Source organism: Ischnura elegans, chromosome X, assembly GCF_921293095.1.
Source record: "Ischnura elegans chromosome X, ioIscEleg1.1, whole genome shotgun sequence".
NCBI classification, from domain to species: Eukaryota; Metazoa; Arthropoda; class Insecta; order Odonata; family Coenagrionidae; genus Ischnura; species Ischnura elegans.
The window spans coordinates 69,155,575-69,227,663 of NC_060259.1; the positions used below are offsets into that span (position 1 = coordinate 69,155,575).

Below are 72,089 nucleotides of genomic sequence, written 5' to 3' on the forward strand. Positions count from 1 at the left end.
GAAAATACGGATTTTGAATAATTTCCCCTGAGATTGGAGGGAGGGGTCGAGCCAAATCCCACGATATCTCACAAAGGGGGAGAGAGGCCCAAAAATCGCCAAAATCTCCCCCTGTAAATTATAGACGTCCCCCAACGGCTGATGCTCTACCTTCAAGGAATCTTCCACACCGCACCAAAATACAAAGAAAAAATGAAATTGCTTGCTGTAACGTGAACTCATGACTAAGGGACTGAAGCTCTTTTGGGTGTACCGCTCTAATCACATCAGTAATGCATTGTGGGCAGTGAACCAGCGAGTGCATTTGTCCAGCCACTCATCATTCATAGCTCATGATAGCTTCAATTAATGCATTTTTACTACATTTGCACGTCATTTCAAATGTAAGAACATAAGATGTAGTTAAATTAACCGTAGGAGTCAGCCGTTTAGAGTAAATATTCAGGGGAATGATTTTTTGCTAAAATAACTGCTGACGCGAATTCCTAAGCGAATCAGCCGAAATTATTATTAAAAAGCGTGATAGGTAATCACATACCAACTATTCAATGGTAAATACGCTTCATTAAACTTTTCTATTGACCAAGGACTCGCAGATTGCATGTGTGAAGTAGGAACTTTGCATCAAAAAGAAAGAGAATCGTAGGAAATTTAGACTAAAGCAATAGAAAACATAAGCTCCTGATAATACATTTTTGGTATCTGTGCTTTCTCAGTGTTCCAAGGCGCCGGTAACTTCCAAGTGAACATAGTAATGACAATATGCCGAATGACTGTAGCTTTGAGCTAGTAGGTACTATTCAATATTTCAGAGTGTCTAACCTAATCCCTCAATATTTCAGTCACAGTATCAGTTCATAATTCGCACGATGAGATTTTTTATTTAAAACTCCCATTCCTTAGTCATTGTGGTTGTTCAACCACAGTCTAAGGTTTACTTGAACGAACCTTGTCAATTCTTTAACAAAAGAGAATCGATGCATTCCTTGGTAGCGTGATGCTATTGTTAAGAGATGAAGGGAGAGAAATAACGATGAACTTCAACCGTAATAAGGAAAAATAGAATTCCAAAACTCAAGTACTTCAAACCGTACCACAGTAATCTTTATAACACACTAACTGCCACACAAAACTTTTTACTTCATCTTAATTCACCAGAATCATAACCTAAATAAAACATCCACCGCAGAAAAACATCCACACTTGTAAATAATAATGGTAGCGGCACCAAATGTAGCTCGAGTATAAATAATAAGCGCTGTAGAAATTTGGCATTTATGTAAATACTGAACCCAGGTCATCATATTCCCAAAACATTAAGTGCAACACACAAGGAAAAATGTGTAGCAATTTGCGTTCCTGGAAATTAAATCTCCCTAAAAAATGATTTACAAAAGCCCTTGGCGAGAACTCAGGGAATCTTGTTTGGATTACGGGTTAAAAAATATAATAGTAAAAACAACGCAATTTTTAACTTTTATTTGACTTCTTCAAAGCATATCGCTCACTATTGAACGGTTTCATCATAAATTCATTCCTAAGGCAAGTGCATTAATCCGCATATATGTAATTTAGGCGCAGATCCGCGGGCTACAGCGCACTGGACATAACTGTCAGCTCGCGTTTCCTGCAAGATTAACTTTTTCCTCCAGAGCCATTAACTCCTACAGAGGAAATGAAATCCCGGTAAGTCAACTTATTTAAGTACTCATCACAGCCATGGTAAGACTCTAAGCCAAAGCAATTTATCTCCCTCAATCGCATCCCTTACTTTCGAGTACTTGCTGTAGGCTCTGTAAAATACCGCATTGATTAGCATGAAGGTTTTCTTTGGGATGTAGACAAATTTTTGAGCATTATATTTCATGGGAGTGGAACACTCACTTAACAAGCAGTCTAAGGGTATGCAGGAGGATTGAAGAGGTCCTCTCACACTGCCTTTCCGTAATTAGTGAGTACTAATATCTACAGGATAAAGTATACATAAAATTAAAAAGGTAAATGCAACACATACGTTAGCATGTGAGTAAACTTCTCTCGGGTTTCCCACCGGGTTAAAGGCTTCATAATGGCCATTATGAAGCCTTTAACCCGGTGGGAAACCCGAGAGAAGTTTACTCACATCATTCGCCGGGAAAGCATCAAATCTTTCTTCATACGTTAGCATGCCAGTTTATGCTGTATAAAATGACTCTAAAAAGAACTTATATGGAGTACAATGGAATAAGCTTACCTTAAAGAAATAATTACATACAATAATGACTGAATAATTATCCATTATTTTTAAGTACATAGTCACCATAATTAAATAGAAATATGGAACCATATTCAGGGATATTATTAACATAAGGTTCTGGTTAGGGAGGCATCATTTCACGATATTTACATTTACCTAAAGTATCCAATTAGTGAAGCCCAAGAAAAGGGAGCCTCAGGAAGGTATTAGGATTAATGGAGATTATACTCACAAGATACATTTTCTCAGATTCCCAGCCGTGACTGTATGAAACGCAACAGCCCTTTAAGCTAAAAAAAAAGCTGTATGTAAACACACTTAATGTGATTACGATATGAAGAGCATGAAAATAAAGAAAAAACATGAGTTGAATGGGATAATTTTGGGGTGAAAAATTAAGGGACGGATTTATTAGGATACTGATTCGTGAGACAAGCACACGACCCGGGGACTTCTTTAGTTAATGACTATTTTTCTTCAATTTTTTGCTTCTTTTACCTATTCTGTAGCTTATTCTACCTCATGGTCTAGTTTTAAGGGCAGCAGAATCATTACTCTTTAAGTTAGCATCCCTGGCTTACCTATTGTTGAATTTGCGGGAGAATATGCGGCAGTCCGCTGAACAATCATAACTCTGAGGTGACTCTTCCTGATTATTTACAATCGTCCGAATTAAGCAAATTCTAACAGAAAATGCTTATTTTCTATCACTAAATTGGAATATTGACCTTTCCCAAGAATGCTCTTCTTTTTATCTGATAATGCTCGTTCAAGATTGCTCATTATCCTAGATAAAACGTAGCAATTATCATTACAATAGCTTGCAATAATTACTGTGATTATCAGCATAGATAAATTTTGTATATGATAAATAAATATTATAGTATATATAGCTTCAAATATGTTTGATCGTTGCATAACGTGCTACACCAAAGCAATCCGTGCTGGAAAAATGCAATGCTTTCTATAGTAACTTGAGGTAATTCCATGCCCAATAAGTTATTATTTTACGTTCACCAATGCTTTCTATAGCTTTTTAAATGGAAATATTGCTAAACATTACATTATTTGTAATTTTTCTTATTTCTTAAAATCATTTATTATTATTTATCAATAAGATTGAATCAAAGATTACTATTTTCACTTATTACTTTAAATGATTTCAAATGGAATGCCTGACTGCCTTTTTCCTCATCCACAGCCAAGCTTACAAGAAACCATCTCCGCTATTGACTCACTTAGTAATTCAACGCATAGTTTCTTAGATAGGCTTGAGTATAAATAACCCCAGACTGAGCCATTGACGTCTGAATAGCACTTATTTTAGGTAGGGGGAGGGGTTAGTCCCTCTGCCTGTGGTGGGACGTTCACGTAAGAGGATATTATTTGATGGATACAACGGCTTCACCCGCAGCCTCAACTCAAGACCCTTCGGCCAGTAGTCAATCGTTTTACCTACTTGGCTTCCACGTTTCTCCGGGGGTTTCTTCTGAATTTTCGGATGAAAATGACCGAATTATGTGAGCTGTTGAATCTCCAAACGAATTGTTCAGTGAGTCATTCAATGCTCATGGCAACATAGATGCCACCAAGGCAAAGGCGTACACAGGATCAAAACTAGAGTGGGGGCAACCCATGATTGTTCAAGTTGTAGATAAGATTTAAGCATGGAAAAGGTGAATGAAATCAACGTTTTAAGGACACTGTAACCGCTCTTTATTAGTTCTTCAAATTATTTGCTTGAAAAGTATTACTTTCTTTAAAGACATTTACGATTTTTGCTTCTTGGTGGGGAGCAGCTGCCCCCTCCTGCCCCTCGCTGCGTACGCCCATGCACCAAGAGGACTTGGTAGAAGAGGCCCATCAATCAATGGGGTCAGTCTCTTAGAGGCTTGATTTATGCTGCAATTTTGGGCGCAATACATTCGGTTTTCAAATACGTCCACAGTGCGGCAATGAGTACACAACTATTCAACGATTCTTAATATTTGCAATAGTGTTTACAATCGTGAGGAATACATCTGAGCAGATTTGAATTTGATAGATCACACCATCACGAATATAAATTTCGGTTAACAGCCCTTATGAAAGCCCATCAGTTAAATTGGATTATTTTGTCCATCAACGACGCGAGTGGCAACTTTTGTAAACCCATTTAATTGCGCGGTGGATAGCAGCATATTTAGAAGCCTACTGGAGAATCCTCTATTGCAGAACACCGTGGATTACACAATGGAAATGAACCGCTCCTGTAAAATTGAGCCGAAAGTTGTGCGCCCTATGTTAACTTCAACACCAGTGGCGTACCTGAGGGGATAGATCCCCCCCCCCCCCAAAGCCTCGGAAAAAAATGAAGGTATTGTCTAGTTTTGACATTTAATAACTGCATCTGCTTAAAGTTAAATTTTTAGTGTCAAATGATGTAAAACGTACTTCCAGGCATGTCACTTTTCAAAAGTTTCCAGACCCCCGTTGACTGGGGAGGGGTATCGCCACCCCAGGCCATCCTATCCCCCCAATGCATATTCCTAGTTACGCCACTGGTCAACACAATGTCCGTATTTGGTGACGTAAGTCAGCGAAGTCATCAGATTTTGAGCTCAAATTCGAAAATACAAAATTACCCTCCAATTTTGACTTGAGCTCTAAAATTTCTGTTTTTGCGCAATAATTTGGAGGTCGTGGAATAAAACAAGTTTATTCAAGTGAGCGGCTGACGTGCATCTACGCTGGAAAGAGTCACCTTACTTCCGGGAAAAGACGCTAAGAGTGACGTTTCAAAGGTCCAAGGTGAGGTAATAGGCACAAATACATAGGTAACCAATTATGTACATAAAATAAAAGAAAATTTTTCAAATAAAATGGTATTTAATTAATTCCGTGCGTTAGAACTTTTTCATACACAGTCTTAATGAGCGAGTAGCTTCACTCGGCACCCATTGGGATGAAATCATAATTTACGAGTTTTAAAAAATACACAACAGAGACAAGTCATACAGTGTACAGGATTGTGATAGTCAAAAGAAAAACTTTTGAGTAATATCATACACATACCATGTTTTTTGTACAATTCCATCTGAATATACACTCGCGCGACACCACATCATATCTCTTTACTTGCATTTAATGCAATCCTTTTTCCACTCCCGGCAGAGCATGTGATTTGCACACTTAGATAAGAGAAGGCATTCATAGGTAGTAAGTATCGATGCATAAAGGGATCATTCATCTTTGCATCACTCAAGCTGGAATACCTCTTAATAAGATCATTATCATTCTATTACTAAAATATAATTCAATATTCACATGATTACTGAGGAAGTGATGCAGTAAAAATTATGGAAATATGAGGGTCCAGTAGTGATGCATAGATGAAGTAGATAATGGCTTATTTACATGGCTGGGACAGAGCGTAAAAAATATTACAGAGAATTTTCCGCTCTCCCGTTGTTATACCTATTAGAGATCTGCTCAGCAGGGAAACAATAACAACATTTTACACATGTCCAAGAAAAAATATCATTTTTACCAGGGAAAGGCTCTTCACTTTTTGCAATAATATCCATCCCGAAGAACCATTCGACACGCCTTGCTACCATTACAAGAGGAAAACTAGAGTTATTACCTCCATTATTTACAATTTGTACAAACCGCCTTCATGGTGAAACCTTGAATTATCTCAAGGTGAATGAAAAGGCGAAATAAGACCAACTAACAGCCATTGACATACTTATATCAAAAGGTAACGGGACAAAAAAATTGAGGAATGATAGGAAGCAGAAACCATCGCAACTTATTTCAACTCAATTCGTTTACAACTTGATGTACACTACCACTTCGCATCTAGCCACTAAGTGTACAATAACACAAATAACCCGCGCTCGCGATGATAATCAATTGCATGCCTTCATACATCAGGCAATATTCTTTTAGCTCTAATAATGAAAAGCTCCGCGATGCTTAGCGGTACAACATTTAATTATATTAAATATTCCACGATACATAATTTTCTTTCGATGCTCTTTTAAGTGTATTTACAACGTTTAGTGGTGAGTGTGTACTTTATTCACATGATATCAACAAAATTTATTGAATACCATGCAAAGTCATGAGAGATATTTCGCGCGTTGAACTCTCCCAAAAATATTATTGCCTTGCTTTGAGCAACGCAAAACATATGCTCTCGACTCAATTTTTCTCCGTGTACCATTTTTCATTTAAAATTACCCATGCCACCCTCCAGGCCAATCTCATTTGGCGATGGATTACCTTGGTATAACTTGCGCTATCGTTTTGAAATTATCAGGGAAAGCAGAGTTATCCCTGCTCAGTATTGCACATCTCAAATATTTAAAAAAATATATCCGAAAAAATGATTGATAATCAAAATTAGAAATTATCAAATTTGAGAAATAGGCAAATATTGACATCGTTGTACATCAGAAACCCTGGAAATTTCAATGGGATTGCTTAAGTTTGAAACTAATAATCCGTCATCAAAAAACATCGTACGAGTGAGAAGTATGCATCCACTTTACGATGATATGGTTAGCAAGATACGCTAAACACTGTCACAACTATAACTGGCTATGGAAGCTACCTAAACATTAGGAGGACGGGAGCTTCACACAACTTTGAAGGACGGGAAAAGGGGTTTTGACCAATAGGTATTCTAGCTTCATACTCATTTCTGGAATCAACCAAAATTTCGGCATATTTTAGAAATATAAAGTAAAAAGCTCATGATATGAGAAAAAGAACTTTTCAATAACCATATTCCCCAGAAAACTCCACTTTTAATTTAAAACTCAAAGAAATGCGATGATTCCATGATTTGTGCAACCCTCAATGCAGGTAAAGCTCCTTCAACAAAGAATATTGATGTGAGATAAAGGGCTACAAATATAGATCCAAGTGCGTAATGATGTATCATTGTTTTTGTAAATACATATATGGGCTTGCAGGTGGAGAAAGTTGATATAAAACCTGACCTCGATGCAGTGAGAGGTTAGGGGTGAAAACAAACCATAGCCGTCCTTATAGGTATATGTCCAATCTACAATTTCCTACGAACAACTGCGAAATTTTCCTCTTAAGTTATTACAATGTGCATGAAGGAACACAAATGAACCAAATTGCAGAGGAATGGGATAGGTAATAAGTAACTGAATTTCATTTTGAACATGGTTAAAATGACTCGTCCTGTCCTTCTAGGTCTACAATCTATGGCCAATGACTAATTTGTACAGTTTGCTAATAAAACAATGTGAGGAAAACTCTGGATCAAACATTTCCAGCTTGCATTGCCAACGCTCGGTATGGGAGGTAATTTCTTTAGGCACTTGATTGGGCCGACTGCAAATACAATTATGTCACACCCGACATAATTGTATTTGCAGTCGACATTGGAAAACGACACGAGCTCTGTGATTTAAAAAATTGGCGAATTTTTTAACAAGACACGTTCACTGTGCTTGGATCTTCATAATTAGGATTCGAAAGGTGTTTTTGCGCGACATATAGTAACTGACCCCATGTTTTCACACATTGTCGCGATATCGAAATACCAGGTCCACGAACATATTCTACGGCGGCACGAGTAAAGACAACAGTCAAGAATTCCATCCCTCGCCAACGCATGGCATTTTCCGCGTCGAGTGCAACTAAATTTGAATTTTCATCGCCCCGGAGATGGCAAGCTGAAGGTTGAAGTGAGCCTCGATACGCTAGAATGTGTGGGCACACACTCCAAAACACCCCTTTGCCATTTCGTGAGTCTTTTTTTACGTGACCTTTATCTTGTCGAGTGCCGAGGAAGAAAGAAATCCCGCCCCTGTCCCCTTCGTGGCATGTAAAAGCCACGGAAATAAATGTCGTGGCGAAATCTCTTAACCTACGCGTCATTGTTCATTGCCATTTCGCTCACCACCCTACGTAACTATCCTTTCACTTTTCCCGCCGCTCAATTACTAAGGAACTTAGTTCAATTATCGACCCAGAGAAAAAAATTTACGGAACTATCGTCACGTGCTTAGAAAATTTCTTAAGTAAAATTGATAATAACTTGAAGGATAAAAAAGAGAGAAAATTGGAAAAAAATTAGTCCACGGATGCTGGAAATTTTCATCAATTAGAGAAAAGATCATTTTTTTGGACAGCAAATGTTGAGAAAAAGAAAGTGGAACAAAAGAAGAACTGTGAAGGCCACGTTTGGTAACATTCAGAATAATCCATCACGGCTCTCGGTAAAGGATTATCGGACAAGACTGACTAGATTCGTTTGCACTGTCATTGTTCTGAAATCGGAGCGGACTTGCACATCCTTATAACTTGCCTACTCCTTCTTCCTCTCTGTGGAGGGAGAAACCGCACTGAGAAAAGTAAATGAGTTTTATTTATCTTTTAACGACAGGAAGGAGGGCCTGCGAGGAGGTTCCGTCGTAAAATTTATCCAATGTCATTTCCTTCTTTGATGGGTTCCATGGAATAAAAATCTGCTGTCCAAACGGCACGAAAATTTTCCGAGGCCATTTAGCGGCGATAACGTGAAAACCGTGCCAGCATTTTTTTTCCGAATCACTACTAAATAAATGCAGCAATATTGGGTACTCTGTGGTTATTTAATGGAGATGGCCTTATGTTTTGCACCTTGACTTACTGATGAAGATTGAAAATATTCAAATTTCTCGAACCATTGCAGGGAATAAAGACGTCACCACGATTCATGTGAAATAACATCATCCCATGTGGAGTCATTTTTTTCTTCAGGAAAGATTTTCATGATAGGTATGATGCAAAGTACCCCACGCCTTCCTAACCTTGAAAAATATCATAATTCATTCTTGAAGTCAAAATTCGACTTTTGTAACTACAGTTGCATCTAGGATGCAAAAAGCAGAAGAATTAAATCCTACACTTGATAATAACACCGTAATGTACGCAGCCTTGGGCCATTTTGACAGTCCGAAAATTAAGACTCCAATATACGTCGTGTCGTGATGAATATGTTTGGACAGCAGAGAATATGAGGCAGATAAATGCATCGCAGAGAATATCTTTTATTCACACGGGAACAAGTAATTTTGGGATTCTAAAATGGAAAATCATAAGGGCATAAAGTATGTTTACCAAATGGAGAAAAGTCTGGTATAATGGATTATCTAAATTGAATGAAATATATTAAGGCAGAAGTGATGGAGACAAAGTAAGTCATTCCTTGGACAGAAAAAAAACGTTTACTGTTATCTTTCATAGATTCCTCATTCTCCACCCTTTCCGTGTTATAGGGAAGAAAAAAGAAATGGGGATTAATTATCCTTCTGAGGAATTTAAACTGTTCATGATCATGCTACATGGATTAATCGACCGTTACTACCTTGCGATGAGGAAGAATTGAGTACGGGAGGATTAACCCATGGATAGTCCCTCCCTCCTAAGGAATTGTGACGCGATCGAAAGCTGTGCTTCCAGTGAGCAAGGCGACAAATCCCCACCATACTTCGCGCACCCGAGCTCCGAAGCCTCCACCCGATGACCTTGGCGGGGCGCGAGGCATAGCGACAAGGCATGAGCCACTCTCCCCACTCTTGCGAGCCTGACCTTTCGGGCGAGAAGCAATGCAGCTCCCATTCCGTGACATAACGGAATCCCGCTTCCACATGGCAAAGGAGAATACGGGTAAATATCAGCCCTCCCGACCGGGAGCGTCTTTGAAAATTGTATGGCAATTAACATCAAGGTACACAAAACCTAATACTGCCACAGTCTATCTCCATTTCGTGCGGCGGAAATTAAAGCACAGTTACTTCACCGACGTGTGAAAGAGCATTCGATTGTCTGGATTTTGATGCATTTGATAATGCAGTTTTTCTGTGGCTGAAGACTCTACGTTCAGTACTATTGGAGCAACAAACTGTTATGGATAGTTCTTAGCTAAGTCTCCTCTCCCGCCAGCTAAATTGGCGATGGTTTCGCCTTCTACAAGCATTTATTTCTCTTAGAGAGGTTTGATTTTGAAAAATTTACACATATTGTGTCTATGCACCTTTTGAAGCTGCTATGAGGTCTCTAAAAATCCATAAAGTCACGATACATTTCCGGTTCAATTATTGGCGTGGTAAATTGAGCTTCTCGATGTATGAATAGTTAAGTTTAATAGCTATATTAAATTATACTGCATTATGATTAATTACATAATTATAGCATTACAGTTTATTATTGGCCAGTTGATGTGATAAATGATAATCATTCACGAAATACTTTGAAAACACATAAGTAATGGCTGTACACTTGGATTTGATTTCAAAACGCTTACGGGGCAATTTTTTAAAATGTGAATGGAACAATTGCTTATTTAGTGTTTTGATATGATGTCTTCTTACTTATATTCAATAATTACATTACAGGCTAGCACTGGAATGAGTAGCTCAGGCTTTTCAAAGAAGAGGAAAATCTTCTATGCTGCATGGTCTCTTGAAGGTGGCTATGCCTTCTATTTGCATATGCACGAACAGTGGTAACATATTTCATTTTCAATCAAGACAGAATCCATATCTGTGCCACACACACCACAATAATAGCTAACTCTGTTTCAGGTCCTTGTTCATCAATTTCATCACCATCGCGCACTTAAACTCTTGACTACTTCTCACTGGTTCCATTTCCTGGTATATGTCCGTCTCAAGAAACTGTACACTGCATATATTGAAGAGGGACGATGTCTCGCCTATCACGAAAAAATATCTGGTAACTGCCGTTTTCCACTCACAGTGTCTGGCACCGCCAATCCAAATCACATTGGTGCCCTCTGCGGCGAGGGGTCCTCACTTGTCGGGGATTTTGGATCCCAGGGGACGAGAGGTCGAAGCGGACAAGCGTCGAAACTTAACACGAGGCGTGCGCCAGGACGCTCAGACGCTCACGTGCCGCTTCATGTGGAGCGAGAGGTGGTCCGACCTGGAGAAGGCCCGCTCGCACAACCGGCACTGAAAAGGCCGGTCCCCAGTATGCTTGCGGTAGTGGCGGGTCAGCTCATCCGACCGCGCAAACTTCCAGCCGCACCCCTTCCAGCTGCACTGATACGGCTTCTCCCCCGTGTGGGTACGGAGGTGAGCCTTGAGATGCGACGACTTGGTGTATGTCTTGCCGCACCCCGGGTGCGAGCAAGTGTGCGTGGTCAGCTTCTTGCGCCCGCAGCTCCGCCGGCCGCGTTTGGGCTTGTGTCCCTCGGGTGCCGCTGGTGCGGGAGCCGCCGGGGGCTGCTCGCCCAAGGCCGGGTGCTGCGCAGCCAGTCCCCGGGACGGTGGGGATGCGGGAGCCGCGGACGGGGATGAGAGGAGGTCGCCAAGGTTGGGCGAAGAGGGTGGAGTCATGACTTTGAGCTGCGGGAGGTTCGACACTCGGAGCGGGGCGGATGCGAGCTGCAGTGGCGGCATGCCGGCCCTGCCCTTGCCGTAGTCGCCGTTCTCTGGGCTAGCGGGTGGGGACATTTCTGAGTGGATATATGGGATCATGGCGGGCATGATAGTCATCATGCCGTCATACTTGGTCTCACCCGGGATCTCCTCGCTCCGAAAGTCCACCTGACCATCCACCCGACCGCCTTCGGGTTCTCCTGGGCCCGCGTCCCTGTACGGCGAGTGCCACTCTTGCACCATGGTCGGCTTCTCCTCCTGGATTTGCCCGTAGGAGCCCTCGAAAGGATCCTCCGGAGCCATGACTGGCTCCAGGCACTGACATTCCTCCTTGATTGAGTCCGCGATCGATGCTGGTTGCTGGCAAGGTGGTGGGGGTGACTCCTCCTTGACCACAGAGGTCTCGCCCGGCGGCACGGTGTAAAAAGTGTGCTGCTCCACCACATGGTTCAGCAACATGTCCAAGTCCACGAACTCATCCTGGTAGGGTTCCTGGAAGCCGCCAGTTACAGGCGTAGGCTCCTGCCTGACCGCGACCTCTCCACCTGGGTACGTCACTGGCACAGGGGAGATCAGCTCCGTCTTCTCCGGTTCCTCGGGTGTCGTGGGTACCAGCATTTCCTCTGCTATGGCTCCATCGGTGGCGCTGGGCAGGGCTCCCTCAGAAGTCATGCTGCCCACCTCGTCATACTCGGCCGATCCGATTTTGACGTGGATGGTGCCAGAGCCGAAGATGTACACGGGCGATGCTTGCGGCGGCGTGGGCTGCCCGAGAAGGATGCTTTCGATGTCTTGCCACATCTGTAAAGGAGAAGATAATTTGAGCATTAGGAATCTGTCATATCCAAGGTCTTCCTAGCTGTTATATTTTAAGGATAAAATGGTACGCAGGATACATCAGCCTTATCTAACGCTTTTGATGCCTGCAGAAAGGCAATACAAATCAAAATTCCATCAAATGATGTAAATATCCTTCATTACATTAGCTTTTGGTCAACTGGATCGAGATAACCTAACACATAATGTACCATTACATTGTCAACGAGGCCAATATTTTTAATTCTTGCATCATGCAAGCTCACTGATCGAAATATTCTTTTTTGGTCTCTAATTATAGCAAATTTTTCATCCAAAAATAAATTGATAAGAATGGAGCATTTCCATTTATTTGCACTGAATTGACATTAACATCTTATTTTATCCTCAAAATATAATCTCACCATCAACCACCACCACCGAGCTTCTTGGATGGAAAGCGCGATTCTAGTTACACTAGATTGATTTTGCCTACAATTTCCTGTAGCCTATTCATCAGAAAAAGTTTCAAATTTCTGAGGCTTTCAGATCAACTCAGGGAGTTATGAGAACATCATATCGGGACGAAACATTTTTTTTAATAATTCCACATCAACAAAAGCGGTAATAAATCCCGTGAGTGCCTTTACCACTAAATTTTGATAAACGTTAATGCAATGGCTATGATACCGTGAGTGGTTGGATAGTGAACGGAAGCTTCACAGATTAGAACTTATGAACGGAGAGATAAATCCCGAAGTAGGTTTCACATATGCGTAAACTATTTAACCTCTTTACAGAAGTAATGGAATTTTCCCATAAATCAAAAAGCACAAGTCTCTCTTCAATAGTACTTAGAGGCTAATAGATGTTATTGATTCAAAATGGAGACAAAAGTGATCACATTTCCCCACCCTTTGTATTGACTTTATAAAAATATCAAAAATTTACCACGCTATTTTAATCTCTTTCTGTCGTTTGGCAGAGCGCACGTGATGTCTACGACGGCAATCGTGTTGTGTAATAATATATTCATCACAGTTATCTTCAGTCGGCATCGGAATATAAATAAAAGTGATTTCTTGGCTAAAACAAGTGCCAAGGATTTTATTGCCTTCAAATTAGCCTTTTTTTATTTTTTCAGACTCGATGTTATGAGAGGAAAAGTTGGATAAAAAACGTTACGGTATTTCAAAACTGGATTCATTGCGCTATGAGGCGCATGGAAAGTGATGTCGTGTTACACTTTCCAAAGACGCCACCGTCAAGTGGTGGGTGGGGTTGGATCGTGTGGTTGGATGCGAGTCACATATAGCCTATCCACATGCTTCCAGATGATTGCAGTGCCTCTCGCCACATTATCTCCGAACAGCTCACAAAATGGCGAATTAAAAGAGGACTCGCCGGGAAATTATGGAAAACATTTCCCCCTTGCCATTTTCACACTGATTGAGCAGTAAAAATATTGTTTTACGACATACCCCCCATTATTAGTGGCTAATTATTCTTCCCATCCCAGACGAGGATATTTTTAAAACCAATTGTTTAAATTATATTAATTCCACATTTTCCGGGGCAATCTATCCTTGGCTGAGAGAGTGGTCGTGTGTGTGTGAGTGCGTGTGTGTATCATGCAAATTGGCCTGTTGACTGCTGTGGACTCGGGACGCCCGAGGGGACTTAACCGGTGCTTCGCATCAAGGTTGATCTGTGGTGAGGCAGTAATTTCGGAGGAGCTTGCCAAGATCCACTTAGCGTTTCCAGAATATTAAAATGCTTTATGCCATCATTTTTTTACCCCCCTTCAACAGGTTTTGCACTCGCACTAAACACAGCATTATACCAATTAATGTTTCCATTTTTTTATTTCGACTACTCTAGAAAGCCGAGACTCATTTTAAACAACAACAGTTCGCCATTAGCTGTTGCCATGCCATTCAAATTCTCATCCCCGGTCGGCCGCGCGACGCCAGCACGAAGAACGGCTATTTCAAGAGTTGTAAAGAATGAGAGTAAAATAATGTTCTGTTCACGTGATACATTAACTAATTTTGGGTGAACACCATTTCATTGATGTCAAAATAATACACTTCTCCTTGAACTATCGCATATTTAAATGCACGGTTTAATCCTGTGCATCTTTTACACTGCAGCATTCATAAAATAAGCCGCTAAAGACGTAGGTTAATGGAAGAATTCATAAACCATTTTCAATTTTGCTTTTTCATGATAGTCTGATGATGAAAGTGTCAAAGGCTAACTAGCTGGCAAGAACGGAAAAGGAAAACCTATAATAAAATATATGAAAGAAGTAATGAAAGTTGTGAAAGAGAAGAAATGCGTAGAAGTGAAAAGATTAGCTGCCAGATGAATTGAGTGAAAAGCTGCGAATAACCAATCTCATGATTGTTGATCAGTGATGACTATGAGCTATATCTTCATTGTGGGAAACACGTAAGATTCAAATTAATTCAATAACTTTTCCGAGTTAATTTTGGAGTGTCTGCCCCGCATATGTGTCAGCGGTTTGATGTAACAACTTATACACTGAAAATTTTCTCTCAATCTTATCCTCCCTCATCTTATCCTATAGCATCGATTGAGAACTAAATTTTATAAATACCAATGAAACAATGGTCTACAGCAATTAAGAAGAACCTCAAAAATAAGAGATTATTTAGAGTCAAGGCGGGTTTTATACACAGAAAACTCCCTTCGATTTCGCCCACAAGAGTAACCAATTGACGGCGCTGCGGCAGCTGATCACTCACCAACAGAAGAAATGAACAAGGACAAGAGAATGAAAGGAAAGGTAAACACTCACACGATAGCTGAAAGAGACAGGACCATGCGTTTCGGGGCACGCTGAGCCCAAGTGAAATAAGTCAATATGGTCGATACACTACTTTTCTATTATATGCTCCCTTCCTTTCCTTGCCTGTGAATTCATTTACATGTTTGCGCATAAGGCGTTGTGTGAATGAATGGAGTAGTGGAGGTTCTTCTTATTTCGAAGTAATCGGCCGAAAAAAGAGGAGTTTGAGATGAGAAGGATAATATTGTGGAAAATGAGCCTATAGCAACTAATCAAAACAGTTTGCTTGGGGCAGCTGCTGGGATAACTTCGCCAGAAAGACCGGAACTGAGGTCGCACAACTTGCTGACACTTGATGTGGATCGAATAGGAAAGGCAATTAAAGACGAAAAAGATAGGAGCATTCGGAGGCATATTGAGGAATCGGCCAAAAACCTTTCAAGGTCTCAATGGCCAAGGATGTAAGATAATAATAGCCTACCATTTTGTTCCCATAAAGAGGCAAAAATAATGGCAATGTTTGCTCACAAAATATGAATGAAAAAGTAACTTCTGCCTAGCCCCGGTTCAAAAATTATTTCGCCTCCTCAACGTTTTTCATGGAGGATGAGGAAGAGGGTAGAATGTTGGGTGAACGAGGGAGAGGAGGGAAGAGAACGGGATATTTTGATAACATGAGAGGGAGTAGCCCTTATTGCGAATTTAAGAGGGAAGCCCATGAAGGGAGGGAAGACTACCAGAACACTACTTAAATACTCCATGCAAACCTACCTTATCTGGTAGAATAATTCTATAATAGTAGCGTTTCTCGAACGTCTCCTATGTTTTGTGTTCTCTCTTTGCGGTGAGCAACTTTCTTCTCTCAGAGAAATGGTATTGGTCGGGAGAGAGCAAGTGAGAAACCTACGTAGCGCCCACAGATCCATGCGAAAACTAATTGGCGATAAAATAAATCAAAGTGAGTGCCGTTGCGGGAGCCAACGAGAGGATTGTTGCGCAAAAGTTTGAAAAAAAAAGGCTGGTGAAGAGTCAGATCTGGAGCGCGGCGCTTTACGTAAATGTGGACGCTGAAGAAGGAGGAAAATATAAGACTGGAGTCGTTCCAGATGAAGGATCGGAGAAGAGGCAGTGGATGGAGGAGGAAGGAGGAAATGGTGGATGAGGAGAAGATATTTATAGAGGAGATAGAAGAGATTCTGAAAACCTTGACAGTTGGAAGGACGTTACCAACGGGGAAAGTAGAAGAAAGAGAATAGGCCTCATGGGTACTATGGCAGCGTATAGGTCCTACTTCAAAGGTCTAAATAGTCTCAAACTAAATAAAATAAGCCAAAGATATATCTTCATCGGTAAAATATAAGCAGGCTAGCAGTCTCATGCTAACAGTAAATATAAATAGAGTTCACAAGATAGCTGCGGAGAAGCTAAAAGCTGATGGCAACTTGAAAAACCCCCAACTTTTATTTTAGCAGAGAAAACATAACAAGATAGTGAATTAAATACTTTTAAATAAACACAATTGAATTCATCCAGATACCTCTTTTTCTCTGTAACTTTATTTGTTGTGAATTAAATTATCAATCGAAACGAAGGCAGTGTACACAAACGCTATCTTCGGAATCAAACTTCTATTCATCGGTAATTCCAGGCACGGAAATTTCGGTGGAAGGGTGAAAAGATCACCTGATATTTTTTTCTATTTATCTTGGTCGCATCAGAGGCATCCGATAATCGCTCTTATATATATATATATATTTACTTTGAGAGCGTGACTGGAGTAATTGAAAGGAACAGTTAATGGGGCAGGTATTCTCATTAATAGGTTTTTGCTGGTATTCGGATAAAGTGAGAGATTCCTTCACATATTGAATCGAGCACAAGCTTTCGGATTAATCGCAATTTTCAATCGGAACAAATAAAGTGTACACTAACACTATTCTCGCAATCCACCATTCATCAGTCTTTGCAGAAACGGAAATTATGGTGTAAGAATGAAAAGATCATGTCATCTTTTTTTTATTTACTTATTTATTTTCATCTCCCCGTAAAAATCTCATTTAAAGCGTTTTCAAAGGGGATTTATCTACAATCATCAGAGATAGAAACTCACAAACGCACATGCCCTGGAAAGGTGCAGCCTGCCCAGATGGTGAACGAACCCGGGACTTTCGGTTTGGCAGTCAAGGAATTTACCCGGTCGCCACCCAACTTTTCAATGCTGATCACATCAGCAGCAACTGAAAATCGCTCTTGTAAATATTTACTCCGAGAGCAAGCATAGAATGAAGGGGACTGCATAGAAGAGGTCCAATTCCATCCCAGAGAAGGCTGATTTCTGTCGCGAGTTCGGTCCTATTTTCATCCGTTTTCAAAAACGTCCGCGGTGTGGTGTTAAGTGCAATGCGATCGACTTTTTTTTCCAAAATTTTGGAGTACAATGTTTTTAATTGCGTGAAATGCCTTTGAACAGTTATGAATTTAATAGATAAAATCATCATGTATATAACATCCAAATACATATCCCTAATTATACCTCATTTTCCCGTGAAACTCAGATCACTTTGTCCATCAGCGACACAAGAGGCGGCTTTTGTAAACCCATTTAAGTGCCCGGTGGGTGACAACATATTTAGAGGCCGATCTGAAGATCCTCTTTTGTAGTATTCGTGCATAGAATAATCGTGAGGAACAGCTAATGAGGAAGGTACTCTCATCAATAAGTTTTCGATGGCATTTGTCTAAAGAGAAAGATTCCTTCGCAGACTGAATGGCGTTTTCATCGCTGGCACGGGACGGGCGAGGTCATTTTGCAACTCGCCGTGAGCGCCAGCGACGAGGACCCGAGTCCCTTTCCACGGGCAGTGATGGATTCAGAGAAACCCGTCTCCATAGCCTCGTCCTTTCTTCGATCGGAGATAGAGGGCTGGCCTCGTGACTCAGTTTCTCCCCGCCGAGTCACCGCTGCCCAACTGACAACGAACCCCGTGCCTTCTGACTGACGACCAGGAAATGAAGGGTACGGGACCAAATCATGATGGAAACGCCCATTCATGCATTTGTAAAATTATGGCCTTTCAATTTTTATTAAGCTCCATTGGGTAGAAACAAAAGATGCAAGCATGCGCTTCACTTTTGTGTAGGTGAGGTAGAAAATGTGGCATGAAGCATTATAAATTGTATGATATATATACCTCCATGGTTATACTATAATACATTATAATACACCTCACATTTGCGTATATGAGGCAGAAAATGTGCACTTAGGCATCTGAAACGTTACGATATTTAATATTTAAAAAGAAAGTGGTTGGAGAAATGCATTACATATTAGATAAAATATTACATAAAAACTCTCCAAAGTATAATATTCAAGAAATTTGTCAACTACTGGTGATATTATGTGGAGCAGCATCTCACTAAATAATGACGAAGTAGATCATCCTCTCAGCGATCTTACAGACAGGGCATCCCTCTTTTTATTCTTTTATACACAGACGGCAGGTTTTTTGACCCCAGTCCCAGGACAAATAACTTTCCGATGAAAGAAAATATGTATTCAAATATCAAAGGTAGGCGAGACGTGACAGAAAGAACATCAGTGGCAAAACTAAGGGTATCGATAACGCAACGGTCTCTGAAAAAAGGGAAGAAGCTGAAAAGATACCAAATTCGGCATCTTCTTCGACTATTGCTTGCAACAATTACCGTAATTGGAGAGGCGCTATATAAGAAATAATGAAATTTATCATAATGTGAGGAAACTATTGCAATAAAATCAAAAAGCTGCAACAGCATGGAAATAAATACTTAAGAAATGTAACATGTACTAAAAAATTCACCCGAAACTTTCAATGAGATATCAACCTTTCGTTTGATGCGATAGGTCAATGCTGTTTATTCTTAACTGTTATTTCCTTTTTACGTAATCTTATCTCGCATACGATTATATTACCGCACTGTCACTTATCGCATTAGTAATTGACTGCCTTATATAATGCAGAGTTAATAACGGTTTTGTCGATAAATAGTCCATACCATTCGTTGCCAGAAGTTACTTAATCATTGTAAAAAAAGTCTCAAATTCCCATGTGATACATCTATGTTAATTTAAGAAAGACAATTAGTTGTGACTAAGTCTTAGTGCATAGATGAGTAACTCTAACCACTGCCCTATCCGTGAACAAGTAACGATTTGATTTCCCAGTGATTAATTTGATCCAGTTTCCACGAAATAATATTAATTTATGCGATTAATTTCAACCGCCTTCTCAAAAACAGACCAGATCCTTCCATCAGTCTTTTATGTACCGGAGTATAGTATATTAGTGTGCCGTGCTTTGCCACTCTAGCAACGTTGGCCCCTTTTTCTAGTTCCATTACGGTCCCTAGAGGCACTTATGGATTCGTCTGCTTCGATAAAGAAATATTAGTAACTTCTAAATTTATTCATTTCAGCAGTTTGTGCTGGTAAAGCAAAAATGTACCTGCACCTTCACACAGATCATTCTGCTAATATTCTGATCTGATTTGGAGTTGGTTAATTTTTATTTAATCTCCCACTTCTACTCATTCTTATTTTAATCTTTGGCTAAAACTTCATACTAACAGATTCAGGGGAGGCAAATCAGGGGAGAATTCAGGAGAATATCTTTGAATAGTAGTGCATTTAAAACTTCTATTTCACCAGAGGATTGTCATCCAAAAGTCCTTTTAGGCTGTCAAAGAAACCAACATTCTGTAACCATATAAAGTTTCTTGTTACTACGCTAGACGTTTTATTCACATGGCCTTAGGGATTTTGTAGGGAATCAATAAATGGGAAGATGAAAATTGATTAAAGCAGCCTCAATTAAATCTTTCTTCAAAATACTGAAGGCATTGCCAATCTAGTCATCTGCTAACGCGCCTCTTCCCGGAAGGCATAGGAATGTCAGTTGGGTCCACGATAGCGTCGAGTCGGGTCTAATACTTTCTATAAACCAGGCTTTATCTCGATTTAGGGGAGGCCATTCTGCACTCATTATTTATCCTCGTGCCTACGATCATCAGGGATATCCGAGCACCCACCAGTCCCTTCCGCAAACCGGACACACATAGCGAAACAAGTTTTTTGGAAGACTTTTCATCCTCGACCGCTCTTCCTTTCACCGCGGACACCTGAAGAACGACTGCCAAACATCCTTTCTCTCGACCGAGCAGAGAATGGTCGCTTTATTGAACCTCTCCCGAGTTCAAAGATGCTCGAACCCACTCTTTCAAAGACGCATGCAAATTATTCGATTTTCCCGCCTTGCCAATTTGCTCGACTCCCTTTCAGGCTATTTGCATTCCATCAACCTCCCACACACCTGCTTGTGGCTTCGATAGGCAACGAACAAACTTCTTCCTTTCTCCTGATTCCCGTGTTACCCAATCATACCATGAGTGGATCAGGCATATCTTCGAATACAACCACATTAAAAACTTCCATTTCGCAAAAACTTAAGGCCTGGTTTCACGATGAATTAACCCGTACGAGTTTATGTCTATATGTATGAATGCGTGAATGAACACAAAAATGCACCATGTAACCACCCAATTTGTGTGAATGCATGAACAGAATATTGAGCCTGTTCTAATTTAGTTCATGCAGTCGTACATGTTCCGTTCCGGTCCACAAATATCATTCACGCAAACTCGAACGGATTAACTTACCGTTTAACTAGGCCTTCAGAGTATCATTCTAAAACTAGGACTGTTTGAAATAATCCGATCGATAACACTGTTCTATACTGGTATGAGGACTTTTTGAGGAAAAATTAATAGAATGTTAGCAAGCGCTTCAACTAATATTTTGGGCTTGAACCGTCCGTTGAATATTTTATAAGGATTCGGTACATATGGCGTCCGCCCGGTTCCTCAGATTTTTCGTTAATTCTCTGTGGAAGTAAACACTACTGGTCTTAGGTTTGTGCATTTTAAAATCAAACCTGCCTTCACCGGAGGAACACATTCAATAATAGCGAATAAAATTCTATGGACGGGCAGTAGGATGTGTATCAATGCATTTCTTACGCTCCCTTAAGACATGAAGGAGGGTGTAAGGATTTCTATGGACCAGACGATTAGTGTTCTGCTGGGACCTCAACGTAGCCAAAAAAAGAAATGAGTATCATCCAAAAAACTGGGATTATTTTAACTAATTCGATCAATATCACTGTTCCACGCTGGTATGAGGACTTTATGAGGAGTAAGACTAAAATGTGAGAAAACTCTTCGAATAATACTTTGAGCATAAACCGTCCGTTGATTATTTTACAATGACTCGGTACTTAGGCCTTTCTTGTCTGGAGCTGCTTCTTAAGGAAATTAAATTTCCGGACATGTCATTTTAAAAATGCGAAAATTTACAACTCAATCATAATAATTGTGGCAGCGATTTTCGCCATTTGAATATACAGCACAAAAGAACACGTGGTTTAAATATTCAATAGAGCTAAATAATTTTACATTGTTTATGTTAATTACAAGCAACATTGGGTAATAATAGGTTAAGGCGTGCGCCTGGTTCCTCATGTTTTCCGTTTGTCCTATGTGAAAATAAATACTATAGGTCTTCGGTTTGTACTATGGGGACTGTATAGAGGAGGTCCAATTCCATCCCGTGAAAGGTTGGATTCTGCTGTCACTCCGGTCGCATTTTAATCGGTTTTCAAAAATGCCCGCGGCACGGTGATGAGTGCGATTCACCTTTTAACAATATTTTTCACTATTATGTTTGTAATTTCGAGGAATGGCTTTAAAAGGTAATGAATTTGAAAGAGCATATTATAACCAGTATGAATTTCAGGTTTATGACCCTAATTCTACCTTATTTCCCCATGAAACTTGGATAACTTTGCCCATCATGATTTGAGTGGCGACTTTTGAAAACCCATTAAATGCCCGGTGGGTGACAAAACATTTAGAGGCACATGTGAGGATCCTCTTTTGCAATATTCGTGGTTCGCACATGCTAAAATTTGACGAGAAAGAATATGCAAATCAACTTTTTGTTCTTCTTCAATTTTCGGTTACATTTCCTTCCATTATCAATCGGAGAATTTTTCGTTTCAATCAAATTGATTCGAAATATCCCGTTATACTCTGCGTATACGTGTGACTTCGGCCGTGAAAGAGCAACATTACTCTCTGAACCGCACCGAACACACGGCTCGCGGAGACCATTCGCATAGATCTCGCGTCAATGCATTGAGCCACCTCTCCACTCAACGTCTCTCGCCACAGTCATTAAGCGCCGGCCGGGTGCCGTCTTAATTGAGCCTCTGAACTTGACGCTTCCATTTCCAAAGGCTGGAATCGAGTATTCCGCTGCGGGACAGGTTATTCGGGGCAATAAAAGTAACGCGAGGAACGTGTGCCCGATAAAGGTGGCCCGCGTGAGGTTAACCAGTTCCAGCGAGTCGGGTGCTCTTAACGGTAAAGGCAGTGCACGGAAATTGTCGTGTGCGCCCACTTGGAGGCCGTGGAATTGGATTGGGGGTTGGCCGGGGACGGTGAGGGGAGAGCTCGCTCCACGCAAACTTCCTCGCCTTGCTCCGATGACGGCCGCGACGTTGAGAAAACACGAGCCCGCGCACCAATTAGTCGACAGAGGGTGACGCGCGGCCTTCGACGCTTTTCGAAGATTCCCGCCTACCAAGGCACTCGTCTCGTCCCTGCTGCCATCTATCAATGTAATTATGAAGTAAATTTCATCGTTTCAAAATTCCACAAATAATAATCACTTGTATTCGAGCTCATTTCGACAGCCATTAGGTAACCATTGATTTTTTAAAATCTTAATGAACCAATTTTAGTATTCGTAAGTTAACTGCCAGAAATTCTTCGCTTATTTATACTTTTGACTCCATCTAAATAATTGTAACCGGAATAACACTCCAGCACATATACCTTCGCACCTCAATTAGAATCTTTTTTAATGATCTCACAGAATTAAAAGTTCCTTTCAGATGTAATATTTCGTAATACAGGAGCTAATAAGAAAATACAAAACAAATTGGCCACTGCGTTACGGACCCGCAAAGTTAATGTCAAATATGAATCCTAGCTAAAATAAATGCATACCTTCCTTCGCTGTTGATTGATATATGGCTACATAGAATTCGAGAGAAATTTACCAAAGCACATTGCAGCAGCTTTGGCAGAGTAACATACTGATTATTTTTTATTGGGTGCCAAGTGGATCTAAAAAAAGGGAATAGCTCTTATGTGTAATTTTAAGGTGTCGTTTAACGGCTGGTGTCCTGAAATGTCCCTCCGTAAGCTCAGTCATCCTTATCTACATTTTACTCCGCAAGTCGCCTCAATGGGCGTGTAGCGGGGATGTTAGGGCACCAGCCGTTTAGAGAGACATAAAAAGGAAATGCTCGGACGAAATTAAGGGTAGCATTTAGCAATGAACCCTTTATCATACGGAGGCAATACGACGTGGCAGTGATCATTCAATCTATCGAATCCATAGCTTTTCAACGCAATCCCTCAAGAGTAAAAATATTCTACATTGAGAATAACTGGTACGCTCACCGATCATCCCCTCTTTGCAGACATTTTTGAAATCCGATTAATAGGGTGCCATACCTCAGCGGAAACTGCTCCTACAGTCTATCACAATTTTTTTTTAGCTAAGAGTTAAAACGGGGGCACCAACAATATTCATCATGTACTTAAGTAGGGATATATCTCTGCTGTCGTAACGAGACCTCATTATTCCCTGATTTTGACGAAATGCATCCATAAATAGCGTTTTAACTCGTTTCTTAACATGCATTTATGCAGTTTTATCTATAAATAAAGAAAATAGTGATATGTATTAACTGCAATTTTTTTTACTCCGACCTCCATTTGAAATCAGCATGCAATTCTAAAAAATATGTAACTACGGTTTGGAAAATACGAACGCTTGTCAAAATATTTTCAACAGCGCTTACACGGCATTTATTAAACAAACATCTACAAATGCGATAGCATTTTCCATACTTATATGCACATTATGAACGCTTTATTGCACGTACTGAATTTTTTTAGGTCTTATCCTTGTAGAACTCCACATTAAGTTTGTAAAAATATCAACTCTTGCCGTCTACAACTAAGAAACAACTTCTACAACATCTCGTAGAAGGCAAGGTTTGTTATTTTTTTCCAGCTTTACGGCACAGTTATTTGCTCGGAAATAGAGGAACAATCGCAGATACGACTTTTAGAGCGTTTCGCTCTCCGTAAAGCAAGCAAAGTGGCATTATAAATCAAGCTACTAGTGTACAGACTGAGGCCTCCTCTGGACAGTGTTCCGTATGTTGTCGGGCTTTCGTGCGTCAGAACTCCACCTATTATGAAGTAGCCACGAGATCGCACCAGTTAGAGCTCAACAAGTCCACCCGCATACTCCGCTTTCTACACCTTTTGGATTCGCCGAGTGTTGGGTGCGGTCTGCTGCGATGCGCGTCTATCCAACGGCCTCCCGACTCACTTTCACTGGAATTCTGTCGATCGCACTGCTGCTCAGGGAGAGAGGAAAAAAAGAGAAGCTTTACAAGACAAACGGGATTTGCTAGTCCCCCTGGGGGGATTTAAAGTGGGAGGAGAGGTTGGGGGGTTGCGGGCGGTCGTGGACGCTTATAGCGGTATATATCGTCGAGGGCACGTCCAGGGAATAAAATATATGTTGCGTCTCGAGAGCAGCCGAGCTGGTGGCTCGGTCTTTTGATCTAGCGCCGCCCATTGACGAAGAGAGCTCGAGGGAGGGACTGTTCATCTAAAGAGCTGACTGATTTAGTTTGACAAAGTTCTCCCAAGTACCTCCACGTTTAGTGATAAGTTTCGGTAAAACTTTTAGTTATCTTGCGTCTTGTAGCTTAACCCTTTTACTGCCAGCCCATTTCAGGTGGGATGTACGAATACTGCCAAGGCTATTTTTCGGAATTAGCAACATTTCAGATTTAAAAAAAAAATCCGCTACTTAATTTTATTTAATACGTCTAGATTTTTTCCCAATTCTTAAGATATATTTATATTTTATAACCATAGATAGATTATGGGAGTTTACATAAATTACAGCCGTTGAAAAGGCCACAACCACGAAAAAAGTAAAATAATAGGGAATTTAAGTATACCGGGACTAGCCACGGTGATAACTTTACGGGAGTCACCCGCAATGCACAATTGTGCGAAAAATCCACAGGGAAAAAATCATTCGCCTTGACCGGGATTCGAACCCGGATCCCTCGATTTCCGGCCGAGTGCTTTAGCCAGTTAAGCTACCGAGGCGTCATTCTTCCCGGAAATCGAGGGATCCGGGTTCGAATCCCGGTCAAGGCGAATGATTTTTTCCCTGTGGATTTTTCGCACAAAATAATAGGGGCCGATAAATCGGCCCCTGGCAGTTTTCGCTCAACCAGCGAGGGCCGAATTATCGGCCTGGTGGCAGTAAAAGGGTGAAAGGGGATTGGATTGGTGTGGTGGCTAGTGTTCTGGCTTCCTACCCCGTGGGCTCGGGTTCATATCCAAGCGGTTGCAGAGATTTTTCGGAGACTGCCAGAGGAAGACATTTCAAGCGCAACACCGCGCCCATCGGATGGGACGTCAAGCCAAGGTCCCCTTTGCGCTTTTCGCTAAGAGCAGGCTAATGTCAACGCCGGGTTTCTCTCCAAACTTACTTCCTTACCTTTCCCTCATGGCGCAAATTACCTCCGCGGAAATCGGGAGATCCAAATTCGGATCCCGGCTAAGCCAAATGATTTTTTATGGTAAATTTAATCCTTAGAATATTGGTATATAGTTTAAATATTGGCTACTGTTGAACCAACCAGAGAAATTCCGTACTCTTCCAAAGGATAATTTATTCTATGACCATGTTTTCGTCGAACAGTCAAAATCAACAGGTTTGTATCATTGGCTTTTGTTTTATTCGTAGCACAATCAAGAGAAAAGTGGGTAGGGCGCTTTTCTTCCAATCGAATGGACTCGGGTTCAAATCCAGATAGAAGCCTTTGGAGACTCCAAAATAATGAATCCTATAAGCACGAGGTGGCAAAGGGAAAGTAACTGGCCTCGCTACCCAGGCTGCGTGTCATTTGGACGCCTTTGGATTAGTCGGGGGTGAGCTCTGTCCTCACCAGTCAAACCAACCCTCGGGCTGAAACATAGATTAAATTATGTTTATTATTATTCGATTACCATTCTATCTTTCTCTATGAAGATGCAGGAAGAGTCAGTTTTATTAATTTTAATCATTCTTCAAATAGGAATTCTTTTTTCGTATAACCTCATTTTTTACCCAAATCTCAGAATCGTATTACATCTACCCAAGCTGCTAACCTCCATCACTGCTCTCTCTCTTTCCCCTTTTTCTCTTTCTAGCGTTGGATTCGGCTCCTTAAATGTTACATGTAGTCGCAAGATACAATGCCAAAGCGTAATGAGAAACGTGAGATTGTTAAAACTTGAAAAGTGCCCGCCTCGTGGTTTTTTTCCGCGCATGGCAGGACGATGTATTTCAGGATTATGGCACTCGTTAGCTCAGTCAGTTGTTTCTTTAAGGAGAAAACCGTCACCCTTAGGCTACCAGCCGTCCAGGACACACGGTTTGATGATTAGGGGTTCTGGTAGTGGTGGGAACGCTGAGGGAAATGCTTCGCTTTTCTATCAGAGGGAAATTACAAAAGGTCTATTGTTTTGTGTGGGTGGAACGGAGTTCTTCACTTATGGATATATCCACTAAGCTCCATATCGGGGGAAGGCGGTCAACTGAAAACTATCCATTAGGTCTGTGTACAATGGATAACTTTCAAATTAAAACTTTCCTTCCAAAAATCATCATGCTTAAGGTGGTTCAAACGGTATCTCTAAAATAAAATATTAATAAACGCGTCACATATATACTAGGTCTTTGTTTCATGTAAGTATAGAAAAGCAGAATTTAGGGAAACTTGATATCCTAGTAGAGAAAGCAATGAATTTTAATGTTACTTTTTTGTGTTCTTTAAAATATGATTTGGCTTACCACAAGCTCATAAGGTTAGCAGATATTATTTTAAACATAATTTTTCTATTCATTTAATTAGTTAGGTTCCTTGATTTTTCCTGGAATTATTTAAAATTAAATCATATTCTACGTAAAATATGTATCAAAGATGAAGACCAGTACCTTCAAATTGATTTATTGGGTAATTTATATGATAGCATACAAGGCTTCGTGCTAAATCTGCATTGAGTTTCTGTTAAGCTAACCCAGCAAAGTACAATTTTTTTGATTTAACGCTAAGTTCTCAGATACTAAGCACGACAGCAAGGTTTCTCACAAATTTATGCATTAACATGAAAATACTCAAGCTACTTTAAATGGTCTTAGGTGCTGACAGCCTCCCGGAATGCGCAACAGATTTATAGTGAGCGTTCCATCTCCCGCAAAATGCATCGCTGTATATCATCACAGTTTTCCTTTTCGTATGTTGACGATGGCACTTGGATGGATTTTCTCGCATTTCTCTAAAGCAGTTAACTCCCTTAAAGGATTCGAGCAAAAATATTATCCACGTCGAAGTGATATCCCCTTAAAGATATCTTTCGAACCCAAACGACAAGACAATCCAGTGTCACTCGCACACTCAATGATTAAACTCCTAGGTTGTTTCGGAGGGGGAAGGAAGCGCTCTCCCGAGATTAAACCACGGGTGAGTGGCTAACTCAAGCTCAGCTTAGGGGGATCAATTCCTTCCCCAGGGTAGCGTCACACTTTGAGGAATTTTTGTTTGAGAGCGTTCAAAAGCTTCACCTTTTTTTATTGGATTCGCCCTGGGATTCAAACCCAGGACCCTTCAACCAGCAATCAAGTTCTCTCACACACAATTCCACCTCATTCCCCGGTACAGTCAAAGAACGGGAAAATCAAAATAAGTGATAAAATAATAGCCATCCACTCATACCTCTCCGATCGCTGACAAATTTGAACTCTTGGAATTCGGCCAAGCAGTCATATTGCTTGCACCTCACCACACCTACATTGCGCCCAAATATTTTTTGTCCCGCGAAATAAATCAAAGGGCACGCCTTACAAGGTCCTTTCACAAGGATTTTATACGCCAGAGAGTTTCCGGCCATTTTGATTGTAGGCTGGACGGAACAAAAAATGATCTTTCCGCAGAACACGTTTTCTGACGAGCGATTGCTATTAAATGGAAAATAGGCTGGTCTATTAACGGAGGACCTCGCATGCGGCCACTTCCGGAAAGTGAATACGGATGAGAAACGGATAAGAAAATCACCCCAAGAATCAATTCAAAATACATTATTCAGTAGTATCCGACTTTGAGAATGATGAAAGAAAGCATTTGATCCGCTCACAGGGACGAAAAGTGACAGATGTCATTAAATTAGAGTTTGAGTGGTACAATTAAATAATTTCTAGGTATATTTAAAAACAAAACATGTTTACAAGTAATCCAGTTTTTCCACGCAATCAACTAATCTCTAAGAAGGGGTAACACACGAAGCACGACTTCAATTGAAGCGTGATGACGTCATCATCAAACAATTCATTTTAGCGACATAAAATCTCCATTTTTTTAAAAGAATATTAGAGAATCTTTCCTCCTAGTTTAGTTTTTGCTCCATCGAATTCTTTTGTATTTCAGTTCATGTAAACCCATTACCATGAACTTTTTCGTCCTAGGGTAAATATGACTGTTTAATTTAGTAAGAAAATCAGCAAGTATATTCCTCAGAAATTTATCTGGCATGAAAATTGGGCTCAAAAAATATAAGGTAAGGATTGCTGATGTCTGTAGAGGATTAAATATCATAAGAGCAAGTGATAGTTTATTTAAAAGCACGCTAATTATGACTAGTGCTTAACTTTTATTGCTTCACTACACTACACAAACGGCTTCGTTTCCAGAGTCAATGCCATTGATTTATTTTAACCAGGAAGACGACCAATTGGCGAGAACTGTTCCGCGAAAATCAGCGTATCCATCGTTGGTTAAGTGCAACATTCGGGCAACGGAGGACGATTGAAGTGAAATTCACGATTCAGCGGGAGTGAAAGGCGCTATATATACCTTTATTTCACGCCTCGCCTGCCTTTTTCCATCAGCATTGCTGATTACATGTATCTAAATATCAACACTTTTCCCCGAACTCCCGAACACATGTTACTTTTCTGGCTTGCACTTCTATCCGTCATCCATCTCGTAGCCACCGCCGGGAAGAGCGAAGATGCTGAAGATAGGCGAATAGAAGAAAGAGCAAAGAGAAAATATTCGAGGGAGTAAAACGATGGTGCCTAAGGTACTATTTAGAGCTATCCATATTCATCGAGGAAGCATTGATCAATGTATTCTCACGGTCATAAAAGATGAACATATGTAACTGCTATATGATGCCTTCCTTTTTGAGCTATAAACCACATGAGTGCATATTAAAATACAAAATGAGCTTGGTTTATAAGAATTTTTTCTGCAACACCAGCGCTAAAATGAACCATGTCTCATATTGGCTACACCAATACATCCTTTCCATGGAGTATACCGGAAGATTTTTAGTACCCCAATGTCATTGCTAAGATACGCAAAAAGAAACTGACGACATGTCGTGATGCTTTCCGTAAAGCTAGTGAGTCCTATCTATGAAGTAAATATCGCGAGGCTGTCAGAAGCTATGAGGAATTGTGCCATTCACGACTGGTAAGTTCGGTCAGGAAAGTATAAATTTGAAATATATGTTCAATGCATTTGATTTTTTTGTATGAAAAAGAAACCTCTTTGTAATATGCTTCCTTAATTTTTTCGACGTGCGGCGAGCGTCGATGGTTCTTTGTACATTTTGCGATAAATGACTGCAATAATTACATGCTGACACTAAAAACGCATACAGAACGCTGCATCTGAGTAATTAGTATCAAATCAATTCGAAATCACGGAACAAAATACCATGACTTCTTTTTCATCATATTACCACGGCTTGCACCTCACCACACCAACATTGCACCCAAGTTATGATTTAATTAAATTTCTGGCACTGATTGGTTTTTTTTACTCTTGCTGCCGGCATAAATTTCGGAAATATATAATGTGGTCCTTACACTGAAAATTTTTGACACCCCTACATCGGGCCATACCGTTCCATCTACCACGGTCGCTTGGTAGATACTTGCAGCGCGCTCCCGACGAGATTGCAACTACATTGTTCCTTTGGTATGGCACGAGGATATTGTCAAAGAGATCAGTGTGCTTCCGTATACTCCACTTTCCCGAGAGCCCACCTACGAAATGTGTGGACGCCTGACTTTCGTCCACATGCCAAGGCAAAAATTTCGACGGCTTCGTCGAGCGTGACGACTTCCAAGGAAATATGCGGAGTGGGCGGTGGTGGGGAGGAGGGATGGGGAAGGTCGCGATTCCAGGATTTTGTCATTTCCCAGCGGGGCGTGATGGATAGGAGCACCTGGAGAGGAGGATGGTAGTGGGATGTTACGCCCTAGTTATAGCGTTCGACGGAGAAGAAATAATTGGCCTTCCAAAAGGTTTACAATTGAAATATCTGGAACAGTGATTCTCAAAACTGCGGGGAATTAAATCAAACAATCAAGTTTAATCCAAATCAAGACCCACACCGCCCGCAGCACCATCTATCGCAAATTCCTCTAACTGATTGCCTACGCAGTTTTCAAATAATATTAATAATGTCTGTAATAATCATAGGATCCACCAATCACGATCATTTTAATATGATTGGACGATACGTCCAAAAAACCCACAACCACGTGGGACTCGAACCCGCGACCATTGGTTTGGCAGGTGAGGTCTTAACCCCACCACCAACGAGGTTGCAATTCGTAACAATTAGGGAGTTGTAGTCTAGTCTTCCCACTCTTCTGGCCAGCATTACCATCTCGGCGGTGGTGGTCATTTTTCAGAGATTTTTGACACTGAGAGCTTTAAGGAGAGCAACTCAAGTACAGCACTACTTCCGTCGGATGGGACCCTAGTCTGTGGTCTACATGGCTCCTATCGTTAAGGGTTAGCTAACCTCCTACGTACCAAATCAGCGCCCAGCCGATAGAAAAATTCAAAGTTTATTGAGTAAAGCATTTGAAAAACGTTTTCTTTAAAAGCTGAAAAATGGTCACATTAAATATTTCTTTAAACTAACATATTTCCTATACAAGTCAACGCACAATCCCGTGAAGACCCTTATTCATTGGCACAAGCTTTAATTCGCTCAGAGGACCAATTTTGACGTTTTCAAGGACCAAGCGTATTCCATAAGAAATGCATTGGTTAGGTACCGCCGCTCCAGAGCATAAGAAAATAAATAGGCACTCTACTATTATTAACAATGAACAGTGATTCCCAAACCCAGCCACACTTACCGCGAAGAAGCTGCAAGCTCTCCGGCACCGCCACCCCTTGATCTAATGTATAGCTCATTCATTTCATTTTTTACTCGCCATTGCAATAATCCCATAGGGATATTAAAATATTACCATATATGTTTCGATTTATTTAACACATTACATTTTCTTTACAAGTTAAACGAAAATTGGTCATATAGATGATAAAAAAATCTTTGACAGTGGCCAAATAACGTTGTGTTTTATGCATGATGATAGTAGCGGTACTTTTTTCGTTTGTGACCATTCAATAATTTTTCACACGTATTTTCCTAACTTGCTTTGCCTGTTTGCTGGTTCCGTTGATGGAATGTTGAAATTGATTTTTAACCTACTTTTCATCGCCGTATCGCATTGCAAATTTCAGTGCATATAAGACTCGGATAACAGTGCATTCTTACGCTGTTACTAGGTCTTCTAAAGTCGTATGAGCTACCTTTTTTGACAATTAACATTTTTATGGAGCTTTTCATCACTGAATGTTTATTGCTCTAATTAGCTCAAAAGTAAAACCGAACTTGGTCACACATGGATGGATATCTTTCCAGCCATGCAGTCTAACACAACTGATGAGCCTGGGTGATCCGGGTTCTGACATCAGTGAAATATTTCTCGGCTATTATTACAAAGTAGATTTCTTCACCTCGCACCCAGGTGCGTGACCGCGCATAACATAGTATTTGTCAATCTTCCTCAATGAATATGGAGATGGTGTCTTCCCACGAAAGCGTAACGGGATGGCAGACTTCGAAACTTCCTCTCTGCACGTAATCCTCTCAAATAGTTTTAAACACTCGAAATTCATTAGGCGTGTCACTTATACGAGGCTGTAACTGCTTTCGGTGCTCTGTGAGACAATGCTCTTGAAGCGCAGCAACCTGTCTGCTAATTCACCAGCAGCTGATTGCAAGTTAGATATTGTTACCCCGCGGATTTCAAAATCCTTCACCCTCACTAACGAGACAGCCCAGCTCAGACCCAGGCCCAGCGCACACGGAGTGACTATATTGTATCTACAGTTGGGAGTCAGTTGCATCTGCAACCAGTTTGCAACTGAAACAAAACTTTTGTCCGCACACGATTGTAATGAAAAATGGCTGTTGTAAATCAGTTTCGTCTATTTTGCAATCAGTGGAGTGTTTATTTACTGCGGTACGTGTTGGTTTTTATATTTATTTATATCTTATATTTATATCACATACCACCGAAAACAGCACTGTTCGGCCTTTACATCGGGGTTGAAAACATTTAACAATCACAAACATCCATGCCCTGGATAAGGGTAACTTACCCACGCGGGACTCGAACCCGCGACCTTCGGTTTGGCAGCCGAGGACTTTACCCCGTCGCCACCGAGGCCGGCTCGCCACCGAGGCCCGCCCTTGCATTGGCCGTCAGCGCTTACTATCGCTGAGTCAGGTGAAGAAGACGCTGTGAACTATTATCAATACCAAAGACGTTAGATAGTTTGTATTTGTTCAGGACTTCATGCTTCTCTATTGCTCCAACGAGCTTCATGTTGACTTCTTGATCATTCTTTTTGAGATGGACACTATACGGCAGTCAAAATACCACCAAAACACCACGTGGTCTAGTGCAACTGAAGTCTGCAACGCAACTGCAACCGCGGGCCCACGGTTGCATGTGACTGGTTTCAGACTGGTTTGAGATCGTCAAAAACCAGTCGCATCGTGTGCCCCTCCCCACTCAAATACATTGTCGAGGTCACCAAACATTTGCGCGCGCAACTGGTTTGCAACGGTAGTTGTAAAAAAGTCACACTGTGTGCGCTGGGCCTAAGTCAACCTGGGAATGCGAACCTCATTTAAGTCTCAACTATCGATACCCTAAATTTGCCCTTAACCCCTAACATATTCCAAGCCTCAACCGACCTCAAAATTAGATTTAATAAAAAAGTGAATATTTTTGATGTAGTGAACCTAATTTACAAGAAAAAAATTGAGAGACAGATACATGGCTGGGAGCTAGGGCAGAAGAAGAGCGAAGGGAAAACTATTTGTACTTGGACTTCATTGGCTTTGACGTTGAATAGGAAGCGCCCAATTTCTCATTGTCTTGCTCTCATATCGCAACTAACCGTGTGTTCTAAACAAAGACAAATTCTATACGGTCATATGGCCTCAGCTATCTTAAAAATGAGTTCCTGGGCTACAGTTTTTTATTTAACATCATAATTCCCAAAATCAAAGGGCTCCAAGTGGTGCATCTCGCAAGAGAAATGTTAAATTTGAGGGTTATCTTCGATTTAAATGGGTACTGTTTCTTCTCTCCGTCCTAAGATTGAATTTTGGTGCAAATATCTTCTATTTGAAACTTTCAATTTTATTTAGAGGAAAGATAAAGAAAGATTGAACTATAAGGTAACGACGTTTTTTATACAATTGGCTACTGTCTCAATATGCCCTCCATTAGAATTTTCTATAGTTAAGTTGGCAAGTTCTACCCTATTTGATAACACTGATCCCAAAAATCGCGGATTCTCAGCTGAAAAAAATATACCCCAAGGGAGATATTCACGAAGTGGCTAGGTTAAAAACAAGCCTTTTAGCGAACTCTCTCGAAAATTGGAGTAAATCGCTGGTTTAAAGGTGCACTATTATAGTTTTGTGTTACATATACCATCATTTATACCATTATCGTTGTTTAAAAATCCTAAGATTGTTTTGACGCAGTTCTCCATTCCTCCCTTCTATCTGCTAGCCTTTTCATAGCGATATATTTATTCTCTTACTTCCTTTATAACCTGTCCTATGTAAATCAATCGATGCCTCCCAGGCACTTTTTCCCTTCCACCTGTACTTCTGCGATTTCTTTCATAAACCCATCATACCTCATAATGTGGCCAACTAAGTATTACATCTTCTCCCTAAGGTTTTTAGAAGAATTATCTTTCCTCCCACTCTTCTTAGCACTTCCTTATTACTTACTCGATCGAATCATATAGTTTAATTTCACGCAGAGAGAAGTATCTTCGCATAACTACTTGTACTTGGACTTCATTTGGGAGAAATTGGAGTAATTGAGGCAATATGGGAATTCACGACTTGTTATTACGATGGTAAGTGGTCTCGAGGGACAGAGCGAGAGTCGACGCCAGGGCTCGGAGCTGAGAGGCGTTGATGCGGTCGGGCGGCTGCGATTCTCCCGTGAAATACTTTGGGCCAAGCGTCGTAATGCAATTCTCTCACTTTCTCCCGAGGCCGCGCGTGGCCGTTCCGGGCGATTTTCCCTCACTCACCCGCCTTCGCTCAGGTAATCGTGGAAAAGGACGTGGTTCCATCTGCCCGGGAGGACATCACGCGGATCCACTCGTCCGTGGTGAGTAAATATTTCTCGCGTGCTTCCTGATGAAATTGGAGCGAGAGGGCGGACTGCAGATTCCCACGATACTCATTTCACAATGGCTCGTCAATTATATTCTTAAAATGGCCTAAAAGACATGTTAATATTTTATTACAATTTTTGCATATTTTTATGTAATTCATCAATTGAGGGGGTGAGTGACTAAGGGGTAAAAGTGATTTTTTTTTCAAGCATAGTTAGCTTCATATTGTAGGTAAAGAAGGACAAACGAGATAAACTAAAGATTTAGTAAATAATTTAGTTTTCCTCTCGATGTAAGCACAGAACAGAGATTCACTGGTATCCCGTGGCCACCATTCCCCGACGTATTCTAATTTTCAATTCCACCAAATTCTTCCCATATTGGGATCAAATTCTATGTGAGCATTTTAGTGGGAAATGAAGCAAACAAATTGAAACCATTTTCAGTAATGAGTGGTCAGTCTAAAAATCTTTTCACCTTTAATTTACACAAAGCACTTACTTTTACATACACCAGTAAATATATTGCCGCAAGAAACTCGAATACATTGGTGATCGTTCCACACCACCGACCCACCGCGTATGATAAATGGATGATGTAATCATGATAAATGATCATGTAATCATGCGCAAGATGTGAACCTCTATTGCGAAAAATGCAAAAAATACCAACTGAATAACTGCATTTAAAAACAAAGCACAAGAATTCCCGATATATCCTGGAAATAACTGAAAACATATTTTTCTGCTTTTATTCATTTATTTTAATTTACTGATCCACCTTTTCCATCGTCTATCCATGAAACAGTATGGCATATCTATAAACTGTATCTAAGTTGTTTATGCTACATTTTGTTATGAATTGTTTTTTTTATATTTCACAACGATAGGATCTATGCCAAAATTTATGATGTCATGATGCCTATTATCTGATGAATATCCACCAAATATTTGTCTCACTTGTTTATGTTGCTAACGACTTAATTTCTCATTTTTTATTTACGTACTCTATGTTCCACGACCTTAACTCCCAGAATAACAATAAATTTCTATTTTATTCTATTTAAAGGCAAACTAATCGGTATCTAATTATGTGCATAGTTGCTGCTTTGGATAATTTTCGGATAATTCCAGTCTCATTAAATCAGGAGAAAGTATTTAACACTGGAATACAAGGAAAAGGGAGCGAAGTTGAATAACCTAGCGCTTTGGTGATTTAATATTCCACACGAGAATTCCATGATAAATTTATCACGGATTACATAAATTGATTTAAATAGAATAGACGTTTCATAAAGGGTGAGGGTTCCCACGCTTCTTGCGATAAGTGCTCGTCATGATGGATTTTTTAAATAATTCAGCCTTAACTCCAATGTCGTTACTATAAGATTAAGTCGCTTCACGCCGCCAAAAGTACACGATAAAACCAGCCATTATCACTTTGAACGTAAGAATTCACAATGATCAGAGCCAATATTTTAAGGCAATAAAAGGTTTGACACACATGTACGATACACAATGTGCTGCTATGCTGAGTAAAAATGGCATTTGAAAGTGATTCTGAATGAATACACAGGGAATAAATGTATTCTAAATGTTCTCAGCTTTACTAATTATGAAATGAACGTATGGTCAAGCCACTTCTTTTATCCTTCCTACGCTTCACTTCGAGTTATATAATCCAGTGAAGTTTTCTTTCCTAAGAGCAATCAAGGCCAGTGACCGAGCAAATATAGCTTAATGCCAATCTAAGCTTTTTTTACCATAGCACATTTAGAAGAGTCTTAAAATATTGTGCTTCAATTACTCCAAGGGGGTTTAGGGAATAAATTATTTTGTTGATTCAAGCATAATATATTTTCACGATGTGTATAAGGATATGTACATGTTCCTGATGCAACAAGTGAAATAATTTATTAAGCAGTCATCACCCCTCTTCCTAGGAAGACATGCGGGATCAAATATATTAGAAGGTAATGAGACTATGAGTGGAAAATTAGTTTCCTCTAGGCGCACCAAATTGTCCTTGGGAAAAATAACTCATTTCCTGATACTTTGCGACTGAATACATTTCAATAATATCCGCATTAATCATTCCAAACGCCAATAAATAATATCAAGCTCGAGTCATGTGCTACCTGGTATAACATCTTACATAATTAATTATATTTTCACAAGTGGGAACATTGGGAACTAGAGCACCGCTTGGCTAAGGATTTAACTTCAATGTTGAAATCTTTGGCCGTCCTGCGTTTCTAGCAGTTCGCCGCAATTAAACAGCAGGTTAGAGATAGGTAACAAAATATTAACGTAATCGTAGGTAATCCGGTATCGGCATAATCCCACATCAAAAAAAGGTTTTGAAGGATTATTTAAAAATTTGAAGTAACACTCAACGAGACCTACAATTTACCCCAAGGCAGTAAAAGGGATGGGAGTTTTACAAAAAAATATCCTGTGTGGCAGGAATCCGAACCCTAGCTCAGAGGATAGAATTATTAAATATTTCGACTACCGCTTGGACCTGATTATCGCCTCCACCTAATGGTATTTCTAGAACTAACTATCAATACATAAACTTCCTTTTCAACATTCAAGTGTCGCCATTCAGTTCCCAGCGCGTAACGACAATATATAAGTAAGATTTCCAGCGAAAACAGATGAGGCTATGCTGATTCGGGAATTTGGAATGATAAATTAAAAGCGGAGTTTTTGTACCAAAAGCATGTATACGAACATTCATGATTCTTTAGCCAGTGAAATTTCCATGGGGTAACTAACCTCGTCTGTTTTCTTGGCGAGGTATTTCACACTATATGAGAAGAAAGCCTAAAAGGTAGTGCCAAAGAAGGATCTAATGTCCACATTGAAACGGATATACATATTAGCGCTTTTCATATCTGTATATACAATAAGACAGACACAGGCAAAAAAGTGGGTAAGCATTAGTTATTACCGTTTTTACATGAACATGAAATATTTCCATCAAGAGAGCCTTGATACCCTTTCGTAGGATGTAACGTAGGTACCCGAAGCAAGACGATAGACTGACCACATTCAAACCCGACTTTTGGTGGCCGACCGACCTTGAAAGGATGCGTCACTTCCTTTCGACTATTTTTTTAGGAATTCATTGTTTCAAACTTGCGCTATCATCACACAATTTCCAGGGTGTTGAAGGTACGCACATTACTGAAATGTCTGTATTAAGCTGTTGCCAGGGAAAAATGCTGAATTTAGGTTTCCTAACTGGAGATATGGGTGAATATTGAGAATTTAATATCCTGAACATGTAAAGATGACAGCGTACGTTTTCAACAATTTATAACACCGAGAATCACATCAACTTCATCGTCTGATTTTTTTCCAAGTGCCTCTTTATACAAACAATCGCACTAACAGTATCGTCTCCAGTAAATAGCAGTGGGTTCGGTATAAGAAAGTTTTTCGCCATTAAAGTATCCCGCTTCGAAAGGAAATTTCAAATAAATTCGGTAATGCATGCTATAGTGTAGTGGCCTTTTGGGTAATGCGTTGGAGTGCAAATCGGAGGGTCTCGAGTTCATATCTCGGGCTATGCGTTTGATCATTTCGAAATGAAATTTCTTGTGGAGCGAGAAATGCTAAAAAAGGAGCTGGCGACAGGCCACATGCTATACGATGGGAACGCGATGCCTCATTTGGCTGATCGCAGGGGTTCTGATCAGAGGACCACAGGCTGAACTCTAGGGTAAAACCTTCGGAAATCCCTTTAAAAAGTCCACGAAGTGCGAGGTGGCCCGGGGAAAGGAACAGGCCCCCCTACCCTTAACTTGTAGTATCACACGCCTTTGGCTAAGTCTGAGATGAGCTCTACCCTAATCTACGCAACAAACCTTCGGGTTGAATCACGAAGTGAGTGATACATCAGGAAATCAGGCCGGTAGGGCGGCAGTGATGCGTATCCTTAAGCATCTTGCCTGCGCAGGTCACTTTGACTACGTTTCTGGATGCCGTGGCGAAAGGCCATCGCTTGGCGCGTCGCCCCTTACCGCAAGTCTACGCGCACCACTTTCCCGCCGAAAAATGCGCGCCATCCTTCGCGCACCGCGGGGCGCTGTGGTGCTGGCGGCGCGCCACGCCACTGCTCGGTTTCTCGTCTGCTCGAGTGGTGCGTGCCAACGTTAGTAAAAAGCCACGGAGAGGCGGGCAGCACGTGTGGCGGACGCATATCAATGCGAAGCCTCTCTGGGGAAAGAAGTTGCCGTTCGCTGCTCGCTCCGGGGTCCACGTCTCCCGACCGAGATGAATAAGGGGGATAAGGACACCTTTGAATGCGAGCGTATGCATATTTTATAGAGTGAGTGGTGTTTAATTTCTACGTGCCTCAATGTCTGCGGCGATTTCGACCACTAGCGGGGGCTGGAGAAAAATCATGCCATCGAAGTCAAGAATCAGCCCTCCGATTGTGAGACGAGGTCAATGATAATTATCTTCGGGCGATTGAGTGGGATTCGATTCTTTCCCCTATATTTACTAGTGTTTACAAAAAAGGAGATTTAAGAGCCCGTAGCATCGCTTCAAAGAGGCACACTACAAAGCATTTCGTAACGCTTTGAAATTTGGCATAGCCTAACGCTACGTTATTTTTGAATGAATAAATTTTCATGATACATTCATGGTCACCCCTGGAACCAGATTGATACCAATATTTAATTGTTACATAACTATAAAATGGTTTTTAATGAATTTCAGATCTGGTTGAGCAAATCTGAGTGCTTACAACGCAAAGAATGTGAATCACATTCATTAACGCCGATTGGGAATTTAAAGAGGTAAAGTCACTTGTCTATATCAGGAGTTGGTGTATTGGCTTTCCGAGTTAAAGGGATGGAAGATAGGTACTCCGTGTCTAGCCCCAGCTGATTAAAAAAGAATAGATTTACGAATTGATATCTTGTCTAATGAGTGAACAAATCTGCTCGATGTGTTTTCCATTCGCATTCAAACGAATATGGATCAGGCTTCTGCTGCTGCGTGAAATATTTGCTGATGTCAAATATTAAAGAGAAAATCAGTATATTTTTTGGAATACTATAAAAGAGAAAGACTGCTGGTCGCTTACAGATTACAGAGCGCAACTCTTGCAGCTTAGGACCCAAGTGTGGTTCGATATTTCACCGTAACACTTCAACCTCTACCAGGGATCGAGCCCAACCACTAGACTGTCATTGCAAGAGCACCTTCAACGTGTGAGAGCAATAGTAGAGCGTCTTCAAACCTTTTTCCTTGTTTTAAATAACCACGGGCTACTCGAGAAACATACATATAGGACGATATTCCCAAGGCTTTTAGAGTAACAGAATGATTTATACAAAATAAATGCTCTTAGTCCTTAGCTTTATGGGTATTACCACTGTTTCTGTAGGATATCCCAATCATTACTCCGCAAAATTCTCTTTATTTGCCGAGAGAAAGCGGTCATAAGGGCTATACTCGACGCCAAATTCCGCCCCAGAACTTTTTTTAGGCAGTCTGTATTAATCTCACTGCCTGAAAATAAAAAACTCCCAAGTGTGACGAATGGGGTGGAAGAAAGAGCGGCCCTTACTTTCGCCGCGTGCGACGTACACACGGCCGCACGCCTTATGCAACATCTCAGCATTTCCCCGCATCCGAGAATGACTCTCGCCGAATAAAAACAATTGTTTCCCGAGCGGTGAAAATATCTGCGCAATCCAAGCTCCTCCCGTTTGGAAAGGTATGACCACATAAGAGGGTGGCGGATGACGACGTTTTTGTTTTAGCAATCCTCGGTTATGTCGCTCCGTCAGACCTCGATCGAGGGGCATACTTCCACCACTACTACCTAACAGCTAGTTTCTGCTAGAGTCCCCTTACGGCGAGATGCTATCATTGGAAATAACTGAAGACGCCTACTACGGCAACTATTTTTACTTACTGCATAACTACAACCGTGGTAACTTAAGACGCCGTGAGACGTAATAACTTAAGACGAATTAACGGTAAGTGTGTCTCTCCCGATAGATCGGTCTTTTTTGTTACGCATTACTCGTTTAAAACTCTGGATGAAATGAAATTTTCAAATCATATAAAGCAGGCTATTGCTAACATTTACATATTTTTTTTTATTTTTTCGCATAACTTTCTCTGAGGCGCTAAAAGTCGATATACAGGCACATCTTCACAAGAGTCCACTCTGAATACCGGCTGAGGAGTGAAGCGTCCTCTTAAGCAAGTTACTCGAATAGCTTATGGTTGATTGCAGTAGGGAACAAGGGGTGGAACGGGTTTGGAGCCGTGGCCTACTGATCTCACCCATCGGACGTGCACTGGGAAAGACAACCTAGCGGCTGCATTCGATCCCTGGCAAAGCATGAAGTATTATGGTGACATATTATACCGCACTTGGTCCCCAAGGTGTAAGTGTCGCATTATTCTGTAATCTGCAGACGCCTAGAAATCTTTCCTTTATGGCATTCTGAAAACGATACCGATTTTCTCCTTACCATTCACCATAACTAATCTTTTCAAAATGGATCAAAATGTAATCTTTATCTCAAATGTATTGTGGAAATAATCGTGCGTTACAGAAACCTGCGAACGATTTCAACTTTCTTTAAATAAAATATCGAGTTATCATATTTTTGCTACAAATAAAGTTACCTATGATCGATACACAACTAGGAATGGTGAATCACCCCGTCTCCAAATTATGACTGACTTTCTTTATGATAACAATTAAACTTTGATACTCTACCAGTGATTTTTTGTCGAAGGGACACAGTAAATAGCTGATTATTTAATCTCTTCAGCCTCAGGCTCAACTTTGTGGAAGTTCATTCTAACAAGTGAAAAGAACAAGCTACGTATTTATCCACCAATTTATTCTCGCGGTACAATTCGTTTCGACGCAGCGGCGTACCTGATGGTGACGCCGCAGCGTTGAAACTAGTTGTACCGCGAAAAGAAATTGGTGGATAAATACATAGTTTGTTCTTTTCATTTATTAGCTGATTAGTTCTCAAACCAATGGACTTAATAAAAAAACTGTAACTCCAGAACAATTAGGACGAAAGGGAGAGATATTTTGTAATTAACATTTATTGTTCGGGAAACACATTTGGAAAATGTGGGCACTGAATTTAAGAGATGGGGATTGAAAAGACGGGTCGACTGAAGGACGCAAGAGCGGAGAAGTAAATGAGAGATTTTTATCACACTTGGCCACGTTTCTAACGAGCCGCAGGCATTCGGGACCAGAGACCCATCCCATGCGAGACGCAAAAGACAATCAGGATAAAGCATCCTACGCTATCCATTTATCCCTCACTTATGCGCCCTTCACTTTAAGAGTTTATGTCCCAAAATAACCGACTGCACACCCTTGTGGCATTTACGTGGATTAAACTTTCATATTCTAAATAGACGAGAATATTTATTAGCCACTGTTGGAAGTCTATGAGGTTTGGAGATGTTAAGTATATTGAATTGAAGCAAACATATTTTGATGGCTGGTATTATAGCATCCCATACGGAAACACTGGCATGAGTTTCGGCAGTGGCAGAGAAACCGAACGAAATATCTATAGAAATTAGCATTCCTTCTCTAAAGAGTAAGTAGGTCAAATTTAACCACTAAAGTGAAAATTTGGCAGGAATCACTGATTACAGGAGATAAAAATGAAGATACCTTCCCTTTCTCGTTTCATGATTGCAATTTCTCTAGCTAGCTCACTCAATTATTTAAATGGATAGCAATGATCCTAGATCAATGATTCTGCGTGACCAGCCGTAATCACTAAAACAAAGGAGATCGAACTGTCCAAAGGAAAAAGCACTTAAAAACTTATCTCTTTTTAATTTGATTACTTTATTTTAAGTCTGACACCCAAATGACTATGAGTGTTTTGGTTATTCCTAGATATAAATTTAATGAAAATGAGGAAATGGTAACAATGATAGCGGGAGTAGCCAGGAATAATATGGCACGAATAATTCATAACCACCGCTGCTCATGAAACTTGTTCTTAAAGAGAAGAATTCACTACGGCCCTTAATTTAGTTAACTTTATTAAATTTTCATTTACCACTCGTAAAGACACTCATATATGTCTGCTCCCACCTTGCAGTTTGCCGTGAAATGAATTCAAATGACATTGAAAGTGCGTAATGGTCAAAGGTGACCTAGTCATACATTATAATGCACCACAGATCGTCGAATAATTTTTATTGAAGATCATCAGTTATACAAGATTAATTTAGTGCCGAATATGGAATTCCAAATTAGGAAAACTACCTAGAGATACCCATCGGCACGTTCCGTAGAGATAACACAACATGCCAGCGCTACAACTTTTATTGATTTCTTTTAACGATAAAATATTTAGATCATGATTACAAGCCGAATCTTCGATCAAATCCTACATCGCGAATACTTTTGCTAAGGCGTACATTTATATCGCATGTGCGGAAAAATATCCCAGTATTTTTTGATGCCATATTTAAGGTCAGTAGGCTCACAGTTAACTTCATCGCTATCGACGTCTTCATCTGAGCCCCCATTAAGTTTAAGCTACCCTATGCCCGATTAAGAATAAAAGTGTCAAAAAATAGAGTGCATTAACCCATTATAACCCAATTTTGCTTCTAAGTAACATCGAAAATGTATACATTTTCAGCTCTATTCAGGAAATATTTAAACTATGTGTTCTTTTCTGCTGTTAATTTTAAAGGTGAAATATAGCTGCCACAATAATCATGATTGAGTAGAAAATTTTCACTTTTTTAAAATGAAAAGTCTTGAGATATAATTTCTCCCAGAAGCAGCTCTGGGTTTGATAGGGCTAATGGTGCTCAGCATCCCGCTCAATAACCACGAATCTTCGATCGCACAAAATTTTCAGCCACCTTTAATTACGTGATCAATTTAGCACAGCTGATCCTTCAAACGAAAAATCATGAAATCGATGCAGCGATGCATTGAGAAAGATACTAGGTGATATTTTATCACCTCCAGGGAACGCACTTTAAGTGTGTACTGACGTCAGCGGAATGCCTTTCCTTGTTCAGTCCCTGCTTCAAGGCTGGTGTGTATATATTCCGCTATTTTCCCTATAAAAGGTCACGAGGCCAATATAGAACAGTCTTGCTTATGAAAATTACTTGCTGCGCGTGATCAGCCTACGGAGATAATTGCGACACTTGATTTCATGATTTATAGTGAAAAATATGCTTCACTTCAAATAGTGGAAAAAATCATTTATTATTTGCCGTGACTGATGTAGGTCTACATTTCATGCTATACATCTCCATTTCAGAGTCATAAATAATGAAAAAAATTTGATGCGACATAGCAAAAGTTGAATCGTGCCATCGTTCATTGGTGTTTGCTGTGAATTAAGGACCAAAATAGTTTTGAGCCCCACCGCAATTCCGTAATCTACTTTAAAATTCCGAAAAATAGTCAAATTTATCGCAATGATTCAGGTTTAAATTCATTGATACAATGTAAACGCCTTTTCGAACATAAGAGAAAAGAATACCATGAATTACAATGGGTTTAACATGATATACATGCTTCGTGATATAATTATGCTTCTCAGAGATCACACAGTGACATTACTTGTACCACCAATAATTATTCAACGATGGAAAGGATGACACATAGCAGCAAATCATCTAGGAGTATTAAGTACTTTAATAATGATTTGTATTTAATAACAATTTTGGGGGAAGAGATGGCGGACAGAATGTCTTGTGATCGGCATGTATCGGGTTCATATCCCGATTGAAGCCTTCAGATACCCCAAAATTTGAGTCGCACAATGGTGTCAGAACTTCATGGACTGCCTTCCTAGCCATATTTCAGAGAGATTTGGTGTAAACTTGAACAACCCCAGCAAAATCTTAATTCTACGCGTAAAAAATGTTCAATTTCTCTCAAGAAATGTCGATGATCCACATTTCGAGGAAGCCTAAAAAGAATATCAAAGGCGGTATTCGATGGTAAAATAAATATCTCATCACCTCATATATTGCGATTATTACGCTCCGGAGATTAAAATCCCACGATCCTGAATACTGCGTGGTCCAAAATGGTCTAGCGCGGGAGAGGAGATTTGGTCCGATGAACCGCGGTAGCGAGGCACGGAGAGTGGATCGCCCAGACGCGGGCCGCCACACCGTCCGACCGGCCCGCTCGAGAAGAAGAACGAACGATAACATAAAAAGTTCCAATATTCCATCAGTGGTGGATTAAAAGGGGGCACCCCAATTATTCCCGGAAAAACTGAAGAAATAGCAATGACCTCCTTGGTTCTGGGGTATTGCTTGGATTGCTTGAACAATGGCGAATAGATATCTTTAGGAGCGACAAGAAGAACATAATATTAGAGCCCCCTACTATTTTTAGGTCCGAGAGAAGCGATAAATTAAGAGAGATATTTTTCCGAACAGATAGATATGGGAATTCGTTTTTCCCCCGAACCAGAAAGAGCTTTACTAAATGCTAGTCGTAATTTTGTTTGAGTGTTTGCTTTTATTTTGTTGACGGCTGGTGTCCTAACACCCCCTGCCATACGCCTTTTAGGGTGGCTTGCAGGGTAGTATATAGATGTTGACGGTTTGCATAAAATACATCGACTTTTGAATTTTTTCCCCCTTGGCTAAGTGAAATGTCGTTATTGCAACTTGTTCAGTGTTTCCTGACCAGTGGCAGCATCGTACAGAAGCATATCAATCGCTAGTGTTGTTTGCAAGCATCTAGTTAACCAGAAAACATGAAATTTATGCCAAAAATAAAGTCATAATCCCCGGGACTAAAGAGGTTAAGGTGGCTCCTCAAAGAAAGTATTTGTTCCGCGAGCTTAACAAATGATGTTAAAACATAATTGACGAATACCCAAAAGCCACTTGTCCACCCATAACTGCTTATGCATTATCGCTGTGGGGAAAACATACCACTGAGGCGCAAATTAAAGTATTAACGATAAAATATAGAGATCATAAATACTAGTCGAACCTTCAATCAAAATCCTACATTGTGACTGTTTTTGCTATCGCGAATATATACCTTGGGTACGAGAAAAATCCCAAATATTGTTGAATGCGGAATTTAAGTTCAGTACGCTAGTAGTACTCTAGTTTCATCCAACTTCATCTCAACCCTCACTGAGTAAAAAGTTACGATATATCCTTTTGAGAATAACACTGTTTAAAAAATTGGAGTACATTAATTGGTCTCAGTATCTCGCTTAATAACCACGATCTTAATCCTAAAAAAACAACAACCTTAATCCGCCTCTTCATTCCTGGCATGATCTGAATCGACACTGAATCATTTGAATTCAGCCAAACGGATTCTCAAAGTAAGCCATACTTCACTGTTTCTATTCATAGATTACCCAAACATAAGCTGTTACATGGGAGGAAACAATATCGATTGTTATGGCGGTCGGTATTGGAGGATTTGACCGTCTTCATCTGTATTAAAAAGGACAGATATGTTAAAATGCCGTTAACGAAATGAAAAAAAAATTGTATCCCACCAATTTCTTTTTCTTCCACTTTATTTTAGCAATTTATTTTAAATAGGATATTTTTTTTATTTAACTATCGTTTAAATGAACTTCCACACAGTTAAGAACTATAGAGATAATCTTAAATATCTTTAAAAATAAAAATAATTTTATATTACATGGTAAATCACTGGAAGAGCTACCACATTTTGAATCACAATGCGTCACATCAAGACATAAGCACACTATATCATCGTCGAAAGCGTGATACTGAGTTTGAAACATAGCCGGATGAATGGCGATTAAAATAGTGAAAACTGAACCAGTGAGTGTTAACTTGCTAAATACATCACTCCTCCCCACAAAGCCAATGGCCTTTGATTAATTGTATCACGGGATATCATCTCTTTATTATACACTGGATCTTCCGCTGCATTACAATAGCAATGTTTAAAACATTAAAATTCTAAAGGTATTTCGAGCTCCCTGATTTAATTATAGCCGGATCACAATGATATGCGCTCAAAGAAAGACGTCTACCATCAATCACGCCACATATATATCAATACATAAATGTAAAGTTTTTAATTTAAATTTAAATCTTCTAAATGTGAGGTAACCAACAGGAAGGTACTACTCCCTCTACTCTGAATGTGAAATATTCACGTCCCAATGGCCAACTCTAGGGTGATTTCCACACTCTCTTATTCAACCCAACATTTGGGTTGAAACACTGACTGAGTGCAAACGATTAATATTACATCACATTTTATCGTATGGTATCGCATAGCACCAAGTCATATTGTGTTACATTATCAAAATTTACGATACAGAAAATGCATTGTTACGATGAATAGATTCACTCCATGACTACGATTTAATACATTATGACCCAATGTTCTTTCTAAATAACATCCAGTATGATTAGATTTTCAGCTCTATCCAGAAAATATCTAAAATACGTGTTATGTTGTGCTATACAAATTATTGGCGAAATATGTAGTTGCCACGGTAATTATGATCGAGTAGAAAGTTTTCATATTTTCAAAATGAGAAATCTTGAAACTTAATTTTTCCTAGAAGCACCACTAGGTTAGAAAGGGTGAATTCCTATTTTTCTTTTGAATGAGAATAAGGGTCGCGACGCTAGTTGAAATACTCTCATGAAATCCTCCTAAAATAATGAAAAACCTACCTAATGAACCTATAATAAGAGTATTTATTAGTCGAGATGTCTGTCACACGTATTTCAAACTCGTTGTATTGAACAAATGAATCGGTGACCCGACATTGACGACAGGGCCTCGGGCTAGGCCTCTTAACTGCGCTGCCCACAGACAACAAGCCTCGTATTCTTGAGTCACTCATAAAAACTTGGAAGTCTTATTGCGTGGATATCCTCGTGTATGTAACCCATTGACACGGACAGAGCTTGTAACACATGGCTACTAGAACTAGTGTCTTCCGACGTAATCTGGTTTCGAATCACAGCCAAGCCGGATAATTTCATAGTTACCGCGATTTTATGCCAGGAGCCATGTAGGGTTCACTTCAAAAGTAGAATTGCAGCTGGATAACGAGACCTAAAAGAGTGAAACTGTTAGCATTTCCTGCTCCAAGGCTACACAAAAATTCTGGGGTCTCATTTTTAGACGTAGTAAATTTCTGGGGAAGTTTATTTGAGGAGAATCCACTTTATATCTCAGATTAAATATTTACGGGAGTTATTTTTGGCTTATACGGATGCGACCAAGATTTACGTGGCGAAGTCCCAAACCACATCATTCCCAATGAGTCTCACTAGCCAATTACGCCGATAGCGGTAGTTCGTTTATTTGCTGTTTATTTCCATTTATTAACCTTTTTCCCCAATTTAATCACTCACAAAGAAGAGGTTTCAAGATCATATTTAATTCAATTCAAAGTATTTCATTGGTCACCTTTTCCCATTTTCTATAGTAAAATTGAACTTAGGGCTTTCAACGTTGTCCTCAGCTTTTAAAAATGAGAACCACCACTTTGCAACGTTTATACCTACACTGAGCATGGAGCTTAAGACAATGTATGTCAAGCATTTCTGCGGTGATATTAACCCCTCATAGCCCCGTTTGCAACAGTCTAGAGCTCCTGTACGTGTACAAACTAAATTCTAGTCACTAATAACCATACACAACTCTACAACGAGGAACAAATCTTAACGATTACATTAAATTTAAATAGGAAATTTCAAAATTTTGAATTCAATGCAAGCGTAATTATATTCTAGGAGGACTCAGCTACTACAAGTAGCCTATACGATTTTTCAACATAAAAGATCGCACAGGTTACTATGATTAGAAAATTACTGCCAATCAATTCAAAATTATAAAATAATAAACTCCTCTTCATTAGACTACAGCTTTCAGGTACATAATAATCTCTCACCGTTATATGGTATGAAAAGACGATTCTTTTTGTACACCAGCGTTGATTTTTTTTTCGAAAAGATGATATTTAATCGGTTGTTAAATCAGCCTTTTCATTTTGATTGAAATAGTTTTGCCAATCTCTAGCGAGAAGAATAATTTTTATCGGTAAAATATCTTTTTTACAGAAATATCTGTACGGAATATTTCAGTTCCATACTTTAATATGACATTAAAAACTTGTTTAAAAATGTTGCTAAACCACTATGCAGTTTACATTGTTCAGTGTTTGTCTGGGCACGCATTTCCAACATTTTACCAATTTATCAACTTCCTTTTTCTATCATATCGACTTGATGCTATCGAACGCCTATGCTGGAAAAATTAGACTGCCTATAATTATTTTCATATTATCGTTATAATTTGCACATATTATTCGTCTAGTTGCCTGAATTAAAATTACCCATACATGAGTGCACTAAAAAATAAACTATCCAGGGAGGTCTAATTGAATGAATGGTATTAGATATGGATTATGGGAGTAAAGTAATGAATCAGAGTTCAAAATCTCTCTGTGGTACAACACCATGGCTAAATATTTTTTTCTGATCCCTCTAGAACAATTACCAAATTCAATTATACTTCTAGTGCATTGTCAGCAAAACTGGATTCGTATCGTATGTTTCCCAAGATCGTAGATAACTTTAATGCGGAGGTATCGTCACTTTACCACGGTGATTCTTAAATAATATTGTAGTTTAGATCCAAATCAGGATTCAGATCAGTATTTATGAACGTTTCTATAGGTTTCAGACCAGTATATAGCTGTTAGTTTTAGTCTCCCAATTCCTCTCATATACTGAGTAAAAGCGCCTCTTACCGAACAATATTCGTTACAGTCGCTATAAGCAGCCTCGCAAAGGCAATAACTTATTGTTAAGCGGCCTCAAAAACGATCAGAAAATGCCAGGCTGTAAACATCCCAACAAATACTAGGAACTTTGCGAGGTGAGTGCGGCAGGTGGTGAATGTAAAATAAGATTTCAATAGTAACCAAACACGCTATCACGGAATCATTGGCTATTTCATTGAATTTACCACCGTAGGTTACGTAATGCATGCTAATCTATTGACTCACGGCAGAAAAAAATCATATGTTGCAGCCAACAAGGAAAGTACGTGATTGAGAAGGAGATGAATAGGGTCTACGTCAAGGAACGGATCACAGCGTGAAACGAAAGAACAACATAAAATCCTCTCGACGGCTGCGAATTTATTCGTGGCGAAGTGCCGACCGCTGTGAGTTTGCCGTTCAGGCATCGAACTACTCTGACAGCGCGAGCGGGCAAACATCGACGCATCGCGGTAATATTTCATCCCTCTCCTTGCATAAGCAAAAATACATATTTGCATATAAATTCAAAGTGCGCGGCGGAACGGGTGCAAAGCCGCGGTAATGGCAGCGCGTGCCCTTACTGCGTCCCTTGAGGAGCCACGGGTGCGTTGCCTACATGAGCAAGTGGGCCAGTGGTACAGTCGTGGATTCTGCAGAGATTGAACGCCAAAACTGTTTGCGATATCGTCTGAATAGCACGATTTAGTTCATCTTAAAACTTTCCGCGCAATGGGCGTAATATTACTCCATCCGTCTACTGAAATTGTGGCTTGCTTTTTTTAACTAAGTATTGCTAAGCTCTAAATACACAAATGAAACAAACAAAAATAAAATTCGTTGTTTAAAATAATACCAAAAACCTATTCTTCGCATCGAAGGTTGGTTGCTAAGAAATAGCACAACAGCATTGAAAAAGGTCACCACGGGTATAGATATACAGTACTAAGATCAGTACGGTAAATGTTAATTGTAACACGTTTGCGAACTTTCATTAGACTATTCATTCATTGAATCGACTGCGTCAGATTTCGTGGAATTTAAGTTTTTAAAGAAATGATACGAGCGGGATAAACTCCTCGCCTACCAAACAAGAGGTCTCGAGTTCGATTTCCGCCGGTATACGTTGCCCCAATCCAGGGAATGGATGACCGCGTACGTTTAATAATTTGGTGAAAAAAATTTGTTGTCCAAAGGACAATTTATCGCTGCTCTCGGTGATGTTTTTATTTAAAAAAATGAAAGTGAAAACTATGACAAAATAATTTTAAGGGGGAAAATATTTTCACTTTTATTTATTAAAAATTTATTCGTTATCTATTTGATTTTAAATTCACTCATAAAAAATTTATTACTATGCTAATAGCATTAATTTAATATTTTTCTAATTCTTTCTCACTTAGAATCCCTAATACGCTAGAGTTTTGGTCATTTTTAACAAAGATATTTCCTTCCTCCACCGATACAAATTTGTATAGAGTACATTTAATTTTTGATCTCTACAACAGATTGCGTTAGTAACAGGTCATAATAAAAAATATTGTGCATCATTAAATACTTATGTCATTATTCACCTATTGCTTTGCGCAAAAATATTTTTTTAGAAGGCGAAAACATTCCTTCGGTAAGTCCGTGGCGCCCCCGTACGCCTGAATTCGGCTTGAATCCTCGAAAGCAGCTCAGATTTTTCGTCGGTTGTAACTTTGAATAATAGTCCCATGGTAGGTTTTTGTCGAACCGACGCCAGGTTTCCGTCACCCCTTGCTCCAGTTTCTATTTCTCGTCACCTACTCAATACGGGGTTAGATGGAAGATGAGGCTTTCTAGTTCCAATCTCGCAAAGTAAAGACGTATTATTATTATTACCAGGGTCCTGATTCCTTGATTGAATCCACTAAATACTTTTTTTACGTATGGCATCCCCAATGAGTGAATTTGCTGTTCGTTGTCAAGAATATTGTACCAGGGTCCTAGCGAGCTGGAGGGTTTAGGGGTGGCAATCTCCTCTCTCAATTATTTTGCGAGATACAATATTCGACGCACTCCTTTACGACTTCACTCCGCCGAATTTTTACAGCCTTTTGGTGTGCATAACATTAGAATTGGTTCTCGTCTATCATTGACTAACCACTGCCTAAGGTGCTTAGCAAACATTAGCTTAAGGGATATGCCGAACTTCACCAGCAAATTTATTGCTATTGCGTGAGGAGTTACTGTACTCCATCTAGCCGGAATTCCTGGAAAAATCTTGCTTTTCCCCATCACTCATCAAGGAGATCCCAAGTGTTGACACAGAGGACCTAAATTATGGTCAGTAAAATGTTATATTGAACGAGCGGTTGGAAAAAAAATGTACTCGGTTTTGGTGATTTCAATTCACATGTAAGGTTGGATAAAAGGTACTGGCTACTCCGCGCTTTTCAAACTTAACTACTTTATAAGCTTATTTCTGCTGGTTTCAATTTTTTCGTCCTTATCTTTCAATAATTTACTTACTATTACCAACAATCACTATCTCGAGTAATTTTTAAGCTTTTTGAGAGATTTTTGCATATATTAATCGTTTTCATGTCATTTCCGCGTCAAATCATTACTGAATAATTTTACACTTAACGTTCGAGTAATGATACGAGCTCAATCCCGCTCTCGAGAATCTACCTGAAAGTAACGCAAAATAAAAAATAATAATAAACAAAATTCCTCTCTTTTACGAAAATCCTCCTCTGAAATTCTATTTTAATTTTTATTATCATACCAAGGCAGTGGCGCAGGGAGGAGGGATTTTGGGAGATAAAGTCCCCCCCCCCCAAGAACTCAGAGATTTTTAAAAAATTTAATCCATTTTACTTAAATGAATAAATATTACTTATGGAACAGTGTAAGGATAAATAAAATATCCCTCAGAAAGCGGTAAAACTCACCATTTTGTACCATTTCTCTTAAAAAATTTCTGGGGGAGAGTACCCACACCTTCCGTATCCCCTACCCCCCAGTATTAGTTGCCACTTAACCCAACCCCAGACTTAATTCCTATCTGCGCGCCTGTACCAAAGTATTTCCGTTCTAATATTCAGAGCTAAGAATGTTAGAGCATCCAAATTGTTATTTGACAAGGTTCGAAGCTGTTCTCGCGAATTCTATTTCATTTTATCAGCATTCGATTGTCGATGGGTGCAGCGCTGTTGCGAGGTGCAACTCAGAAAATCTTGAACCAGTCCAAACGTTTGCACTAAAGGATTCAGATAGAGGAAAAAGCCATCTTCGAATGGGATGGCTAATTCCCATATGCCGCCGTCAGTCAAATCTGCAAGCGACCCGACGCGGAGCCGCGCTCGTCCAGAAATGCGGAAGGTGTCGCAGCGAACGCCGGCTACGGGCGCCGAAAGCGATGCTCACGAGAGAGACTGCCCATGAGAGCTCACGCTGAAACCCGAGGCAACCGAGCGAGGAGTCCCGCGCTCTGCATTCCACCAACGACATGACCTTTAAGGCGAAGAATCTAAGACGTTTCGCGAAGGGAAAAACGCCGACACGTAGCTGCGCTAAAGCGGAAAGCCTTTCATTGTTTCATTAAAACACCGACTTTGAATTTCACGGTGGCTGGTAGGTCTAATCGAGCGAAAACTCCCTAGAGGATTCGGATGGAAAAAGGGGTAGTCAGCTATCAATACCTCCAAATGTTGTCACATCTCAAGAGTGTGGACATGGAAAACTCCAAAAAGGGAATTTTAGCGAGGATAAACAATACACAAAGGGTAGCCGCGGACTTCGCTAAAAAGTGCAAAGAGATGAGAGAGAAAGTGCGATTTAGTTGATGCGGAAACTAGATTGTGGGCCACCATAGAAACTATACAACGCTAGACGCTCGTAACGTTTTTATTACTCGATAGCATTACGCATGTTTAAGAATGATTAAGGAATATACTTCGATATCATCCCCACTAAACATAACCAATTCACACAAATATGAACTTTCAAAGTTGTTCAACTAAAAAATCACAATCCTTCCTTCTTTTATAACATAAAACTAATCACTTCCCATATCGTGCAACACTGAATACTCGTAAAGTTTTTATTACTCGATAGTATTACGGATGTTTAAGTATGATAAAGGAATGTAGGAATATTCTACAAAATATTCCCAGCTAAGAATTAACAATTCACAGAAACATGAGCTTTCAAAGCTTGTCAACGAATAAATCACAACCCTTTCCTTCTTTTAGAATATAAAACTAATAGCTTCCCATATCGTGGCTAGTTTCCAAAAAATCTTCACCGCAAACCCCACGCTGCATCTCTCTGAGGGCGGTGGGTACAGTTTGATTGATACCTGAAAAAGCTGATGGCATTCTTTTCCGGAGCATTGGAAAGCGCTCGAACCAATTTCGTACAGAGACGAAAATGCTGACTTATGTAATGATAGTGACTCTCTACCTTCCCTTTTTATGGCTTTGAAAGAAAAAGTGAGAGGAAAGTCTTAAAAAAATCCTCAAATTACAGTGCTTGTTGTTCCATCCAAAATCACGGGTGGATGTTGGCGTTTTTAGAAGCTTGGTGGTAATTTCGAAGGGAAAGATAGAAATTATGAATGATCCGCTTCCCGGCCTAAATTCCCCTCTAATGATGACGTTGAGACTTGATGAGCTGAAGTATAAATGTTAGAAAGGTAAAGGTAACGTAATAAGAAAATCCAAATCAAAAAACGTCAAATTTGAAAGGCGAAAGAGTACGGATAAATTTTAAGAAACTTGCTAAAAATCACGTCAATTATTGGAAGTAATTCATTATTACAGGACTTGGGCATTTTACTTTTTAGTTCTTATGTGATAACTTTACTTCCCGAAATAATTTTTATTATTCTGGAAGCTTCCTACCAAGGAAAAAAACTCTTAAATTTAAGAGTATACTTTGTATTTATCAATTATTAGTATTAGTGCCTCTCGCACGAAGATATTACATCATCTTCATGCTTAAGTGATCTTTAATCCTGATTTAGTATCCAAAGCTGAAATCTTATCATCGAAATACATTCTACTCGTTCGATAAGTACAGTAGGAAAAAATCGAGAATCTTACATTTTTCTCATGGTTTCCCACGGTTCTTCTCTAAAAAACTTATTTAGTTCAGCCAATTCATTAAAGGTATCATGGCGACGACAAAATGCTTCACGCAGCGATTATATTCAACGCAAGATAACACGTAAATGTTACGACGGCGTCGCTTGCTCATCATAACGTGACTCTTTTTTTATGTCCCGGGCTAATTATGAAATTGAATTTATACGGTATAATGGCCGGGAACATTTATGAGAGAAATTACGACTGGGTGTTGGTGGAGTGGATATTTGCATAAGCTGAGTGGATGGTCGCGGAAGGCAACGGTACGTGCTAAAGAACATCTCGAGAATACGTGGATATTATTAGCGAAGGAATTACTTGAGAGGGTACATCAAAGATAACCCGTGTCTTGGACAGCCTTTCGCCCGCACAATGACCAGCTACCCTGAAGCCATTTGTACGGTTGGAGTCGCGAGCCAGCCAATCATTTACGCGTTAACACGTATTCCCTTTAGCAGTCGGAGCACGACAAAGATGTTCCGCCTAATTTCAAATCGCTAATAGGTACATACATTAGTATTTTGTCATCACCCACCGTGGTGGTTCATAAACGCGTATCTTCATCGCTGAGGGTAGCTTGCGGATATAATTAGTTGGGATTGCCGGAAAGACGGGAGAGTAAAGAAAGGAAGTAATGATGCAACAATGCTACAAATGGCAGAGTGAATAATTATCTGTTTCCCCTAAGAAAAGAGTGCATAAAATGGAGTTGTGCTATTAATCAAAAATTATTTAATTAATGAGTTTGTATTAATTAATCAATTTATTTTACCAGTTTATCGCGCGTCGATACTTCAGCATCTTCACGCTAAAGTGCTAAAATAATCTAAAATGCGTTGTTAAGGCAAAATATTGTTCCCAACATTAGGTCAAGAACAGCATCAAATTGTACCTAACCAACTGAATCCCAAATTTTACGTAAGCAATCATCGTCCTCCTATATTTAATCGTTAGGAATAGCCATAGACCCAACGAAGGGTCACATTCTGCTTTGAAATTTGCAATGCAGTTATTTAACCCACAAGATGCTCGCTCCTGAAGCTCTTCCTGTAAGCTTGATAACGCCTATGAGAATAGGTCTAAGGTAGAATCACCGTCACCAATTGGTCTCCATAAAATATACGATGAGTGGCAAAAGTTTATTCTCACCATCGTATATTTTGTCCCAGGTCATGTAATCAGTCTTATATACATCCTGGGAGCATGCACAGTCTACGCACCCCAGCGCGGAAGAACATAGCGACGCAAGGCAACGACTGAGCAACGCCAATTATATGGGTTTCATCATGTTAACAAAGTTGAGTTGGTTGGGGAAAATATTGGTCCCGACATGAGATCCAAACATGAAGAGTTTGTACCTGACCAGCCGTAACACATATTTTCGACAGCTTATATCGTCTCCGAGAAGCTGCATAAGGTTATGAAAGGGCATGGAAATATATTTAAAAAGGGCATTCCATGCGTATAACTTTGAAATTGAATAATATGAAATGGCAATCAATGGAAAAAATACAAATAACAAAACTTTTCCGCATCCAAGCAAAGATAATCAAACAAAAATATGGCTATCCATGATCAAAAGTTCTCTGGAGCCAACGACTTGGCTTCAATTAACATTCCAATTACCAACCGACCGGGTTCCATACAACTTTGCCAATATGTGGGTCAAACTTCCACTGAATTAAGCCTGAGATGATTACTCATAAAAAGAAGATGGCGACTAGCGTGAGTAATAGGGAACCGTGTTTTAATATTTAGCATAAGCCGTCAATGGTCCAGGTTGATGATGGGAACAAATACCACTATAACGAATTACAAAAAATGTAGTATCCGCTTACGTACAGTATCTAAGCTATTCATAGACGACGCATCGTTCAAGAACGCATAGCACTGCTAACCTAACGCACACCCTCTTCAGGTATTGCTCGGCGTGCATTTCAAACTGGCACGCGCCGCTGACGTTACCCTCCGGTTGCGCTACGCCTGAGCGCGGCGGTAGGATGGTATCTCTCGTCCGCCGCCGACTTGCGAACTCATCGCGAATAATTTGCCGCCCCCGGACTGCAACGGTGTTAAGCGAAACGTTTTTATGGTCTCCTGATCCGAGTTTGACCCGTCCCGCGAGCAGGCCCCCGGAACGAATGATAAAGACCCGTCGCACACCCTTGTCGGATGCGCCGAGTGCTAATTATGCCATTATTTCCCGCTGTAAACAACGAAAGGGAGTCCCCGCAATGAGAGGATGTTTGGAGAGCACTCGCTGAATGCAAATTATGGGTCGATCAAGGAGAGGCACCCGAGCGGTCGTTAAAATCTCTAGCGCGGATAGCCTTTACCTATAAGTCGCTCATTGAAATCATTTCGTCAAAAATCGGACTTTTTCGCGTTCCCCTGAATGCTAATAACTGCAATACGTCTATCCTTTTTACGCCTATGATTTTTGTTAAATACAATTTTCGTACTCCTCAAGATCTAATTTTCTCCTCCCATTGGTAACTATATTTCCTCCGAAGAAAGCCCTTTCGTTCACTAAACATTAATTTTTCTCTAATTTTACTTTCCCTTAACTCCCAAAAGCGAAGGTGCCCGTCAAATAAAACTACAGCCCATTCTTTAAGTTTCATTCCGAACAATATGTAGTGGGACGGTCAGATACGACAAAGGTTTTCCGCCGATTAGGCCGTTCGAGATGTTTTTATTTATCGCCCGTCAACTCAGCGGCGCGTGCCATGTGGTACGCGGCAACCCCAGCACCATCCACCGTGCACCACCCCCTGCACGCGAAGGGGGCACTAGAACAGCTGATGGTGAGCCGCGCACCGCCTACACAAACGCCGCCCAGCGATCGAACCACTGCACTATTCGCACACATTCCGCCGTCGCCCACCCAACGATGCAGACGACGACCACGGCAAACAAAAACAATCCCAATCCAGGAGGCCCGGGTTCGATTTCCTGGGTACTCACGTCTTGGAAGAAGGTCACATCGGAGTTCATCTTCGCCGCGCCGCAGTCCGGAGGCTCCAGCCTCGGTAGCGGGTGAACGACGCCGCTGGCGGCAGACATGCTGCACTCCAATACAACACTCTCCCCGGAGGACCTCGACACGGCTGGCGTCGAGGTAGAGAATCCAAACACACGGCGGGTCAAATGGAGAGAGAAGTAGTCAGGGGTTTTGTTGTGGTTCCGGCACGCGACCAAGGAGTAAACAGCGGTCGAGTGGGGGATAACAAGACGCGCCGTGTAAACACAGTCGGCGATATCTTTTCCTCGTCAAACCAGGGGCTTCCCGAACAAAAGGCACTTCCCTCTGTCCCCGTGCGCAGAGTAGACGGCGCACTGGCCCGAAGCGAGCGCGCTCTATCCCGCGCCACCCGACAGCACTGCACAAGGGCACACACTGCTCTGGAGCCAACGACTCGCACAACCGTTCACTTTGAACTACTTAACCGTATACCTGTTACAGAGCGCTGGGGCCCCCTCCGATCTATCCCTCCACACCTCTCCCCTCACGCCCCCTCCCACCCTTTTGATTCCAGTCACTTTTTTTTATACTCACCGCGTTCCCGCTGCGCGCACCTCAGCTCGATCTTGTCTCTCCTTTTTTTGCTTCCCTCCTTCTCCGTCGCGGAGGGGAGTTTATCGCGGCGCTGCGGTAGGGGGCGGGAATGTTGTGAGGGCGGGAATGACACCCGTCCAATCATTTGTCAGTGTTGCGGAGACGGTTTCACCAATGGGGAACGCCAGAGCCGAGGTAACAATGATTATTTGGGGGAGGAAAAGGGGGTGAGTGTTATACCTTAACCGAGATTGCGCACATTCCCGTTAGGTGTCGGGTGGGATCGGTTTTTAAGATGGCTTTTGAACGGTAAAGAGGGCCGCAGCTCTAGCGTTCTGCTCTTTGCGTGGGAGGGGAGAGTTGCTTTGCAAGCGGGGGGGCAAGAGGGGGTCCTGGAGGGAGTTTCTGGGGGGGTGGGGTTGGCGTGTTGTGGGAGCGCGACCATATCTCTCGCCGTCGACAATCGATCCGGCCGACCTCGCCTCCTCGCACCGTTAAAGAGTGCTCGGTCGTCCTGACTGGTTCACTCTCACTTTCGTGGAATATCCCATCTCGTCATCTTCCTATCTTCGTCGCATGCGAAAGAATTCTCGGAGGACTCCAGTTTCGCAGGAAATAGTGCGAGTGTTGTGTTTAGGTCCGAGAACTGAAGTTATGCCGTTCTCATGAACATTACAGATGAGGATCTTCAAGTCGGACTCTAAATGTGTTGTCAAGCACTGCAAATTTAAAAAAGTTTGCAAAAGTCGCCACACATTTCCCTAATAAATAATAACAAATTGATCTGATTTTCACGGGTATTTAAGGTTAAATAAGGGGTATTAACCGAAACTTATACGTCATCATCATAATCATCATCATTAGTCAACAATCCTAAGATTGTTTTGACGCAGCTCTCCTATCCGCTAATCTCTTCATAGCTACATATTTATTCTCTTTTACATCCTTTATAACCTGTCCGATATAACTCATTCGGGGCCGTCCCTTGCCCTTTTTCCCTTCCACTTGTCCTTCAACGATTGTCTTCATCAGACCATCGTGCCTCAAAATGTGGCCAACTAAGTTGTCCCTTCTTCTGCTTAATGTTTTTAGGAGGCTTCTCTTTTCTCCTACTCTCCTTAGCACTTCATGGTTACTCACACGGTCAATCCATTTTATCTTCATCATTCTTCGGTAGCACCACATTTCGAATGCTTCCACTCTTGACTTCTCTGCTGCTGTCAACGTCCAAGCCTCGCTTCCATAGAGAAACATACTCCATATGTAGCATCTGATGAATTGTTTCCTTACTTCTATGCTGGTATTTTCAGCTGTAAGAAGATTCTTCTTTTTGTAGAAAGCCCTCTTCGCCTGCGCTATTCTACTGTGTATTTCTTTCTTGCTCCGTCCATCGCTGGTAATTCGGCTTCCCCGGTAAGAGAACTCGTTCACCTCTTCAAGCTTATGCTTTCCTAGGTTGATGTTTGTTATAGCCTCCTCTCTTTTACTGCAAACTAATATCTTAGTCTTCTTTTTGTTGATTTTCAGCTGATATCTGACCATTGTCCTTTCCATGTATGTCAACGTCTTCTTCAAATCCTTCTCTGTCTCGGCTATGACTGCTATGTCGTCAGCAAATCGCAGCATACTAATTTTTTCTCCGTGGATATTGACACCCGAAGCTTTCTGCTTGATTTCGTTGATGGCTTTCTCTATGTAAACATTAAAAATTAAGGGGGAAAGCGCACAACCTTGTCTCACCCCTTTTCTTATTCTCGCTTCTGCACCGTTTGGTCCACATTTGATCACAGCTACTTGGTTTTTATACAAACTATGAATAATTCTACGATCATTGTAGAGTACGCCGATTTCTTTCAAAATTCTAAGCATTGAATTCCATTCCACGTTATCAAAGGCCTTCTCTAAATCGACAAATGCTATGAAGGTTGGTTTGTTTTTCTCCATTCTCTTCTCTATGATCATCCTAAGAGCCAAAATTAACTTATACGTATGATGATGTAATCCATTAAATCCATTACTTTTCAATGCTATTCCTCGCAATGAAAAGCATTATACTGCAATATATAAGTGGTAAAAAATTTTTATCGCATTGCTTTCATCACCGCACCGCGGACACTTGTGAATATCGATTAAAATGAGACCGAAGTGGTAACAGAAATCAGTCTTCTATGGGATGGATTAGGGCCTCCTCCATACAATCCACTTGGTAATTTTCATAAAATTTCCAAAATACAGTGGTACCTCGTGATACGAATTCCCTAACATAAGAGATGTTTGAGATACGAGCCCTCGAGTGAGAAAAATTTTGCTTTAAAATACGAGCGGAATTTGAGATACAAGGAACGGCCGACTGCGGCGCTGCACACGGCAAAACAGGCAAATACCAGTTAAGAGAAAAGCAGTGTCTAAAATTAAGCATACATGAATTAAAAAATCATGCATCATATACAATTAATCATGTAAGCATTTAAGTTGCATTTAAGTGACCAAAATACAAATGCACTTTATAAAAACAAGAGTTTTTTGTTTTGCACTCTCTTGTATTATGTTTTTGTACAATATTTTTCATTTATGCTAACAGTTTTCTTATTAAAAAACTCGTTGCAAAACCAATTGGAGTAGCATTTTTGGGGCTGGAACGGATTACTGGCATTGCAATTAATTTCAGTGGGGAAAATTGCTTTGAGATACGAGCAAATTGATATATCAGCAAGGTAACGAAATGAATTCAACTCGTATCTCGGGGTATCTCTACATTTTTATTAAACTACCATATTTTTATACTAGTTCTTATGGCGGTAATTGTCTGAGCACAAGAAAAATGTTTTACATCTACACAATACCCTGCGAACGACCTTTACGATGCTCGGCAGGCGGTGATCAATCACCAGCATGCACTACGCATGAAGATTTCAACATGAACACCAAACGGTTATAAAAATGCTACGCATAGTAACAAATTATCCGTCAACATTCAAGCAAAGAAAAAATACTTGGCAATTACTCACGAAAGCAATCAGCCTATAAAGCAAGAACATGTAAAATATGCTTCTAGAAATATTAGGAAAATTCACTAACATGAATTAAAGGATACATAAGTTTATAGGTTTCACTACAAGTCAACTAACTTATTAGTATGTCCTAAAGCTGCCGTCATAGTCTCTTATCGAAAATGACATTCTGAATCAATCTATTTTACGGCCTATCTCTCTCATTTCTATGATCTAATTTACCGCAGTACGTTGGCGTTCGTAACATGTGGCAAACTTTGTAGGAAAATAAACTGCTCTTGAACTTACGTAATAGATTTAGTCAAGTCTTCAGTCTACGATCAGAAAGATATTCCAATCCGAGTTGTTCTAAGAGGTTCACTATCAAGACTCAATTATCAGTTAGTTCCAAAATAAATATGCCATTATGGTAATAAACGTATGTAATTCTAGTTAAACCTTAAGAACCATGATAATAATAAAAACTATTGGTAGGTCTCAAGAGAAAAAATTAAAGGTGAATAATATTATGAGTAAATAAAAGTTATCTACTGAATGAAAATTATAGTTACAAAAAGTTGTTTTTTCCATCTTATAAAATAAAATCAGGGTCGGATTGGCTCCCTGTTTGGGGAGGTCGTCACCTAACTTTCCGCGGTGCCTTGATGCTATGCAATACCGCTCTGTGATAATGCCTCGGGGGTCGGATATGCGTGGACAAGTGACTTTCACTTATTCATCAATTATTTTAGAAATTGTTTTCAAAGCTGGTGAAATAAAAACTTTCATCGGAGATCCTCCTTAAAGATAAAAAATCTCTTCCAAAGCGGTCGGGTTGATGTGATGGTTAGAGTGATGGCTAGAGTGTTGGCTCCCGACCCTATGGGCTCGAGTTCAAATCCTGACGGTGGAAGAGAAGTTCAGAGATTTCCCGATCTTAACTTGAATAATATTTTAAGGACATTTCAAGTGCAACACTCCGTCCGTCGGATGGGACGTTAAGCCGTGACACCCTTGGCGCCCTTCGCTAAGAGCAGGCTAATACTGACGCTGAGTATCTCTCCACCCTTCCTTCGATGACATTCTCTCATGGCACAAATGATCTTGGCATTCGGTCACCTCCTCCATATACTATATCATACTTTTCCAAGTAATTACGGTGGAGGCGGCGCCCCTCCCCCCAAGCCTTCCCCTTAACTCTCCAATGAACAATAGTGTATAGGTTGATTTTGGTTATTTACCGATAGAATTGAAGGTAGGCGTTCGTAATGAAATGTATTCAAGTTTCACCTTTTCTATATATACAAGCACACAGAGAATTAAGAATACAGGCTAGCATATATTTTATACTGAAAACTCGTAGGCGAAGATTCAATTTTCTGGCTCCATAATACCGTTTTGCTGGTCAAGGCCAGTTTTTTCGATTTTCACTCACTGTGCAATCGCTTCTTTAATTCCCTTATCAAATGTGGTACCTGGCAGTCAATTTCACTAACATTTTCGTTCCATATTTTATCGATAAACTGGAAAGTAAATCATATTTCAGATATAAAAAATAAGATTTCATTTATTTGAAAATTTAAGTTGAATTAAATACCTCGAACAGTTTTAAAGATGGTTATTTTTGAGGTGGCTCTCCAATGCAAGTCATTATTTCACAAGCTTCACAAACGTTGTATTAAAATAGGTGCTGATTATCTAAAAGTCACTTGTCTACGCATATCAGACCTGAGACTCATTATCACTGCGAGGTACAACACACACCCCACCAGTCGACACGTTAAGTCGCCCTCGGTCTTCTAACCGAGTCAGATTTGGCTCCATGCCATATAGTGAATATGACATGGAATATCTTTATTTTTTCACTTCTGCTATCACAAGAAGTTTGGATTGAGGATAATTCTTTGAAGGGGCGCACAGTGGGCTAAAATCGAAAAAAGCTGGACAAAACCTCAAAACGATTTTTTTGAGTGCGGGATTTTAATCTTTGCACAGTTGTTTTCAATACATCAGTGCATTTTTTTGACGCAAACCGCTTTTCATAGGTTACTTTTTCAAACAAATTACTTGGCCTCAAAGTTGAACAAATTTCGCAAAGTTGCCCGCATTGAATTTTTTCCGATATTCAGCATGTTAAAACTAATGCCACACCTTCTGTAGTAATTCAAGAGAAACAAAAACGTACAATATTATCACGCGGTTTATCGTTGTTAATTTTTGGCAACTTTCACGACTCAGTTGAATTACTTGTGGCCGATACGACACCAAATAGCGCACCCTTTTTTTTGTCGAAATTTTTGTTCATGTAGGATTTTAAAAAAGGATCACCGAGTTACCTCGAGATATTCACACCACTTATACAACAAAAAATATAGGGTATGATGCCAAAAGGAGAATGCGACCACCTGCGACGCCGAACTTAAGATCAATTTTTCGAACGTGCGGCACAGTTATTCTTGCTGTTGGCTACGGGGAATATCGTGCTCGAAAGATGTTAGACCTTGAATCTTTTAAAGCAGATGAATTGTATAAAAGCTATAATATTTTAGTGCCACATTTCATTTCTATTTCGTACAACCTAATTTCTTCACTTTCTTGCCATATTTATCGCCGATACGATACAAAATGGCGGAGCCAGTTATTCGTCGAAATTTTGTGTTTATGTAGGATTATAAAAATAGGGTCACCGAGTTACCTCGAGATATTTACACCACTTATATAACAAAACCTGTAAAGTATGATACCTAAAGGAGAATCGCGACCACCTGCGACGCGCCCAGGCGCACGGTTCATCACTTACCATGGTAACTAGGAGTAGTATGCAGTGCCTCGCAGTTATGATGCGTCTGAGGTCTAATATTGGGTAGACAATTTGACTATAGGCAATAGGCTATTTGGCAATTAGTCAATAGACAATTAGACGGCAGTCTGAGTGCTAATGCACGTAGACAATTAGGCAATAGGCCGCTTCCGTCTGCCCTCCTCTAATTTCTGAAATTGATTTCATCCCGTTAACTATAAACCCAATAGATCTCTACAAAAGGAAGAAGATAACTTGGTAGCTTAAGAGATATTAAAACTAAATTAGTCACAGGGAGAATAGCCCATTCATTCATTTTAAATACTAGACGATAAAGTCAAAAAACATTTTTCTTCCGTTTTTCGATTCATCACCTTATTTTCTTGCTCACGAACAACAATAGATGATCAAATCGGCCTCTACAGGTGTTCTCACGCACCGCGAGTAAACAAAGGTATCGGAAAAATTTATCCAAGTTTCATGGAGGAATGAGGTGTAATTAGGAGTATTAACCAAAATTTATGCACATTATTATGTGATCGATTAAATTCGTTACTTTTCAATGCTTTTCTTTGCAATGACAAACCTTTTACTGAAAAATATTGGGTAAAAGTGAATCGATCGCATTGCACTCATCACCGAGCCGCGGAAATTTTTGAAAACCAATGAAAATACGACAGAAGTGGCAATGGGGTGGAATTAGGACTCCTCTTCGCAGTCCCCATGCCATAAATCTGGGAAGAGGACATCTCGGGATGAAAAAGTGAAAAATCATGCCGCAAAATATTGGATAAAAGTGATGGTATATATGAGTGATATTGTGGAGTACTCTCTCATCAACGCGCCGCGGACATTTTTGAAAACCGATTGAAATGCGACCGAAGTGGAAAGAGAAAACTGCCTTCTATGGGATGGAATTAAGCCTCCTCAATGCAGTCTCCTTATTCCTGATTATCACGGCGAAAAATTAACGGCCTCAACCTTTTTGTAGTTAAGACAGCGACATTATGAACTCGTTCCCAGCGGGTCACTGCTTCTCACCTACACTTGAGCCAACTTAAAAATAACCATTCTCTCAATTTTCTGGGAAAAGGGTAGTTTCCTTCATCAAAGAAAACGAAAGGCATTGATTGCGATTCGTTACCCACCATTAGTGTATTCATAATAAACAAATTATTTGGTTTTAGAAATCCCAGTTTAGACGAATGTTAATGGTCAATTTAAGCCTCATTTGAAAAAGGCCAGATTGTTGCCCATGCGATGCCACTCCACCTGACGTCACAGGGACGTAGATTCTATACGAGTAGTCAGGAGTTTTACATCGTCTGAGATTACCAATGCATGCATTAGGCACAGAGCTCAGGGAAACATCTCTTAATAATCACCAATTAAAACTGCCTATGGTCGGAAAGTTTCCTTCGGTTGATAGGGTGTTAAAAATTCCTACTTAACCCAAGGGCTACCTGCTAGCAGGGTACTCAACTACCCGCTATCATCCTGCATCCTATATTATAACAGCGCTCATTGCCGCGCACAAAGGTAGCCTCACACGGCCGCAGCCGGAACCAGAATGACGTCACACGGGCTTTTCCCAGCATTCATATATAGCCGTTGCGTTTTCGCAAGCTTGAAAATTTTACTTTTCTATTGATCGCGAAAAATGGATATCGTCAATTAAAAATCTAAAACCATGAAATACATACTCCAAGTAATCTTTCGATTTAGGCAATAAAAAAATAATAGGAAACCACCCTATTACGGGGGACGGCCATTCTCCTCTCGATCTCAAAATGGCCACCAGGGAGCGTATTTCCATCCTAGTACGCTATAAACACTTCTGTACTGATAATGGCAGCAAGATGCCGTTTAGATGGGCACTATATATGAAGTCAACTTCAAAAAGTTATCTGGTCCTTGAGGAAGGACCCTCAATCCTAAACCGAGGGCGGATATCGAGACCTGTAATATACCATTTTTTCTCTTTTTTTTTAATGAAGACTCCTACAATTCCCTCCATTTTGTGCTAGTTCCTAAAATTATATTTTCTCAGATGGTAATTGTTTATTTCTGAATTGCGAGTTGTAATGAAGACAGGGTACACAAGGGTAGAAATGACTGTGTTAAATTCGTCGGGTATATCATAGATATGATACACAATGTTAAGGCCGTTTTACACGGTACACGGAATTGCGCAATCTGACGTACGTTTCCCCTCCCATGCCGCTTCCCCTTCCCTCTAGTCCCCATTCCACTTTTATTCTTGCTTTGCGTGCTGCATGCTGTAGGGATACTATTCGGGATATCATTGAAATAAAATCACAAAAGGTGCAATCAAAATTGGGTCGTGTAAAGCGGTGAATTGCTAGAGCACATGCGAGAATGCGTGGATGCGAGACGGCAATATAGCCCCTATTCTAATTTCGGTCATGCATTTGCGCAATTCCACGCCATTTTAGAAATTAATGCAGCTCTAACCTGCGCAATTCCGTGCCCCGTGTAAAACGGCCTTTAAAAAGTGTAGATAGCGTAGCGGACGACGCGGTTGTGGCGACTGCAGCGCATTTGGCGGAAGTTTGCCGTAAACTAGCACCCTCCCCTACCGTTTCCCCTCCCATGCCGCTTCCCCTTCCCTCTAGTCCCCATTCCACTTTTATTCTTGCTTTGCGTGTTGCATGCTGTAGGGATACTATTCGGGATATCATTGAAATAAAATCACAAAATGTGCAAAGCAAATGCCAATTTATTTTATAAAAAACACTAAACACAGTATGGCGAGATTCTGGCTGGCATCTCTCCATGCCTCACTTGTGTACGCCAAGTCCTCGCACCCACACACACAGCGAACTATAATTCCTCATTGTCATCACAAATTACGGGATAGGAACACCACAAAGAAAATTCTTATACCAGTGGCCACTTCACTGCACTGAATATGAGATTATTGAAACACACAAATTCGTAAGCAAAATCAAGATCATCATTCAAGTATATCAAGATCATCATTCAAGTATTAATGTGCTGAATATACGTGACTACTTTAGATGATAACTTTTCCGAAAATATAACGTTGTCAACCTTGTCCTTTCTTCTGTCCGATAGCCAGTGTTGATCCAGGTTCGTCTAAAACACAATGAGGAACACATCGCTAATACCGTACATAGCACACACAAATACTCAATCGTGTGTACATGCTAAGATGTTTTTCCTTCGTAACTGAAGTACTATAATGCCCTAGCCATAGCCTGGACCACACATAACCATTGACGAACAAAGCTAGATGCCCATTCACGCAATTCATGGCATCATTTAATATTGCAATAATTTTCTCTGGCGTAACACGTCTATACAGTGCCATTATCAAGACCAAACTGCCGATGCAAGTCGAAAAGCACGTCCCTACTGATCGTGACACACCAGCGAGCCAGTCTGTCAAACTCCGCGCCAGGCAGCCGAACACAGAGGCTCGGCAGAAGCCAACTGCATTGTTGCGCATGTCACTACACTTATGTTTCTCGGCAAATAAGGGTCGTCCCGGTAAAATTTGGATGATTTCAAGGAAAATCATTCGCAAATAGAGCGGAATATACTTATCTCACGAGCTAATAAAATTTCGAAAAAATAATAAACAGCTGATATTTATTGAAATTGTGTAAAATATAAACAATTATGAGGGTAATGTTTTATTCTAAAATACTAATTTGGCTAGTAATAATCAAACTGCATCCCACGAAACACCTAAGCCGAACGAATAAATGGTAAAATATACTGGGTGTCAAAATGACACCCTCCGGTATTCAAGGTAAATTTGAATTTTTAAGAAGGAAAAAAGAGAGGGGGGTATCCATAACATTGCTGTCTTATTAAGCCCTAAAAACGATTAAAAGTCACGAAATATTTTATTCTACAACATTCTTTAAAGGCCAGCTTTGAAAAAAATGTTCGCGTAGGGTATCAAAATGACACCCTTCGGCATTCTAGTGGGAATTGAATTCCTACCATTTAATCCATCTAACGAAGTTAAATTTTATAATGGGAACAAATAGTTGACTAACAGATGAAGATTTAGGCGGTAAAATCTTCCCAAAAATCGTTCGTTTATCGAAAAGATTAATTAATAAAGATTAAATTGGATAAAAAGAATTAATCGAACTGGAGGCGAAGTATTTACAGCTGTAAATAATTCAATCGTCAGGTAAGCGGAAACCATAACTGAGACCAGCGTTTAATCTGTGTGGCGTTCAATTAAATATCCTAAATCTAAAAATATATTAGTAGCCAGTACTTAAGAGCACCAAACACAGATTTAACATAAAAGTTAGATTTTGAAACTCAAATAAACAGCATAGCATCCAAGTATCCTGAAAGAAACTTGATTTTTGGTGGAGATTTCAACGTACCTTCTAAGGATTAGGAGACGTATAGTTTCATTCCTGGTGGGGGAATTAATTGATTTGTGAGGCTTCATTACACATTTTTACATAAAATTCATTGTTTCAAATAGCATCCGAACCCAACAAAGGAGACAGTATCCTTTATTTATTAGCGACAAGCATACCTCATCAGGTAATAAACGTGAGAACCGCCGAAGGAATAAGTGACCATAAGGTAGAAACTGCAAAGGTTTCTCTAAATTCCACTGAAATGTTCAAGAAAGAACGGAAAGTTTTCCTTTTTAAGAGCTGATTCTAATGGGTTTAATAGTCATCTGAAAAATGCTTTCCCCGCGTTATAAGTAATTACTTGAACCTAAGATTATTGCAAGTATAAAATTTTACGATTTCATTATAGTTCATATTAAGTAGCTATCTTTACAGAATAGCGTTGAAATATTATGTGAAAATAAATGAAGGTACCATTAGAGAACCTGATGATTTTGTGAAAAGGTTAATCGTAAGGTTATTTTTGAGCCTTTTTTAATTTCAGTGCTACGTCAAGGAAAGCATTTTCTAGATATATGAGAGAACTTTACTACACTTTACAATTTACAAGCTTTTCACCTGAAATTATCACTTTCTACAGTATTTTTTATTGCAAAAATCTAGTTTTCATTAACTTTTATCTTGTTTTTGAAAGCCAGAATCGAGAAAAAATCTTTTTCGTGCATGCAGTTTCCTAAAATTTTCCGAAGAGGACTACCGAATTCCCCGGTAAAGAGTGCCCCTCCATAAGCCCTTATCTAGGGCCCCCAATCAACCCAGACCGCCTCTGGATTCGTCAAGCTTTCTTGGAAATATTTTTGGATGATATAGCAAGAGAGAGGTACTACTCCGATTCGAAATGCCGTACCCTTAATATGTAACGAGTATATTAGATTCAGCGCAGAAACACTGTGTACGTTAAATTTATAGAATACAAAGAAAATCCGCGCAGTTAAAAAAAATACTGCTAAATCCGTAGAGAAAGTGATACACAAATTATCAGAAATAAATTAGAATTGAAGCCGTAAGAGATTCAAAGACTACGATAATGGCTTATATTGCTTGAGCAATTAAAAATAAATATCATTCAGTGTAACATAATGAACATAAAAAGAGAATCTCTTTGTCATTTCATGACCAATAGAAATCATAAACGAAGAAAGATGTTTTGCCTAACGAAAAGGTGTAATAATTAGTTTTTTTCCCTAGTTAAAAAGGACTAAAATAGGTGTTAGGTGGTACTTTGTACACGCATTTGGGGTTATCTATTAATTACGGGTGGCATTTAGGGGGGCCGTGGGTCAAGGCGATTTTCACCCTATCTCATGTGGGGCAAGGGTCGTCCTGGCAAATATCACAATATTTTTCCGCGAGAAACAGTGCAAAATTGCGATCTAAGTAATCAAAAATAAAAGTTTATAGCTAATATTAAATAAAAATAATAAAATAAAATTTTTTTTTAATAAATCCAACGCAAAGATGCATAATGTAACGTATTGCTATGAAAATTTCGAGATGCCACCAATGTGAAACAAACATTTAGGCCGTTAATTCATTATTTCGTATTTAAATATTTACAGTAACATTATTATGAGTCTATCAGGTGAAAGATACTGCAAGTATTGGCGTATTCATTGAGTTTAAATACTAAAACTTACCGAATATATCGTATGGGATGATTCTGGATCAGATTCGTCTGGTCTTCCTAATTCCGCTGTCCTGGTGCAAGTGAGTTGGAAATGCTGTTGGCCTCTGCTTATATGGCATTTGGAGCTACCGTAGACCCATCAAAGGGGGGAAATCGGAAGACATCATCCCTCACGGATGTTAGTATCACCCATGTCTCACCCAGGTATCACCCATGTGTCACGTGTCCCATGATGATTTGCGCCAATAAATATTTATAAAATGACCTCTAGAATGAGCATAATAATTTCTTATCACTCCGAAAAAGACCGGACGAATAAAAGATATCCGATTCTCAATACTGCGAAAACATTTTCTTCTATTTAATCAACGGTGAAATCGCACTCCAATACAAGTTATTGATTGACGCAATAGATCTTTTTCAAGAAAAAAATCTTATTTTCAACAGGAAGTTTAGTTGTTTGCATACTTTTATATATCTCCCACTGCAGTATTTACGGTATTTTAAGAAAAAACGTCGTATCATCGCTAATATTGATGTGGGTATTTGTTGACAATCGCGCGGTACTGCATCCGCTGTGACTACAATTGCTATTAACGCTTTTTTGTGCACGTGAAAATTCTTTATTTGCGCAAATCCACTGCTGACGCATGTGCTCCCTGTTAAACACCCTAGACGTGGCTCGCAGGTTGTTATGTAGATGCAGCTGCAGATGTAATATAATCGGCGCGGCGCCCGTGAGCCTCTCTCTGGCGCAGACTGTAGTCCAGCAGGACTGAACTTAGGCGGCACATCCTACCCCCTATTTTTTGGGGGAATCGTGACTTTCTCTTGATTAAAAATTCAGTGCTTAAGTACCCACAATGGATCATTAAAATTTAGCTTGCATTGAATAATCTTGCTTCTAACTTATGAATTCAAAATATAAAAGAGTGCTGCACATTGGAATCAAATTGGTTTCAACCGAGTTTTTTCAGAATAGTTTGAGAATTTTGTTGATCGCAGGAAATTACAGCTTATTATAATGTAATCGCTGAGAAGTTGCTTAGCTTTATTCGAGCCTAGATAGTGCGTGAACCATCAAGATGACTTTTGTTATGTATACGGTGAAATTACTTTTAAGGCTCAAAGGTGGAAAATTACTCCCTTTTTCAGGCATAAGCTTTTTTTTGACTGCCTGTTGGGTAGCCAAGATAAAGGATGGGCTCCCCATGCGTTGTGAGGCACCAGTGTAGAGCTACTTACTGGTTGGACTAAGGGAAAACGTGATAAGGAATTTGCCATTCCCATGATTTGGCGGATCCTTTTTCAGACTGTTATTTTTGTTGAAAAAATGAAAGGAATTACACTGAAGTCAAAACACGCAGTAAAATATCCAGACAACTTTTAACCAGCGATACCAATGTTCCCTCACTCTGAAAATGTACAAGAGCCGGAACCAATGGAGTATCTTAATCTTAGTGAAGATTCAGAAAGTAATCAAGAACGTGATAAGGAAGGATTCGGAAACTCGGAGGACCCAAATTTTGGATCGAGTACATCTGATGGACCTCATTTTATAGCGCAAGAGAATTTAAATGATCAAGTGCACGGTTTAAATTTTATCAAAAAAGTAGGGTAAAATATTAGGACCACGATTGGTCGGAAATCGACCACGATCGGTTGGAAATTGCTGGATCCACATACGAAACTTTTAATGTCTCGATCT

The 72,089-nt window shown here is 40.1% G+C and overlaps 1 protein-coding gene across 1 annotated transcript; it reads right to left on the reverse strand.

Moving 5' to 3' along the window:
• Positions 1–5,085: 5,085 nt before the first annotated feature.
• Positions 5,086–58,397, reverse strand: LOC124171066 (Krueppel-like factor 2). The gene is made up of 2 exons (XM_046550215.1): positions 57,934–58,397; positions 5,086–12,450 (listed from the first exon to the last, which is right to left on the reverse strand). The coding sequence occupies exons 1-2, from the start codon at positions 58,030–58,032 to the stop codon at positions 11,146–11,148; spliced, it is 1,404 nt and encodes a 467-aa protein (XP_046406171.1). The 5' UTR covers positions 58,033–58,397; the 3' UTR covers positions 5,086–11,145.
• Positions 58,398–72,089: the final 13,692 nt, after the last annotated feature.

Excerpts from the sequence above, each read along its gene's own strand:
- LOC124171066 (XM_046550215.1), bottom strand. The coding sequence starts at position 58,032 with ATGTCTGCCGCCAGCGGCGTCGTTCACCCGCTACCGAGGCTGGAGCCT. Across the intron at positions 12,451-57,933 it reads ATGTGACCTTCTTCCAAGAC|ATGTGGCAAGACATCGAAAG; the intron begins GTGAGTACCCAG and ends TCTCCTTTACAG.